The following is a 60,948-nucleotide window of genomic DNA, read 5'->3' as shown; positions in this document are numbered from 1 at the left end:
CTTGAGTTATCTTCTGAGTGAGACCTAAGTTGCCTTTGATACTTTTTCATTTTTAGAGGTTCTAATTGGCTCTTAAATCTTGTCCTTCTATCTGTTGCCTGTCAGATCATCACATCTCTCCACTAGTCTCCCTGATCATTCTCTAATCCAGATTCTGCCCTTCAGTGTGCTTAGTTAAAACATTTATCCCATATCCATCCATGGTCTACTGGCAGGATAAAGTCCTCACAGTCTGGTCCTAAACTCACCTTCTGTCCCACTCACACTTTATGGGATTGGGTACTCCCCAAGAGCTGAGACAGGTCAGTTTAACAAACATTACTTGTATTAAGTGCTGAGGCACCAGGATGACTAAAACAGTATACTGAGATTAGATTACAGGCCAAGGGGGGTAGGGGGGAGATGAGGAACTTCAATCCAGCAATGGTAGGGCAGGTAGAGGACTGCATTATACTTCATTTGATCTACCAGCTTAACAAGCTCACAGTGTCAGCGTAACTGTTGAATTAAAATGAAGGAAATGTTTTTAATTGTACTAGGTGACAAAAAAATTGCTTGCCTTAATATCTTTATTAAAGGCTTTCATTTCTCCTTTTGATTCCCTATTCTCCTTCCTCAACATCAGATCTTAGAGCAAATATCAAAGCAATTAAGGTAGTGAAACTGCTATCATCTTTGACCTTTTCTTCTTTCAGTTCAGTCGCTCAGTCGTGTCCGACTCTGCAGCCCCATGAACCGCAGCGTGCCAGGCCTCCCTGTCCATCACCAACTCCCAGAGTCCCCCCAAACCCATGTCCATTGAGTCGGTGATGCCATCCATCTCATCCTCTGTCGTCCCCTTCTCCTCCTGCCCTCAATCTTTCCCAGCATCAGGGTCTTTTCAAATGAGTCAGCTCTTCACATCAGGTGGCCAAAGTATTGGAGTTTCAGCTTCAACATCAGTCCTTCCAATATACACCCAGGACTGATCTCCTTTAGGATGGACTGGTTGGATCTCCTTGCAGTCCAAGGGACTCTCAAGAGTCTTCTCCTTTAGGTTTTTCTTTAAGTTCCTGCCACCCAATAAGCTAAGTCTTAAGATCACTTCTTCCTTCTTATTCCATTATGGCAAGCACTATATCCTGGATTAATTGAAATATTCTCCTAGCTGATCTTCCTGCCTCTAGTCTACCCTCACTCTAGTCCTCTGACAATGAATACTAAGGGGATGTTCCTAGCAAATAAATATTTGTTGAATTGTTGGCATTTTCCATTCACATTTGTTGAGCCAAAATGCTGTGTTATGTCCCCACACATTCTAAAATTCACACAAATTGGAGTTTATGTAAAAATTTATTTGACCAAAATGTAGAAAAAGTGATACTATTACATATGATACAGTTGCAAGAATCTAAATGGAAAGTGGGTTTTATTCAATTGCACAATTTGCTAGTGTATCTCCTGGGTAGTGTGGCGCTTAATAAATAGGAGTGAGGGGCAGAGGATTCAGATAAGCTAGAAGCAGGGTGATTCTTTTAGTCAGAATTGTAAACTTGAGTTGGCCCCCACACTGCTGGGGAATGTGGAATGTTTCAGCTCTGAGATGTTAACTGAGAAAGCAGAAACAGAACAAAATGCCCTGTGTACAAAATACTCCATATCCAGTTTAATCAGGAGTTTCTCGGTCTTTGATTAACTTGGTCCTGAAGAAGGAATTAAAAATCTAGATAAGTAAATCTCCAATTTGCCATTCTCTTGAGTATAGAGATGAAGTTATGCCAATTTTTTAGTTTTTACTTTGCTGTCTGAGAGGGCCATTCTGCCTAATATTTGTTCACAGAAAAACAGTCTTGCTCAATTACTGATAGTTTTGAAAAAGACTGCTTCTCTGAATAGGACTGAATTCTCCAACATTCATTCCTCCTGAGTGGATGGCCTCATATCAGAGCAGATAAGCATGGGTCATTATTGGAATAAGACATCAGCTCCTCAGAGAACTTAGAGCAAAAGAAACATAGAGAAGAGCATATCAAGGATCTATCCAAAAAACATCTGGGTAATTATTATGACTCTTTTCTGAGCACTCTCATGCTGACTGCTCAGAGGATGTTTGTTCTGTTCTGCACGGTGGAGTGCGGAAAAGAGCCGGGATGATCAGGTTAACCTCTCTGTGGTTTATGACTTCCCACAGTAACCCCACCCCCACTTTGGTCTGGATGGAAAATCCCCACCCATTTTAATGTGACGATCCCTGGCCTCCTACCACGTGACCAATGGTGGACATTCTCCAACGTTTTAAACTGACCCATGACTAGACATCAGAATCTGTGTTTTGAAAGTGTGGGGTTGTCTATTCTCCCAGGAACCAAATGCCCTCAGTCTTAAAAGAGAGTATGTATGCTCAATATGAAATACCCTGCCTACCTTAGGAATATATGCAATTTAAGGATTAAAAATAGAGCTGAAAAAACTGGTGTCATTTTGGAAAAAAGGAAGGAACAGATTAACTGGTGCTCAAAGCTTCTCTGATACAAAATATTTGGTCATGTATTCATAATTTGCTTGACATTTCCAGCAAAGCGAAGAGGCAATAACAAAAGAAACTTCTTACAAGAGAAGAGAAAGACACGGCGCTCTGGAGTTTCTGTTGGAACAAGACTCTTCTGTTTTGGTTATATACAGTTTAATTCGTTTAGTGTCTGATCCAGTGTCTGATGTAAGCCCACGTTCTCTTCTTTGGCCTGGGCAAGTTTTTCTGGTGAAAATTAAGAATGAGGGAAAAACAAATTAATAAGCGTCTTTATTAAAAGGGGGGAAAAGTTTCTAAGCTCCACATTGCCAGAGTGAAAGAGCAGAGAAAGTACTCTGCATTTTAACTATAGCAGAACACCATGGACTTCTAGACACTAAAAACCAAATCTGGTAGTTAGGGTTGGAAAATGAAATACAGGCTGCTCAGTTAAATTTGAATTTCATATAAATAAAAATTTTAATGGAAGCATATTGCAAATGTTGCTTGAAATACACTTATGCTCAAAATTTATTCATTGCAGAGCTGAAATTAAAATTTAACTGGGTGTCCTGTATTTTAATATGCTAAATCTGGCAATCCTAGAGTCAGAACACCTGACTTAAGCCCCGTGAGGTAAATGCCACTTAACCTAAGTCATTTAAACTTTCTAGGTGTCAGTTTCCCCATCTGTCAAATGGGGGTAATACCATTGTGTGGCAGAGGGTTATCATGAGAAACAAATGAGAAATGCTTCAGAACTTAAAAATGCTACATAAACACAAGCTTTTGGTCTGAGATATGGATGAGTTAATACATTTTCTCTCTAGTGCTGGTTAGTCCCTGAGCTTATGGAAGGGAAATATAATCTTATAACCCATCTTTCCTTTGGAGCTTCTGAGAATAGCTGTTTAAATTCCAGGCATAATTGTGTTACTGTTTGTACACGTCCATCTATGTGTCCACAGCAGTCAAACTCCAGGTAAATGCAAAATGAAATTTAAGCCAGACTACAGGTACGTTATTAAACGGTTGAGCTGATGAAAGAAATGAAAACAAACGACCCCCTCCCCCCCAACCAAACAAATCAACAAAACTCTCAGATGCCACTTAGAGCGATGCATGACAGAGCAGGAGAGAAAACTGGTTTGCGACAAGTAATGGGTGATCAGGGACTAGGCCAGGACTCATTAAAATACCAGAGGAAAGCAAAATACCTCATAAAATGTGATATGATCAGCTTGCAAATATTCAGAAAGAAAACGACTGCCAAAGATGGCCATCTTGCAACTACAACTACTGAAGCTTCCATTTGATGTGATACTTTAAGAAAAAACTAGTGACTTATGATCTGGGAGGATTCTGTCAGAGAATAGTGACCTGGGCCTGTGGAGTCTGGATTAACACAGCAACTGACTGCCTACTGCAGGCGAACCCATTTCTTCTCAGTTATCTCATTTAATCCTTAGGAACTCAGCTATCACTTTTATTTCTGCTGAAAAGGGCTAGACAGCTCAAATGGCAGAGCTGGGGTGCAAAGCAAGGTATTCCAACTCCAAATCCCGACCTCACTTCACCTTGCCACTGGGATTTCCCGGCATCTACTTTGTTATTAGGTCTGAGAGAAAGTAAGTTTCCCTAAAAGTGTTAATTGCCCTTGACAAGTGTGACAGCAAACCCCGCCCTCCACCCAGCCCACCACACAGTCAACAGGTAGTAGTAGATCCACCATAGCCCTAATCTCTGAAGTTCCACCTAGGTGCTTAGGTAGAATGACTGGATAGGCAGGGCTGCAGTTATTTCAAAGGGTGGAGGCTACATATGTCTGGAAAAATTCCAGGAACAAATACCTGGAGAGAGCAAACAAAAAACACCCACCCCTACAGCATTTAATCTTTCCAGGGTCACATGCATGGCAATGTGACAGGAGTGGTTTACGCAGAAGTTCAGGGGGGAAGGCAGTTAGGAACAGAGGAAAGTTGGGGGTGGAAGGGTGTGGGTAGTTTAGTAAAGTTGTATTTTGCAGAAATGAATAAAGAATTGTGACAAAGGTTCCCACCTGAATAAAAAAATTACTGGATGAGGAATAAGTTATGGTGACCAAAAATAAATGATCTACTCAGAAGTCTTCATGCCACTTTCATGTTCAAGGGGGCAATCTAGAAGATGGCTTGGACTTCAAAATGTCAGTGTTTCTGGGACAATTTGAGGTGGTGGTAGTGGTGGGGTGCAGGGGAGAACCGGATAGATTATTTGAAATTTGTGGATTCTCTTGGGGAAACTGATGAACTTTTGGTCCCTAGAGGTTTTTAACACCCATACACAAACTTCATGAGCCCTCACTAAACCAACGTTCCTGGTTCTAGTTAACTCTGAGGGGAGATACATGTTGCTCAGGAAAGTTGCTTTGGAACTCAAGAATCACCTCAATTCCTTTGTTCGGCATTCTAGCAGCTTCCATCCCCTTGCCCTGCTATGGGATGCCCCTTAATTCCTTGCAGTTGTTTTCTAAGGGTAGGGAATAGAGGTGAGCTTCTCTGGTGAGCTGCCTCCCAGGACTGGGAGCTGAAGAGGTGCTTCGTGAACAATGAAGACATAGGGAACCCCAGACACCATTCTCCAAGTAAAACACAGAGAAAACGAGAGAAAAGGACTTAAGGAGACCAAAATGCCATTGCTGCTGTTTGAATCCACAGATGAAGTGCCATCCCAAGGTAGCTTCTTTTTAGAGATAAGCCGGCTGGTTTTTGCATGTTCTGCTGACTCTGTTAAGCTGCTCAAGAGGTTGGATGGGTCTCCATTCAAAACAATTTCTATGTAAGGAAAAACTGCTAGTGGCATGCAGATACAGTTAATATAGCTAATACATTTGAGAGCTCAGGCCAAATTGGCTTTTGTTTTTATGTTGTCAGAAAAGAATCATATGAGCATAATTTTCTTTTTTGAAACCAGCTCTTCATTTGAACCACTCACTTTTGGTTGCAGTCACGGTTAAGGGCCTCAAAGGCCCTTATCTCAAAGCCCACAGCTCAAAGGCAGCAAGTGGAGAAAATGAAAATGAGAGGGCATGAAGATGAGGACGGCCTGTCTTTATTTCAGTCACACAGTCACAGACTCAGCAGCAGAAGGCTTGAAAGATCAAACCAGAAGGCAGGAAACTGGAGCTTCTAGAAGCCCACAGGAGTGGAGGTACCACAGTGAGAAGGCAGACTTCAGTATTGCTAGGACAGAGGGTGGCATCCCAGCCGCCTCTCAGGAGAGAGGTCGTGTCATTGAACATGTGGTCCAGGTCCTTGCTGGTAGCTTTGTATGTGAGCGTCTGAGCGTACAGCTCATCTAGAGGGCAGAGGTCCCCAAGGAGAGAGTTCAGAAGAGGTACGGAATATAGAATTCAAGGGTTGGAGTGGAGCGATATACATTGAGAGGAAGAAAAAACAGTGAGAAAACAAAGCATGAACTGGGACAAGGTTGTATCTCATGTAAAACAAACGAGAAAACATAAGATCTACGGAGTGATTTCTCAGTGGAGTGAAGTTCTGCAGGGGATTAGCCATAGTGAAACTTTAGAAAGAGTGGTGACTAGAAATGGTGAGAGCTTCTCCCCACCAATCTCCCATCCCAGGTTATCTGACTTTCAGTGACGTCATCCGGCCCGAAGGTCACACTTTGGAATGGGGCATTTTGCCTTATATGGAAACCTCACTTCCCAAACCAAACACTGGGACACATGGCCTGAAGAACGAGTTCTGTACCCTTTCTGGGAGGGACAGGCAGTTTGGGAGAACCGAAATTCCAGGATTCTGGAATTTCCGGGTTACTCCGTGAAGAGCACAGGACAGAATTTTTTTAAAAGATGAAACACTTCAAGAAATTCTGGGATACGTGGGCACCAGACTCACAGACTGGAGTCTTTATTCAGGTCTCTACAGTCTCTAAATTTCCATTTTCTCATATTGTGATAAGCTTTGCGCTCTCTGGGAGAGAGTTTCCGTAAAAAATGCAAGGCATTTAAAAAATGTGAGGCGTCTCAGAAATGAGCAAATTGAAGGAAACTCTAAAGAGCTAAAAAATCAGCCATATTTGGATCTCTGTACTTACATATGGAGTTAATTACGCAGAAATATTTTAGTTCTGGAAAAATGGCAACCCTAGTTTGAATCTGATTTTGCACTGTCCTGTCCCAGGGCTCCAGACTTCCAGATGTGACATCACTCTGCTCCCCTGACGTGGATGAAGCCCAAACCAGCCTTCCCAGATTTCCCCTGACTGTACGTGTCGTGTAAGGGGGAGGCAGAGCAAACACAATTAGATGATTTCATACCTTCCAGGTCATCAATTGTCTTTTCCAGTTTCGCAACTGTTCTCTCTGCAAATTCGGCACGGGTCTCAGCCTAGGGCAGAAGGAAGAAGTCACCAGGACTGCTTCAAGACCAACCCCAGGAGAATCCCGAACCAGCTGGGTGGGAATCACACTCACCTCTTTCAGTTTGTCAGACAGAAGCTTAATTTCTTCTTCATATTTGTCCTCCTTTTCAGAATACTGCGGGAGAGATCAAAACACTACTTTTTAAAAAGGAGGGAGCGGGGGGACAGCACAAGAGAATGCATGTTCCCCGATTCTCGGAGAAAAGCGCGTGCTTGAAGCTACGAACCTGCCTAAGCAGCAAAGTAGAGACAGACACCTTTCCAGGCAGATGAAATGTGTGGGAAACTCAGAGTCTGGGAGGGGATCCCTCTGGGATGGGACTGATCTCAAGACCTGAGCTGACAACTCAAGATACACGTGTGAAGATGGAGGCAGATGAATGAATGGAAACATGCCTCTCAAGGCCCTCCACCGCAGCTGGCGTCGTCTGTTTCCAACCCCACTTCCCACCAGCTTCCTGCCACTTCCTAAGCCTATTCTGAGTACTCTCTGGTCTCCCAGCCCTTGACTACATCTGGGCCCCCAGGCATGGAATGTCCCATTCCTCACTGCTGTCTGTCAGAAGGTATGTTTGTCTTTCAAGGCTCAACTCAGGTGAGTATTAGCTAACCTTTATCAACTTCCAGCTGTGTTGTTAACACCAATCCCAGTTTACAGATTAGGGAGTGAGTCACGGAAGCTAGCTAATTTGTCAAGGGTTACATGGCTACTACCTGACCGAGCCACAGCTGGAACCTGATTCTGGAATATGAGCTCCTGGCTGGCATCCTGCCCTATAGTTTTTTTTTTTTTCCCCCTTTAATAATTTTATTTATTTATTTTTGGCTGTGCTGGGTCTTCCTTGCTGTGAGGGCTTTCTCTAGTTGTAGCAAGCGAGGAGGGCTCCTCTGTAGGCACACTGCACAGGCTTCTTATTGCGGTGACTTCTCGTGTTTCAGGCTCTGGGGTGCTCAGGCTTCAGTAGTTGCAGCTCCTGACTCTAGAGCGCAGGCTCAATAGCTGTGGTGCATAAACTCAGCTGCATGTGCGATCTTCCCGGATCAGGGGTCAAACTCTTGTCTCCCGCACGGGCAGGCAGATTCTTTACCACTGAGCCACCAGGGAAGCCTCTATGGTCTTTTCTAAGGTCACCTCCTTGCGACACCTTTCCCAGCTTCCCAAAGTCCCTCTGTGGAAGCCCCACCACACCCTAATTACTTTGTCAACCCTTCTACTCAACTAGACTACAAGCTCTTCCAGAGCAGAAGATCACCACAGCATCTCTCCCAATGACCAGTCTCTCACATACCCACATTTATTCACCAACTAGCCCAGCATGAAATACCCGCCAGGCACCACGCTGGGACTAATGACACAGCTCTAAAGGAGACCAACAGAGTCCCTGTCTCTACAATCTAGCGAGGAAGGCACGCAATTAATTATAATAAATGTGATCAACCCTCACGATAGGGAAAGAAGTAGGTGGGGCTATGCAGTTGAGAAATACCTAACCTGGATGAGCAATCCGGGAGGGGTGGACAGGGGGTTGCCAAGCAGAGAGAAAAGGGGGCAGCCATCCCAGGCTGACTGGACAGAAGCTTCAAAGAAAGCAGTGGAAGGGACCAACATGGAACATCTGTGAAACGAGTTCAGTGCAACGGGAGGGGAGGAGGAGGAGGGAGAGTGAGGAAGAGCTGAGAAAGAGGAACTCAACAGCAGGGGTTGGGAGGGGAGGAGGGAAGGTCACGGAAGGGTCTGTACGTTCTTGCTAATGTAATGACTAATGCTCTCTCCTGTAATGACTACTTTGGGTACTGTTTCAGCAGCAACAACAAAAAAGCCCAATTCCACCTGTGATTGCTGCTCAACCTTCTAGAAAGTATTTCTGGAGGAACCCAGGGATGCAGTTGAGAGTGCGGCTCTGTAGGCTCTGTATGTACATGAGGAGGCTCAGAATTCCCTAAGATGAGCCTGACCAGGCCCCCATTTCAGGTTCTAAATTCATCTCCAGGGACTTTCCTGGTGGTCCGGAGGTTAAGACTCCTCGCTTCCACTACAAGGAGTATAGGTTTGATCCCTAGTTGGGAAACTAAGATCCCACACACTGCCTTGTATGGCCAAAATAAATAAATAGATAAATAAGCCCACCTTCGTAGGAGGCTGAGATAAAAGCTGGCATTAAGACCCTATGAAAGAGGGAAATCTAGCCATTGGACACCCTTTTCTATAGGAGAAAAGGAAACCTGGCTGCTGGGTACCAAAGCTACTGTTGGCAAACACAGGTCAGATCCCCGACACCCTGGCACGCTCCTGTGTTCCTTGGGGGAAGAAAAAAGGCCAGCAAATCACCCTCCAGCTCAAGCCAACCACCAACCTTTTCAGATGCAGCCTCTAGTGACTTCAGATTGTTAGTGACATTCTTGAGTTCTTCTTCCAGGTCACCACATTTTCTGCCCAAAGACAAGAGAAGATTTTTGGTGTCTTATCTTTTTGTACAAACCACAGTCTCCCTAAAAAGTTTTCTAAAGGAGGAATCCGCACTGCCAGGGGCCCCCAGAAGGAATGTGGGGAAAAATGTTAATGGCTTTCTCTGAGACACAGTGCTGTGTACTTGTCAAAACCCCATCGTGCCAGGCAAAGGCGCGGCAGGCCGAGGAGTGTTTGGGAGGTTTGTAAAGCTCTCTGGGCTCCCGCCAAGTCTGAGGCAACAGGGACTTGTGAAATCCACGATTGATGAGGCTGACTCCGGAAGGTGTTTAAGAATGAGACGCAGTGCAGGAGGCTGGGAGGCGGCAATCCGAGTTTACACTGGACACGCCAGGAAGCAGGCCTGGGATGGGTTTCGGAAACCAGATCTCTTAGCACTGCAGGGATGCTCTGGGGAGCTCGAGTCCCCACCCGAGTCTGAGGGGAGAGGCTTTTGGGGTTTTGTGGTGGGGGGTGGGGGGAAGGGAGCTTGTGGGGACTCTGGTCAAGCTTCTCACCTTTCCTTGCCACCAAGAATGTGTCCTAGCCAAACAATGACATCAAGAACAAGGCATTTAGACACAGACACGGCAGCCTGCCCTCAGTGTTCCCTTAAGAAGGCACAGCCTCCTGAGGATTCCTCTCTAGGAAAACGGGACTTCTGGGCTTCTCGGCTACTGCCCAACACTTGTATTTCCTAATACCTTTGTGGCAAGAGTGAACACGTGGGCGGTACTTCCCAGGGCAGTGAGAACAAACAGTCGCCTGTCACTCTTTGTCAGCCAGGGAAGCAGAGAGGAGGGACTGAAGGATGAGTCCCAGATACCCATCCACTTGACCAGAGGCCCTGGTCGGTATCCATTCCCAACATAACGTACTCCCTCCCAGCTCCCCAACCAACCCCCATCCACCATGTCTGGAGCTGAGCTGGGCACCACCCAACCCCACTCTGCCACTCACAATTCGGACACCTCGGCACGCTCCTCTGCCCGCTCTAGCTCACCCTCCAGGATGACCAACTTACGAGCTACCTGCAGAAACAGGAAGGACCAATTAAGACTGACCCCCAGAGCCACATCTAATAGAATACCCCATCCCCACCCGGAGCAAACAGCAAGGCCATGTCCAGCAACCTTGCGGCTTTCTGCTGCTGCTCCAACTCTAATTTCCAAACCTAAATTCTCTCCTGTGGGCCCCAGGAAGGGGAAGGAAGAGACAGGGCCATGGGGGCAGGCAGAAGGAGCAACTGAGCTTTCGTGGTCTAAAGACCCACGGCCGGGGACCACAATTCCCCATTTTAGCCTAACGCCCAGCTGGAGGACAAAAAAAAAGGGATCTGATCACTTGGTTTCCCCTTTAAGTCTAAGTCCCCACTTGTCTGACCGTCACAGAATTTCCCAGGACTTCTGGCATCGTGGAAGATATGGTCTCCTAGACAAGCGGCCGTCTTCGGAAAAAAACAGATGTGGATGCAGAAGGACAGCTGAGCTGACCAAGAGCTTCCTTTAGACGGCCCCAGGGTTTTCCCTATCACAGGTCCATTTCCTCCCCGCTTCCTGCTACTGCCATCTGCCAGCCCCACTCCCCACCACTCACCTCCTCGTATTTGCGGTCGGCCTCCTCGGCGATGTGCTTGGCCTCTTTAAGCTGCATCTCCTGAATCTCCATCTTCTCCTCATCTTTCATGGCGCGGTTCTCTATCACCTTCATCCCTCTGCAAGGAGCAGAACCTGTCATTGCCTCCACACACACATGACCACCTCATTGCACACCTTCAGGCATCTAACTCATCTAAACACTTCACTGACACCTACCAAGAGCCACACTCCAAAGAGGCAACTAGAGCTGCTCACACTCATGTGCATCTTTGCTGATTGCCAGGCACCATTTTTAAACTTCACAATCCCTGTCCCTAGAAATAGGTACAGTATCCCTATTTCAGAGAGGAAGAAACTGGCATAGAGGAGCTAAGTAACTTGCTCGAGGTTACACAGCCAGTAAGAAGCAGGGCTGGGATTCAAACCCCGGTAATGTGGTTCTGGAGTCCACACTCCTATCCCATAGTCTCTCACTAACTAGTGACGAGGGGGACTTGTACGCCAACAGTTACCAGGATCTGATCGAAGGTCTGGGCTGGCCTGGCTGTGGGAATGATGGATTCTACTGCATTGGGGTGAGGAGTGGGGTAGGGAGGGTGTGTTTGTATATCACAAGGGGCTTCTCAGAAGAGAGTCCACAAGTGAACAAGGAGAGGAAAGGTATTCTTCAGTGAGAGAGAGCGATATACAAGAAAGCCCCAGAGAATGGATAAAGGACATGTGGTACATACATACAATGGAATATTACTCAGCCTTTAAAAAGAATGAAATAATGCCGTTTGCAGCAAGATGGATGGACATAGTGGTTGGCATATTCAGTGAAGTAAGTCAGACAGAAGTGAAAGTCGCTCAGTCGTGTCTGACTCTTTTGTGACCCCATGGACTATACAGTCCATGGAATTCTCTGGGCCAGAATACTGGAGTGGGTAGCCTTTCCCTTCTCCAGGGGATCTTCCCAACCCAGGAATCAAACCCAGTTCTCCCACATTGCAGGTAGATTCTTTACCAGCTGGATCACAAGGAAAGCCCGAGTCAGACAGAAAAGGAGAAATATTGTGCGACACCCCTTATATGTGGAATCTAAAAAGAAGTGATACAAATGAACTTACAAAGCAGAAAGAGACTCACAGACTTATAAAACAAACTTATGTTGCTGGGGGGAAGGGAGAGTTTGGGAGTCTGGGATGGACACACACACACTGCTAGATTTTAAATGGGTAACTAACAAGGACTGTTTGTATAGCACAGGGAACTCTGCTCAGTGTTATGTGGGAGCCTGGAAGGGACGGGGGTTTAGGGGAGAATGGATTCATGTATATGTAGGGCTGAGTCCCTTTGCTGTCCGCCTGAAACTATCGCAACATTGTTAATTGGCTATGCTCCAATACAAAATAAAAAGTTCAGAAAAACAGAAAGCCCCAGAGGAATGAAAGAATATGGCAGGGAAGTCAGGGTGGTTGCACCACAGGCCGCCTGAATGACAGGCTAAGGGTTTTTCTCCGAGGGAACAGGGAACCACGGGAAGGTTTCAGAAACAAGTGTGAATGGAAACCAGAATGATGGCTGGGACTTCAGTGGGAAGACCAGGTAAGAGGCAGATATCCACAAAGTGATGGGTGAGGAAGGCCTGAACTGAAGTGGATACGTCCACTAGGGGTAGGACAGTGTCCTGGGAACAGCTGGAAGTGCCCTACCACTTCTGACCACGAAATGGAGCTCACTGTGGCCTGCACTGTGTGGAGTGGACATGCTAAACTCAGATATCTCCAAAGAAGAGGCCAACCCAGTATAATGTATCAGTGTGTGTCAGGCCTGCCCACGGAGGACCATTATTATACTTCTAATAAACACTTCCATTCGGACTGTCCCTGCCATTCTCAGCTAACTATCAAAACACTCTCCAGGCCCGTACTGGGCTTTCCAGGTGGCACAGTGGTAAAGAATCTGCCTGCCAATGCAGGAGACGCAAGAGACTTGGGTTCAATCCCTGGGTTGGGAAGATCCCCTAGCAGAGGAAACGACAACCCACTGCAGTATTCTTACCTGAAAAATTCTTTGGACAGAGGAGCCTGGCGGGTTACACAGTCCATGGGGTCACAAAGAGTTGGACACAACTGAGCATGCAAGCCTGTACCAGGCCCTGAGATCAGCAAGCTTGGAAAATCCCCTGCAGTCAAGGGGCCGATCAAAGGGACTAGCTCAAGGCCCCATAGTAAATGGCAGTGGAAGGACTTAGATCTAGATTCTTCAGCTCCCAAGTATAGAATCCCTTCCACCTAAACATCAGGCTCTAACAAGGGCGCCATCAACGGCTGCTGGTAACATGATACCAACAAGCGAAGGGCCTTTTGACTTGGGGAGGTGTGAGAAATGAGTGAGATGCCTGGCCAGGCCGGTGTGACTGTGAACAAGGGAAGCACCTAGCTGAGGCCCCTGGCACAGCCGTGAGCAACTTGTGACTGGATCCTTCATACTTCCACATGGCTGCCCTGAACTACTGCCCTCTCACTCTATGAAGTGGCTAAAGCAGAGCCCGCACCGTGATCTGTGCCCTCCTAAGGGCTATTCCACTGTACGGCAAACTCCCCCTTAGGCAACTCAAAAAGTCAGTCGCCAAGATTCTCCAGTTGGTTTAGCCCCCACCACCAGGAATGGATCCTTGGGAGAAGTTTCTACCAGAGAACTATGGTGCCCATGTGCCAAGTTGCTTTAGTCGTGGCCGACTCTTTGCAACCCCATGGACTGTAGCCCGCCAGGCTCCTCTGTCCATGGGATTCTCCAGGCAAGAATCCTGGAGTGAGTTGCCATGCTCTCCTCCAGGGGATCTTCCTCAACCCAGGGATCGAATCTGCATCTGTTGCACTGGGAGGCGGGTTCTAGTGCCACCTGGGAAACTTGAACTATGGTGGATGAGTCCAGTGTGAATTCTGGTGTGATGCTGTGGCAGATATGTGAGGACCACCAGCCTAGCCCACACCACCACCACACCAGGAACCCACTGACCACCACACGGAGATGGCCGCTTCTGTGAATTACACAATCTGCCCATAGTCCTCCAGAGTCTGCACCAAGGCGTGCTGCTCATGAGGACACAGCACCCTGCTGGAGGCAGCAGGAGAATGCCCTGGAGGTAAGAAGTGCTATCAGTTGCAAATACTTTAATCGGAGTGGTTCGTGCATGTCCCCGACACATAGTTGTCCAGTGACCCAGAGCCTGAAGCACTGCTAATAATCACTTTTGCAGACAGCCCATTCCAAGTTTTCATCCCCCGCCTTCTCATATCACCCTGGAAACTGAGGTCTTGAGATTGCTGACAACCAGACGCACAGTGACTTTCAGAGAACAGGACACACAGCGCTCTGAGAAATGCCTGCCAACGACAGTCACAGCTACAGTCTCACATCTGCCCATTTTTTGCCTTCCTCTTTCTGGTGGTAGCTTTCCTTCATAACCGCCACATCAAATGCCTCCACACACAGCAGGATGGTTTACAAGGTGTTGTTGCCCATTTGTATGTTTGTGTACACATGTGTGTCCCCGGGATCTCACTGACTCTCACCCCAGCTCCGGGAGGTTGGCAGTATGGCACGACCCCAATTTCCCAGAAGTAAACGCTCATGCCACCGGGTTCAAAGCGTCCTCACCTCTCACTCTCATCTGCAGCCTTTTCCGCCTCCTCCAGTTTCTGCAGGGCTGTGGCCAGTCGTTCCTGAGCTCTGTCCAACTCCTCCTCAACGAGCTGGATGCGTCGATTGAGAGCTGCCACATCACCTTCGGCCTAGGGAGGTCAGACGCGGAACCAGGTTAAGAAGGACGTAGGTCAGCCAGCCTTCCACTCACACAGTGCCCTTTTCTCCAGCTAACATGCTTCCCCCGCTGAAGCCCACCCAGGAATCCAGGCGGTAAGGAATTCAGACTGTCTCTTCTGGACAATGTGAATTTCCCCCAAATGTCATTGCACTCTCCCAATAGGACAGGCTCTCAAGTCATTACGGGCTTCCCTGGTGTGGCAGTAGTAGTAAAGAATCCATCTGCTAAAGCAAGAGATGTGGGTTCAATCCTGGGTCAGGAAGATCCCCTGGAGGAGGAAATGGCAACCCGCTCCAGTATTCTTGAGAATCCCCATGGACAGAGGCGCCTGGCAGGCTACAGTCCGTAGGGTTGCAAAGAGTTGAACTCGAGGGAGCACAGCGCTCAAGTCAATACAGGACAGAGAGAGAAGCAAGCTGTATCTTCTAAGAGGATGGTGCTGGCCTCTCCATGGGACTTCTAGAGAGCAAGGCCACCAAGCAACAAGCTCACTCTGTCATACAAGGTCTGCTCCTAGCCACCTGAATGTTAAGACAAATGCAAGACTCTGGATGCCTCAGTTATATGCTGGCCGTATATAACTGGGGTGGGGGTGCTGAGTCGGGGCAGCCCAACTGGAACTCCATCTTTAATCAAGGCTGGCTGAGAGATGTTGGGACAAAATGATATAAGAAAGCAAAGAAAATTTGGTTACAGGCACGGGAGAGATGGCGGAACGGCTTTACTGGCTTTTCACCTACAAGGAAGGTAATAAATACGTTGGCATGCATAAGAGCAAGAATTCGAGGATCAAAACGTACTGGTCAGAATCCTCGCCCCGCCAGTGTTCAGCCATGTGGCACTGAGCAGGCAGCCTCCCTGCCTGCTTTGAGCCTATCCCAGGGCCCGTTTCCTTCATACCTTTCTGGGGACTGTAATGCAAGGGTGTGGCATCGAAGCTGGCATGTGGGAAGTCCCACAAAGGGCAGCTCTTGCTGCCATGATTCTCCCCCATTTAATCCTCGTGGATCTCACCCATTTTACAGTTGGGAAAACTGAGAGAGGCAGGAGAGGGGAAACAGTCTTTTTCAGTGTCCCAGAGCTGGCAGGGAACAGCTTCTTGAGCCCCAGCCCAAGGTTCTTCCCTTGCCAAATCTACACTCTTGAGTCCTGTGGGGGCTTTGAGGCCTCACACTTAGGAGTATTGAGAACTGGTAAAATAGGGCCCAACTGATGGGAGAAGTATAAAGTCACCCTGGCTTCTTCAGAACAAGACAAAGAAAGAATCTCCAAATGGGGGAGGGCTGTAAAAAATTAGAGGAGTAACAGAATGAGGCCAGAGTTGCTGAAAAAACACAGAATCAGGAAACTTTTCTTAGCTCCACTATCCTAATTGCGGAGGGAGAGGAAATTCCCGCAGGTGTTTCTGATCACAGCTTCCTCCGGAACACCAGTGTGGAGAATCCATTTAAACCACTGATGAGCTATTTTAAGAACTGTCACCCACTCCTTCCAAAGAGTGGGTGCTTTTTATTCTTCTTAAAATTAGATGAATCTTCACTCCTTCAGCAACTGGAGCAGGAACGGACTCCTCCCCTCAACGTTTTTTTAGTACACTTACAAAATTGTGTAACCAACACCACCATCTAATTCCCAAAAGTTTTGTCACCCCACAAAGAAACCTCACGCCCACCAGTAGTCAAGGCACTGATTTCTCAGATCATGCGGCGATGCTTGATTCATGAGTAGGTTTTGTTTTTTTTTAAAGAGCCCCTCCTTTTATGGAGGATTCTGAATCCTGACAACCATGCTTTTGGCACATTTTCAACTATCTGGAACGGAAATAGTTCTGAGATATATTCTTCTATGTACAGATATACATATATATGTATTCTTGAAAAACTGCTAGTCACTGCTAGTCATTTTGGGCTCCACCCCTTCCTGCAATCAAAGCTTCTACACTCTACAAAGGATTTTCCTTATAAGGTAAAAGAGGCTTGCTAGATACATGTGGCAAAGCAACAGGAAGATGTCGGTTAATCACACAAAAATCTAAACCAGCTGTCGGGAGGCAGACCCAGAAGTCTGCCACACGCCGGCTCTTGGCTTTCTCTACAAGAGACTGAAAAAGGCCTCCCCTCCCCCCTTGGCTTCATTCCTTCTGCCCAGGAACCTTCTTAAGGCTTTCTCCCCTTTTCCTGACCAAGAGAAGCCCGCTTTGAAAAGTGAACTTTTTAAGAAGTTCGAAACTTTTCCAAAAACATCTTTCCTCCCAACTGGATGGTCCCACTCCTGAGTCTTGGCTCACAGCTGAGGGCCATTTTTAAGCAGGAGTAATTGTCCTCCAGCGAGATGGCTTGGGATGAGATCAGAGGGAGGGTTATGCCGGTTACGTGTGTGAAAGAGGCCAAACCAGCTACTGTTGGGAGGCTCACACCAGGTTTCTGAGGGCTCTTCACGCCAGGGCGGCCCTTGCAGGATTAAAGGCTTTGACTACAGCGAGCACGGAAACAATTCTTTGAGGGGTGGGGGCGATTCTTACCCAGACCTGTCGACACCCACAGCAGTGCCCTCTGCCTGGGCATCTTTTCCACTGCTGGGGTCCCCACCCTGAGTCTCAACACTCCAGCTTTCCGAGACCCTGGGCCTCCACACTCTTCTTCCAACTTTCTTTCTGAGTCTTTGCAGTCTCTTGTCCCAGCAAACTCTTACTTATTCCTATAAGACTGCTCAGCCTCCATTTTGAAGCCTATCCCACTGGCTGGTTCTTTCTGTCATGCTCCCAGTTAGCAGAACACAACCCTCCGCCGCCCCGCGTGGTAATCAGCCTTATCTGACTCCCCTGGCCCCCACCAGGCTGTGAGCCCCTCTAAGGTAGAATGCGGGGAGAAAAGCGCAGGAATAGAGCACCTACTATATGCCAGGCAGAGAGGTTTTCCTCCAGAGTCCCTCCCAGCAATCCTGCTGGGGTGGGGGTGGGGGGGGGCACTATTGTCACCCCGGCTTTGGAGACACGCTCCTCCTAGGAGTCAAGTACCAAGTGGGATAGGATGGGATTGGGATACAGATCTCTCTCCACTCCCAGAGGTGGCCACCACCTGTCCCATCCCAAGGGGCCATCAAGGGACGAAGAGAGGACAGTGAACCCCCCCCCCCACCCCCATTCAGCCCCGGGCCTCGCATTTGCAGCGGCCGCACACAAACGACCGTGGATCGAGGGCCCCGAGCTAGCATTCCAAGGTCTTCGCGAGCCAGGCAGGGTCCCGCGCGGCCCTCGTTCCCGCAGGGGACCATCTGGGGAGGGAAAGGCCGGCGGCTCGGGAACTGAACTTCCGCCCCCCGCCTGGAGCAGACACGTAGCTGCCGCGCCCCTGGGAACAGCTGGGAAAGTTCGGCAGGAACCGGGAAGCCCTGGAGGTGGCGAGTAAGTGCGGCGCCCCCACCCCCACTCCCAGTATCGGCCGGTCCAACCCCAGACAATGGAAGCTCAACGTTTTCACTCTCACTTCCCGCTCCTAGGTGGAGCTGCAGCTCCCCGCCCTCCCCCGCCCGGACCCGGGCGCCAGCGGCGGCGAGTCAGAAGGCAGCAGGGTGCCCCCTACCTCCACTCCCCACTCCGGGATCGCGCACCCCCCCCCCCGGACCATCCCCCCCATTTCCCGCTCCACCAGCCCCGCCCGACCCGGATGCGGCGCCCCCTCCCCTCGTCCCAGGCCAGGGAAGGAGAATGGCGGTGGAGGATGGGATCTCTGCAGCCGGTCCGCGATCCGGAGCGCTGGGGCCGAGGGTGCGAAAGTGGGATCAGGCGGGGGCGACAGCGGCTGGCGGGCAGGGAGCGGGTGGCTCAGGTAGAAGGGAAGAAAGGAGGGCGCGGCGGGGCCGGGGGTGCGGGAGCCCGGGCGCGCGGTGCCGGGGCGCGGGCTCTCACTTTCTCGCGCCGCTCGCGCTCGCCGTCCAGCTCGCGCTGCAGGCCCTGCGCGCGGTCCTCCGCCTCATCCGCTTGCTGCTGCAGGGCCTGGATCTTGCGTTTCACCGCCTCCAGGGAGTTGAGGCCAGCCATGGCGCGGAGGCGCACGCAGCGGGCGGCGGGCAGCGGCGGGCGCTCGGTTCGGCTAGGCTCCGGCAAGAGCTGCAGCAGCCGCGCCCCGGCCCCCGAGCCTTTGCCTGCGCCGGGGCCGCCCCCGCCTCTCCCCGCCCCCGGCCCGGCCGCCGTCGGGGCGATGAGGTCACCCGGCCGGGCAGGCGACGTCAGCACCGCTGGGGGAGGGCCTGACGTCGGCACCGCTGGCCGCAGCTGCTGGAAAGTGCCCCTTTTCGGGACTTATTTGGAGAAAGCGCCGGGAGGCACCGCCTTCTCCTCTTCCTCCTCCTCTTCCTCGAGCGCTTCCCGCCCGCCCGGCCCCGGGGCTCCTGCCTGGCTCGGCCCGGCCCGGCCCGGCCGCTGACGCCCCCGTTACTGGGTACGTACGTCGGAGGCTTTCTTCTCCGTCAGCTCCAGCTTCTCCTGCGCGTCTTTCAGGTCCTCGGAGTATTTGTCCAGCTCATCCTCAGTCCCCTTAAGCTTCTTCTGGAGGTGGGTCAGTTCCTCCTCCACCTGGGGACAGATCGGGGGACGCATCAGCCTGGGGGGCCCCGTCCTCGAGGTGCAGGGGCGCCCCCCACACTCACAAGAATCCAAGTTTCCTGATCTGTGAAACAGGGAGAACAATGTTCTGCCCCACTCACTAAATGTACCACTGGTACCTATTAACATGGCTTTCACATCCTTCCCTAGTCCTGGGACCAGATGTGTTTATATTTTTTTGGTGGTGGTGATGGTGGAGGGGGGGTCTCCCAGTACTCTTGCAGAATCTATCACAGCTTTTGAGAAACAAGTCCCGACACGTTTTCTAGAAACTCGGGTTCAATTTTGCAGCCTCCCCGGTGGAGTCATACTCTGGCCTGGACCATCCCTCCCTTCAACCTTCCCAACATTGGCAGCCAGAGAAGCTTCTTAAGTCTATGTTGACCCTACCTCTGGCAAGGACCTGCCATGGCTCTCTATTGCCCAAAAGAGTGAAAAAATGAAAGTGTTAGCTGCTCAGTCGTGTCCCACTCTTTGTGACCCCATGAACTGTAGCCCATCAGGCTTCTCTGTCCATGGAATTCTCCAGGCAAGAATACTGGAGTGGGTTGCCCTTCCCTTGTCTAGGGGATCTTCCTGACCCAAGGAGCCAACCTAGGACCTGCTGTGGTTCCCAATTGCCCAAGAGAGTGGTTCTCACAAAATACCCTGAAGGTTTGAAAGGCTCAACCCCTGCCCTTGTCCCCCACTCCTGGGACTTTGTGGAGCTTACTGGAAGAGAGCTACTCCTTAGAGATCACTTTCTTGGGAGATTCAGGTTAGAGATTTTCAGTTCTTGCAGTCTTTGTGTTTAATAAAAATGTCTGAAACACTCCCCAAATTTTCAGTCCTCTTCGTTTATCCAGAAAGTCTTGCCCCCTCCCAGCACCCCCAGTTTGAGAAGCCCTATGGAATACAAAGACCCCTTCACCTCTCCATCACCCCCCACCACACCAGTCAAGGGTCAACTCAGAAAGCTTCTATGTCACCCTCCTTCCCTCTGCACCTCCCCCTCCGGCCCCTAACTTTGGCCTGGGGTGCTCAGTCCAGCTCAGGTTTTGATCTGACTTTATGTCTCAGGTGGTTTGACCCCTGGTCCTATTCATGCTTCTAAGGTGAGCAGACAGCCCGCATGGGCCTTGCATCCTCCTCCTGCTTCCTCCTTATGGCAGGAAGCCCAGAGAGGTGGAGTGACTATCCGTGGGTCACACAGCACTGGATCTGAACCCACATCTGAACAAGCCCTCCTAACTGACCTACTTTTCTGCAGCCCTCTGTGGCTCCTGTTCATTCCTGAGACGATGTGTGAAATGTGCCAGGTGCTGTGTGTGTTGTGTATGTGTTTCACGTGTGCGTGCACACATGCAGATTCTTGAAAGGGCTGCTATTCCCGCTCCCATTCCTAGGCCTCTGAGTGTCTTACTAATGAGCTGAGGAATGGAAAAGAGGTGGAGGATCCGAGGAGGAGGAGGAGGGTGGCTGCAGCTTCCACCTACGACAGGGTTCACTGGCCCTGACCTTGACATCTAGGCAAGGAGCCGGGAAGGCTGACCTCCAAATCCCCGTTGTCTGACCCTGTCCCCCATTCTGGCCTCTGTTGTCATCTGCGAAATGGAAGCCTTGATCTGGTGGCCTTCCAGCACTCTAGCAGCTGCTTTTGAAATTCCGCTTTCACTGAGAAAATGAGCCAGTTTCCTTAAAGAAACAGGTCAGCCTGACCCAACATCCACCTGACTTCCTTCCAGCCCTGCATGGTACAGCATTTCCTAGGTGCTAGGACTTCCCCTGACAGTCCAGCGGTTCAGACTGTCTGCTTCCACTACAGGGCACGTGTTCAATCCCTGGTCAGGGAACTAAGGTCCTGCCTGTGGTGGCCAAAAAAAATTTTTTTTCTATAGCAGCATTTCCTTGGTGCTGTATGTCAGGCACAATGCTCTTATAACATGAACGACTGAGGGCAAATTCTGCAGCATTGGGCTCATTTGATGGGTGTCAAGATTGTTTTTGATGACTTTTTCTGGACAATAAAGGGTGGGGATTGTGATAAAGGGGACAGGGGGCTATGAAACAGAATGTGCCAGTGTCACAAAAGGGTAATGTGAAAGTGAAGTCTCTCGGTTGTGTCCGACTCTTTGTGACCCCATGGACTGTAGCCTGCCAGGCTCCTCTGTCTGTGGGATTCTCCAGGCAAGAATACTGGAGTGGGTTGCCATTTCCTTCTCCAGGAGCTCTTCCCAACCCAGGGATCAAACCCAGGTCTCCCGCATTGCAGGCAGATGCTTTACCATCTGAGCCACCAGGGAAGGTCAGAAGGATAAACAGTCCCTAAGTGAAAACAGGAGTTGCCTGAGGCCATTCAGAGAGGGCTATGAACCCTTGTCAGACTGACTTCAAAGCTGGCTTGCTTGGCCGCTAGGCTAGGCTGTGTTCATGGCCCAGCAAGCCCTCCTCCTATTGACCTCCCCACCCAGGTCCCTCCCCTGGGTGGTCTGCACTGTTGCACTGGGCCCCTAGTCCCTGTCCCACCCTCTGGCCCCACCCTGACCCCTGGGGCAGGGGTACACCTCTGTGTTTGGCTCTGTCCCCCTTAGGGATTTCCCCCATGGCTCAGCTGGTAAAGAATCCATCTGCAATCCAGGAGACCCAGGAGATGGGGGTTCAATCCATGGGTTGGGAAAATCCCCTGGAGGAGGAAATTCTTTAGTGTTCTTGCCTGAAGAATCCTCTGGACGGAGAAACCTGGCGGCTACAGTTCAAACGGTTGCAAAGAGTCGGATTGGGCTGAGTGACTAAGGGCAGCAGACCCTCTGGGGCTGGGGCCCTTTGAGAAACAGGCCTGGGGCTTAGGTCACCCTGGGCTCCAGTACCACCCAGCACAGAGCTAGGCTCAATGTTCACCACTGAATCCCGGAGGAAGTTTGCAGAATGAATCAATGACACAACTGCAAGTCCCTCTGGTTGGAGCCAGGTCTGAAAAAGTAAGTGAAGCTGACACAGGTCAGGTTCCTGTCCCTCTGAACTGCACACGCACAAAGCACCTAGGACGTGTGATGTCTCACTGCGGAGGCTGAGCCTTGCACTGGCTTTCCAAGGTCTCCCTCAAGTCACTTCCTTCTTGGAGCCTCAGTTTCTCTGCCTGTAAAATGGCTAGGAAGGTCATGGATGGCAGACCGTAGTCCCTGCAAATGGGGCCTTTGGGCTGGGCTGAGGCAGGATGTGGGGTCAAAGGCCAGTTGGGGCGGATGTCACTGCCCTGCGAGGGGTGTGGGCAGGAAGCAGGCCAGGGAGGCCCGGCCCATTCCCACACGGCGCAGAGAGGGCTTGGAATGGGGGCTTTGCTGCAGGGTCCCTGAGGGTCAGGCTGGCCCAAGACCCATGCTCTCTGATCTCCGGATGCATAGGGCACTCTGAATAAGCTTAGCCTTTCATGATCTCCTGCCTTTGTTCCCAGGCAGAATGGGCTATCTGCCCTATGGGGCTCGGGCTTCTGCTTTGCACCTCTGGAATCTGACGTACCCTCTATCAGAGGCATCATTTGCCCCCATTTCTCAGATGAGAACACTGAGGGAACTCAGTGAGAGAGCGGCAGCAATGTGCCCTAGTTACAGAGTTAGATGATCTGGCCTGGATGTGAGCACAAGTCCATGGGGTAGCAAAGAGCCGGACATGACTGAGCACGCATGCGTGCACCACCCTAGTAGGCAGCTTTGGGCCAAAAAAACCCCCAAAAAACAAAAAAACAGAATGAAAATCCAGTTGGAGATCAGAGACCCTATCCCCGCCTCCTTGGCCATGCAGCCGGTGGGATGCTTTGAGGAGCCTTCCCTTTTGGACTCGTGTCTGCCCTGGGGCTTCCCTCGTGGTTCAGTGGTAAAAAATTCTCCTGTGATTCAGGTGATTCAGGTTTGATCCTTGGGTTGGGAAGATCCCCTGGAGAAGGAAATGACAACCCACTCCAGTATTCTTGCCTGGGAAATCCCATGGACAGAGGAGCCTGGCGGGCTATAGTCCATGGGGTCACAAAGGAGTCATACAAGACTGAGCAACTGAACAACTGCTTTGTTAGAATGTGCTATATCAGTCACTCACACCTTAGTGTGAATTAGAGCTGTTAAATTGCTTTTATCTGAATCCCTGGCTAAAGCCCTCATGCTGAATTCTTAGTTGCTCAGTCGTGTCCAACTCTGCAACCCCATGGAATGTAGCCCACCAGGCTCCTCTGTCCATGGGGATTCTCCGAGCAAGAATACTGGAGTGGGTTGCCATGCCCTGTCTCAGAGCCCTCATGGTAAGTGCTAAATGATGGATGGAGGCCGCAGCTCAGGGCCAGCACAGGATGGGCGTTTGTGTTTGCCAGGGAGGGAGGAGGGTTTGTGGCAGGGAGCACTGCGGGTGGGGCTGTCCTGTGCGGATATGTTACTGCGCACTTAGGGTAGCTCCGGGACAGTGGGGGATGGGGAGGCCCAAAGGGGAAGTAGGGTGGGGTAGGAAAGAATCCTGAGTTCATGGAGCGCTTACACTGTGCCGGGTACCATGCCAAAGGCTCCACCTGTCTAGTCACCTCTAGTCCTCCGACGGTGGTAAGGGAAGCAACACTGTCACTTCCTCATCTCACACATGTAGCCACAGAGGCACAGAGGTGAAGGTGGCTTCCCTGGTGGCCCAGCGGTAAAAAATCTGCCCGCAATGCAGGAGACCTGGGTTTGAGCCCTGGATTGGGAAGACCCCCTAGAGGAGGTCATGGCAACCCATTCCAGTATTCTTGCCTGGAGAATCTCATGGACAGAGGAGCCGGTTGGGCTACTGTCCATAGGGTCACAAACAGTCAGACACGACTGAGGTGACTTAGCATGCAGCAAGCATGCCCAGTGCCTGAACTGTGAACACGGCCAATCTGAGCTCAGAGTCTCCACTTTTACCTGTTGAGCTGGCCTGGCGCCCAGGATGGGCAGGGCTGAGCACTTGGAGTCACCATCCTGGGCGTCTCCTGGGGCTTATCGGAGACCCTGAAGCTCCCCAGGGCTTGGCAGTTGACCCCAGGTGGGGCAGGCTACTCTGGGAGGGATCAAGATCCCCTTCCCTCCTCTTATTGGCTACTCTGACCACCCAGACCCAGACAACTGACTCCAGTTCTCTGCCCCAAGCCAAGGTCTTGGGACTGTCCAGCCCAGCCCCCTTCCATTGGCTCTCTGATGGATCCCTGTTGTCCAGGCCCCCTGGGAATCTTGTCCCCAAAGCTCTGAATCCAGGGCCTCTGCCTGCCAGAGGCACCCCCACCTTCCCCTGCCAAGCTCACAGCAAGGGGACCCTCAGAGACACATTGAGATTCTCAAGTGCACCCTCAAATCTCTACCCACCCCAGGCCCCAAACCCTCATCAGCTGCCCCACCACACACCCATACTCTCGGCCACACTTCCCAATCTGTCACTCACAGTCACACCTGAAACAGGTGTGCCCTGAAACAGGCACCTGTCACCCACACTCACACACAGATATCCCAACAGAAACACAACCGTGCAATCGGCACACACATACCCTGACAAACCCACATGCACCCATGCCAGCCCCAAATGCAGTCACCGCAACACACACACACACTCACCCTGACACACACAATTTCATCAATATCATGTCAACATTTGTACAAGAACACACAGCTAGTCTCGTCCCCTGTTGATAAAACCCAGGGCAATACTACCATCAACACACACTCAGACTCACAAACACATCCATTCCTATTCACACCCACTGTCAACAGCTACACACTCAGGCCTTCCTCGGCACACATATTCTCAGTCACCTTAAGGCCTCCACACAGCCAGAACACACACAACACATGTGGACACGCAAATGCTCAGACACACACAAATACCTTTTACATACACACAGCTGCCCTAAACCACCCCTTCTACCACACCCTGCGTGGCGATCCCCTCACCCCAACACACCTCCTCAGACTCATCTTCTCACACACAGACACAAGCAGCCCACACAAATGCCCCTCCCTTTCTTACACACTTTCCCACTCTCTCACTCACTCACTTTGCTTCCACTGGACTTCCTGGAAGTGGGTCCAGGCGGCCCCCTCTCTCCCAGCCCAGGGACCCCTCTGGGGAAGACAATAGTCCCCTTACTCTCTCTCAGCCAGAGCACCACCCCTGTCTCAGCCCTAGTCTCCCAAGTCCTAAGGTTTCCTGAGATTCCCACCCTCCGCCCCAGAACCTCACCAGCTCAGAGAGGGTGCTGGGCAGCCCGGCGCGGCCCAGCAGAGGTACATCACCTGCTTGCACTTTTCCTCGGCAGCTTTCTTATCCGACTCCGCCTGCTCGGCCCGGTCGATGGCGTTCTCCTTGTCCAGCTTCAGCATCTGCATCTTCTTCTTGATGGCCTCCATGGCTGGGTGGTGGGGGGCCGTGGGCGCAGAGGGGGCTGCGGCGGCTGTGGCTCAAGTGAGCAGCCAGGGCGGTGGAGAGGCCCTTATAGGCTCCCGGGGTGCGCCGCCCTGCTGCGGGGCGAGTCTTGGAGGAGGCCCAAACGCAGGCCGCCTGGGCCAGCCGCCACTTGCTTGCTTGCTCAGGAGGACTTGGCCAGCTCACCGGCCTCCCCGCAGCCCTAGCCTTATTTGGGCCTAGGATTTTCTCAAAGGGAAAAAAAAAAAAAGCCAGACCCATTTCCATTTTTAACCTGGTGATACTGGTCCCGCCTGGGCAAGCGGGCACAGCGCTGGCCTAGAAGGGTGAGGCTGGCCTGCGGACTGGCCTCAGTTTCCCCGTCTGTGGTTGGGTGGGCTGAAAGGGCTGGCGGGTGGGTGAGAGTAGGAGTGAGGTGGGCAGAGAAGGCGCCTGTTCTCCCTTCTTCCCCCTCCTTCTGGGTCCCTCCAGGTATTGGGGGTCAGAGCCGCACCCCGTCTTTTGCCACCCCTGGGGGCCTCCCTGGATAACTCCCACCTCTGTCTGACCAGTCTGTCTCCTTGTCTTTATCTTCTGTCTTCCTTTGGGTGACTGTCTCTGTGTCTCTCTCCATCTCTCTGCCTCTTTATATGTTTCTCCATTTTCCTCTTCCTGTCTCCCCATCTCTTTTGGTCTTTCCCCCTTTGGACTTTCCCTGTATCTCTTTGTCTCTCTCCCCCACTCTCTGCATCTCTTCCTCTATGTCTCTTCTCTGTCATCTCACCTGCCCCTGTGGATCTGGCCCACCAGGGCGAAATGGACCTGGGCTGTCTTTCTCTAGGAATCTCTGGGAGGCCAAGGCAGGCCCAGACCAGACTCTGATCGCCTTCCTTAGCTCTTGCCCTCTCTCTCCCCTGCTCGGAATCTGGCCACGGCTCCCCAGCACTGGTAGGAATATGAAGTGGCTTAGCTCCTCAACTTCTCACTCAAGACTCCTGCCCACTCCCACCCCTCGCTCTCCTCCCACTCAACTCAGCTCCTCCACTGCTTCCAAAGCAGGGAATCCCTATTATTTTTATTATTTGATCATCTGTTTTGGACTGTGAGCAGCTTTGGGGCAGTTCTGTGCCTGAGTCTTGTCTGTGGCCCTCTGAATGCACCCCTGGAAGATCAGAAAGTCCTTATTAATTCAGATGAACAATTCCCTCTGTACAGTCATGCACTCACTCATACATTCACACACAGACACATCTCTTAACTAGGAAACTTCTATTCCTCCTGCAAAGCCCAGAGCAGATGGCCCCCTCCTCCAGGAAGCCCTCCTGTACTCTAGACAGAGCTCTGGACCCCCAGCCCAGCATCAAGACTTCTATATGGGATGGAGTGGAGGTAGTGAGGCTTCTTGCGACCTTGCCCAAGGTCGCAGAGGGGGTATGGCATTGGGCAGTAGGCAGCACCACTGGGGAGTGTGGGGGTCAGGCTAAGATCTAGGGTCCCCAGCACTTCTCTGCCACCTCCTGATTCCTTCACTGCCCCTTAAGCCAGCTTCCTTTTCTTTGTCAGGGTGAGATCATGGTGAGACTATCTCCCCTGCATCCTCTCCCCCACCCCCATTGGCACAAAGGCCATAATGGTAGCACACAGAATATTCTAGAACCTTTCTCATGCTCCAAAGACACATTTCTCCCCATGTTCAGGAGAACAACTCTCTTCTCCATCCTCCTCCCTTATCTCACCCAGCCCCAGTCCTCGCTGTGCAGACTGCTTCCTCTTTTTTTTTTCCATTTATTTTTATTAATTGGAGGCTAATTACAATATTGTAGTGGTTTTTGCCATACATTGACATGAATCAGCCATGGATTTACATGTGTTCCCCATCCTGATCCCCCCTCAGACTGCTTCCTCTTATGATAAAAGCATACCATCAAAATGGCATCTTGAAGAATTCAGTGATGATTAAAGGACACTGGATAAATCATGGAATACTGTTCAGTAATTGTACACCACGTGCGGGATACCCTGCTCAGCACTGGACTCACAGTGTCTCACTGAAACCTCCCTCAACCCTAAGAGTTAGGGAACAGATTTCTTTTTTTAAGAATTGTAGAATTTTTTTTTTCCGACTTTTTATGTTGGAGTTGATTAGCAATGTTGTGTTAGTTTCAGCTGCACCACCAAGTGATTCAGTTATACATGTATCGGTTCTTTATCAAATTCTTTCCCCTGGACTTCCCTGATGGTCCAGTGGTTAAGAATCCACGTGCCAGTGCAGGAGACACAGGTTCAGTCCTTGGCCTGGGAAGACCCCACATGCTGTGGGCCAGCTAAGCCCATAAGCTGCAACCACTGAGCCCACCTGCCTGGAGCCCGTGTGTGCAAGGGGAGAAGCCGCCACGCCGAGCCTGTGCCCTGCCGCTAGAGAGTAGCCCCCGCCCGCCGCAGCAAGAGAAAGCCCTCAGCAACACACACCTGGCACCGCCATAAATAAGTAATTAACTAAATTAAAAAAATCCTCTCCCCACTTAGGTTGTTACATAACATTGAGCAGAGTTCCCCTTGCCACACAGCCGGTCCCTGCTGGCTCTCCATTTCAAATACAGCAGCGTGTACAGGTGAGCCTCCCTGAACCATAAGAAGTAGAGGACTGTTTTTATTCCCATTTTATAGAAAAGGAACCTGAGGCCCAGAGTGGTCCATGCAGGGTCCTCGAGCTTGCGAGTCACTGGACCCTGCTGACTCTGAAGTCTTTAGACCCTACCCTCCCACCATATCTTCAAACCCCCCAACTCCCATCCTCTGACCGTCTCAGGGCAGGTCATCAGAGGTCAGCTCTCTGTACCCCTGATGTCCCCCAGGGAGACCCTGGGACCCAGCCTCATCGCAGGTGGTGAGGCTCAGTCCTGACACCACCGACTCCAAAAAGGGATCCTTCCCCCAGGAGACGCTGGCTCGCTCCATGGCCTTGTAGGGTAGACCCTTGTCCCTGGAACAGCCACTTGTTTAGGGAGCTGGGGGGGAATCCAATGCCAAGGAGGGGACAGGCAGCCAGGAATGGTGTTAGAGCCCAGCCCTGCCGCCTTAGGACTGGACTTACGTGCTCTCTGTGTATCTGCCCTAGGGACACCCCAGAAATCCTGGGCAGGGCCGGAAGGGTCATCTGGAGTTCCTGGCCCCTGGGGGCCGTGGTCCAACTCTCCAGGTTGTGTGGCCTGGGGCATGAGGTGGATGAAACCTGACATTTGTAGCTTAGAAGGAGTGAACTCCTTGAACATCACTCTCCAGCTGGGGGTCCTGAGGACCGGGGTGGGGGCAGCGCTCCATGCTGCCACCTGGTGACCTCACAATCCTGAGACTCAAGGTCACTTATTGAGCACCTACTACATGCAGGCACTGTGCAGGCTTTTGAGACATGGACATGACTCAGGCAATATCTGCAAACCATTGCCGAATTTGTTAGGTAGGATAGGGCAAACTACTGTTTTAGGTTGGGATTCCCCAGAAGCGGATCCTGAGACAAAAATTCAAGAGCAATTACTTTATTTGGGAGATTACGCAAAAAGACACAGTTAAGGGGTGGGAAAGTGGACAGAAAGGAAGGAGGCTGGTAAAGTCTCCTTTATGGGGAAGCCAGTTACCACTCTTGAGCCTGGGCCACAGTCCCATAAGGGACCTTGAGAAGGCAGCAGAGAGCATGCTCTTTGGAGTTTGAGGACCAGAGAGGGAAAGGAGCTGGGGCGTTTATCCACCAATTCCCATCCTTGTCAGTTGAAGGCAGCCCCTGGGGGTGCTGATATGCCAGCCTTCTATCTGGCCTTTGTGTGGGCCACCGCCAGCTTCAGCAGCTGCAGAAAGACCCTTCCTAAGTTGCTTCTCTGCCCCTGCATAAGTGCTGGAAGAAGGAAGCCCTTGGTGTAGGAACCTGATTAGGTTTTTTTCATTCTTTTTTCTTTAAAATTGGAGGATAATTGCTTTACAATGTTTTGTTAGTTCCTGCTGTACAATGAAGTGACTCTGCTGTATGTATACATATATCCCCTTTCTCTTGAACCTGGCCCCCTGCCCCCCATCTCACCAATCTAGGTCATCACAGAGCACCGGGCTGAGCTCCCTATGCTTTATAGCAGGTTCCCAATAACTATTTTACACACAGTAGTGTATATATGTCAGTTCTAATCCCCTAATTCATCCCGCTCTCTCCTCCCACTCTTTCCACCTGTCTGTTCTCTATGTCTGTGTCTCTGTTCCTGCCCTGGAAATAGATTCACCTGTGCCATTTTTTCTAGATTTCACATATATCTGTTACAATGCAATATTTATTTTTCTCTTTCTGACTTACTTCAGTCTGTTTGACAGACACTAGGTCCATCTACATCTACAAATGACCCAATTTCATTCCTTTTCATAGATGAATGATATTCCATTGTATATATATGTACCATATCTTCTTTAGCCATTCATCTGTCTTTGGACATTTAAGTTGTTTCCATGTCCTGGCTACTGTAAGTAGTGCTATGATGAACATTGAGATACACGTGTCTTTTTGAAACCTTGATTAGTTTTGGGTGGAAGTCAGGGAATGCTTTCCTGAGGAGGTGGCGATTGAGGTGAGGTCTGAAGGAGGACCGTAAAGAGGTTGCCCCTACTCCTTCCACTATCTCTGCTGGAATTTGAGAACCACAGAGAGACTGAGGGGCTAGAGTGAATTTACAGAATACTGAAGGAAAAGAGGAAAGATGTTCTTAGGTTGCATCTGATGGAGTCTTGCTTGTTAAATAATAAGATGACGATGGTAATGATTGAAACGACACTGGCTCAAGAGGACCCAGAGCGTGTGCTGAGTGGGTCATGTGCAGCATGTGGGGGTGGGGTGGGCGGAGATGGAGCACTCATTCGCCTTTCACTGAGAACCTTGTGTGTGTGTACTTGGAGTCCCCTCCGCAGAGAAGCTGCTCAGCTTTCACATCGCAAAGTCAGGATCTGAATTTGAGTCTGTCTGATTTTCCTGGACTCTAAAACCACCACTGCTTCGGCCCTGCTCCCTTGTTCATTAAGAATCCTTGGGGGAGGAGCCAGTGTGGGGAGGAGGGAGCAAAGGGCTCTGTGTCCTCCCCAAATTCTTGGAGACTGACTCTAAGGGAACTGTGTGGGTTACAGAGCTTGCCCACAAATGCTGAAAAACAGGCATGACCACAAGCTTTAAGGCATCGTCAGAATAATGAATCATAATTACAGTGAACACTGACATGGCCCTCGATCTGCCCTCGCTCAGTGCCTCACATATACAAGCTCACACATTAATTTTCACAATAAACCTATAAGATAGGGGCTGTTATTAGTCCCATTTTTACAGCAGGAGAAACTGGAGCACAGAGACGTCAAGAAAGTTGCTCAAGGTCACGCAGCTGAAAAGCAGCAGAATCAAGATTTGCGCTTAGGCTTGTCTGACTGCAGTTTCCACACTGAACACCTACACTGAAGAGCCACCTCATAGGCTTGCTGTCCAGCCCAAATTACCTTCACAGATGGCAACCACCGCCCATTGGGTATCAGAGCTACCGCTATCGGGAGAGGATCCTCTGTGAGTCCCAGGTATTTCTATACAGCTCAAGGGTATATATATATACACCCAAGGATGCGGATGGCATTCCTTCTGGCTATCTTTTCAAGAATGTTTGTAGAGCAAATAGCCCTGGAAGATAGGATTTCTTGCTCTGGAGCAGAGAGCAGGTTTGTTTGCTGTCCATATAACAAAGTTAATGCTTCCTTCTGACATAAAGGTAGGACAGGTTTGTTCATAGTCCACAGAAAAGACAGAAGTTTCTAAACTCAGGCTTACTCAGCCATGGTGCAAACCCAGTGTGCCCCTGGCCTGTCCCTGTTGGGGACTTGGAGGAAAAAGCAAAAACATGAAGTTCATGCTGCCTGCTGTGCTGTGAGAAATAGTCCTTGGTCTCTGACCCTGGAGTCTTGTGTCTTCTGTCAATATCCATGAAACTGGCAGGTTAAAAAAAAACCTTAAGCTCTTTGTGGAAAAAAAAAGGAAAATAAAGATTAAATAATAAAGTTAAAGGAAATATATTCATAATTTTACAATGTAATTATAAATAAAATGCAATAAGCGAACAATTTAAAAAGACACATATAATCAAGATTAGAAGATACATACATATATATTTTTATATATACATATATGTATTGAGGTGTACAGTTATATGGGGCTTCCCTGGGGGCTCAGCAGTGGAAGAATCCACCTGCAATGCAGGAGACGTAGGAGATGTGGGTTCGACCCCTGGATCTGGAAGATCAAACTCTTGCAATCTCATGGACTGCAGGTTCCTCTGTCCATGGGATTTCCCTGGGGAAGAATACTTGAGTGGGTTGCTATTTCCTCTTCCAGGGGATCTTCCTGACCCAGGGATTGAGCTTGAGTCTCCTTCATTGGCAGATGGATTCTTTACACTGAGTCACCAGGAGAAGGAAATGGCAACCCACTCCAGTACTCTTGCCTGGAAAATCCCATGGACGAAGTAGCCTGATAGGCTACAGTCCATGGGGTCGCAAAGAGTTGGACACGACTGAGCGACTTAGCTTTCACCAGGGACGCCCATATGGTACTTTATAAATTACCACATCTCAAAAACTAAAACAATTTTTTTAGGTAGGGATACTGGAGTGGGTTGCCATTTCCTACTCTAGGCGATCTTCCCTACCCAGGGATCAAACTCAAGTCTCTTGCATCTCCTGCACTGGCAGCTGGATTCTTTACTACTGCTCCACGTTGCCCATGAGGTTCCTAGATAGTCAAATTCACAGAGACGGAAGACAGTAGCATGGTGGGTGCGAGGGGCTGAGGGGTGGAAATGAGGAGGAAGTTTTGGATGGAGGCAGTCCCAGTGTTGCAAGATGGAAAGAGTTCTGGAGGTGGCTGGTGGTGATGGCTGCACAGTAATGTGAAGGAACTTAATGCTCCTTGATGGTACGCTTATAAAAGTTGAAGATGGTAAATCTTATGTTTTGTGTATTTTACCACAATTTTAAAAATTAACAACAACAAAGCAACTAATAGCATCAGTTGAGTATTTATCATGCACCAGGCACCGAGTGTTTTCCATGCGCTGTTTCAGAGTTTACAAACTTCAGGCATGCCCACGTCACCTCTATCCTTTTATCAATGCCTTACTCTGGGTTTCTCCCAAAGGAGACCCAGAGTGAGAATGTGTGGGAGGTGGTTCTGTTGCAGTGAAAAGGAAAAAAAGAGGAATGAGGTTTTCTCTTTCCCTTTCCTGAGAACAAAGAAGATTAAGAGAACAGTGAGCAGGCCTGAACATTCCTAGTGTTTTTTTTTTTTTTTTTGCTTTAACTGCTCCTAACTCTTCATATCTGTAACCAAGTTTGCTTTTCTGTCCCCCAACTCTACAGGAGCTACAATTTACATTTTTTCCCTTTGACTCTGTGCTAAGTACATCCCCTCTCTGGTGTTTACCCTTGCAACACCCTTCCCCTTGTAGTTACATATCAGAAAGAAGGTGCAGAGGCCCTGAACTGCCGGACTGGGTTACTGATGCCAGTTTATGACTGTCTTTGCAACAAAGCAAGAGGAAGAAATCAAGGTCCTATCACCTTTTTTCCTCTTCACCGACTCCTACGGCAAGCCCTTAACTAATATAAGCCCCTAGAGGCCTCAGGGATGGGGGAGGGCACAGTTCTTGAGACATAAGCCTACTGCATTCCCCTCTCTGCTGGCTGAGGATTAAAGCCACCTAATTCCTCCAAACTCTTGTCTCCATGTTGTTTTATTTGGCTTCAGTGGGCAGAGAAGGGCAAGATTTTGGCCAGCAACAGTTTCTGGAAGCCTGGTGAGGGGATGGGGAAAGAAGATAGGGAGAGGAGGCATATTCCTGAGTGGCTACTCTGTAGGCAACCAGGGGTTGGTTCCACGTAGGATCTTCTGAACTACTTCTGACATCTGCTCTAAAGACGTCTGAGAGTCATCCAGCTGAAGGGTCAGGAGGCTGGGAGTATTTGCCAACTCTTTTTTTTTAAGTTATTAATTTTTAAAATTTATTTTTGGCTGTGCTGGGTCTTGATTGCTGTGCCTGGGGCGTCCTCTAGTTTTGACTAGAGAAACTAGCGGGGGCTGCTTTTCCTCATGGTGCACGGGCTTCTCATTGCAGTGGCTTCTCTTGTTGCAGAGCACAGGCTCTAGGACATGAGGCTTCAGTAGTTGTGGCTCCGGGGTTCCAGAGCACAGGCTCAGTAGTTGTGGCTTAAGGGCTTAGCTGCTCTGCAGCATGTGGGATCTTCCTGGACCAGGGATTCAACCCGGGTCTCCTGCATTACCAGGTGGATTCTTTACCCCTGGGCCACCAGGGAAGCCCCGCCCACCAACACTTGACCCTCAGGGATTGATGGCTGCTATCTGGACATTAACACCCTAGTGTTTCTGGTCAGCCCTACATGAGGAAGAGAACACTCTGTATCAGAAGTTGTTGGCATGTGATAGGAAGTGTCTGAAGGTGAACTATGAGGGGTTGAAGAGAGGGGTCATCGGCCATGGCTACTAAGGCCATGTCTGTGTACCAAAGGTACTATCATTTCCTTGATATTTAAAAGATTTTTAAAAATTTTATTTATTAATTTATTGGCTGCACTCCTGTGTGTAGGCTTTCTTTCCCTGACAAAAGGGTAGCTACTCTGCTGTGGTGCATGGGCTACTCTGGAGTAGGAAACAGCATCCCGCTTCAGTATTCTTGCCTGGAAAATTTCATGGGCAGAGGAGCACGGTGGGTTACAGTCCAGAAGGTCACAAAGAGTTGGGCGTGATTGAATGACTGGGCTCGTGAGCTTCTCATCCCGGTGGCTTCTTTTGTTGTTGGGCACAGGCCTTAGAGCGCAGGCTCAGTAGTTGTGGCACGTGGGCTTAGCTGCTTCGCAGCATGTGGGATCTTCCTGGACCAGAGATTCAACTTGTATACCCTGCACTGACAGGCAGATTCTCAACCACTGGACCACGCGGCGAGTCCTTTTTGATATTTTTTTTTCTTTATGCATGCACACATGCTAAGTCGCTTCAGTCGTATCCAACTCTGTGCAACCCTATGGACAGCAGCCCACCAGGCTCCTCTGTCCATGGGATTCTCCAGGCAAGAATACTGGAGTGGATTGCCATTTCCTTCTCCGATTTAATCGCTAAGTCACGTCTAACTCTTTGGAACCCCACGGACCATAGCCCACCAGGCCCCTCTGTCCATGGGATTTCCCAGGCAAGAATATTGGAGTGGGTAGCCATTCCCTTCTCTAGGGGATCTTCACGACCAAGGGCTCGAACCCTAGTCTCCTAAATTGCAGGGAGATTCTTTACTGTCTGAGGCACCAGGGAAGCCCATCGTGTGCCGTGGTCAGAGCCAAAACCTGCAGAAGGTGACAGTGCGGCACATCATCTTCAAAAGAGATCTCGGGTTCACGTGTGACTTTACGAGCGAGTGAATATGCAGACAGAGGGCTGTGTCATTGGTGTTGATGAGTAAAGAAACCTTTGCTGCTGTTCAGCTGCCAAGTTGTGTCCAGTGCTTTGCAACCTCATGGACTGCAGCACGCCAGGCTTTCCTGTCCTTCACTATCTTCAGGAGTTTGCTCAAACTCACATCCATTGAGTCAGTGTTGCCACTCAACCATCTCAACCTCTGTCATCTGCTTCTCCTCTTGCCTTCAATCTTTCCCAGCATCAGAGTCTTTTTTTTCAATGAGTTGGCTCTATGCATCAGGTGGCCAAAGTGTTGGAGCTTCAGCTTCCACATCAGTCCTTCCAATGAATGTTCAGGGTTGATCTCCTTTAGGATGGACTGGTTTGATTTCCTTGCTGTCCAAGGGACTCTCAGGAGGTGTCTCCAGCACCACAGAAACCTTGTATTAGATGATGAAGAGGGAGTCATTCTAAAACAAAGTAAACAAAACAAAACAAAACAAAACTGGGATGGATGATGCTTAAAGGAGGTAATCTTGTTCTGCTCCAAAGTGTCTCTAATTGCCACACAACTCAGCAATCCCACTTCTGGGCATACACACCGAGGAAACCAGAGTTGAAAGAGACACGTGTACCCCAATGTTCATTGCAGCTCTGTTTACAGTAGCCAGGACATGGAAGCAACCTAGCTGTCCATCGGCAGATGAATGGATAAGAAAGCTGTGGTACATATACTCAGCTATTAAAAAGTATGCATTTGAATCAGTTCTAATGAAGTGGATGAAACTGGAGCCTATTATACAGAGCAAAGTAAGTCAGAAAGAAAAACACCAATACAGTATATTAATGCATATATATGGAATTTAGAAAGATGGTAAAGATGACCCTATATGGGAGACAGCAAAAGAGACACAGATGTAAAGAACAGACTGTTGGACTCTGTGGGAGAAGGCAAGGGTGGGATGATCTGAGAGAATAGCACTGAAACATGTATATTCTCATATGTGAAATAGATCACCAGTCCAGGTTCGATGCATGAGACAGGGTTCTTGGGGCTGGTGCACTGGGATGACCCAGAGGGATGTGATGGGGAGGGAGGTGGGAGGGAGGGTCAGGATGGGAAACACATGTACACCCATGGCTGATTCATGTGAATGTATGGCAAAAACCACCACAATATTGTAAAGTAATTAGCCTCCAATTAAAATAAAAAAAACAAAAATAAAAAACAAACAAACAGACAAACAAAAAACCCAAAATGTCTCTAACTAGAATATTAGAACATGACTCAGCCATAAAAAGAGTAAAATAATGCCAAGGGTAGACCTGGAGATGATCATACTAAGTGAATTAAGTCAGAAAGAGAAAGACAAAAAACATATGATATCACTTATATGTGGAATCTAAAATATAACATAAATGAACTTTTCAGAAACAGAGCCCCAGATGTAGAGAACAAACTTGTGGCTGCCAAGAGGGAGGAGGAGTGGAGGAAGGACGGATTGAGAGTCAGCAGATGTAAACTGTTATATAAAGAATGGATAAACAACAAGGTCCTACTGCACGGCACAGCGAACTATATTCAATATCGTGTGATAAGGCATAATGGAAAAGAATATGAAAAAGAATATGTATAAGCATAACTGAATTACTTTGCTATATGACAGCAATTAACACAACATTATAAGTCAGCTACACTTCAATAAAGTTAAAACAAAACATAACATAACAGCTTCAGCTAGACCTTTTCTGGCAGCGGCTTGTAACTTGATTTAATCTAATTTAAGATGCTGACAAACCTCAAGGCTGGTGCCTGAAAGACGCTTTTCAAGGAGATGAGGTGTATTTGAAGATGTGATGACTGATATATATAGAATAGATGATTTGCTTTCTTTGTAAAGCCAATTCTGGCCTCTGTAAGGCCATACTGAATTAAATCTTGGAGACAGAGTTTTGGGTGAAATAGAAAAGAACAGCTTTATTGCTTTGCCAGACAAAGGGGGCCATAGCAAGTGAATGCCCTCAAAGTCGTGTGTCCCAACTTGGAGAGGATAATGAGGAGTTTTACAGTAATGGTTCAAAGAGGGCGTGATCAGCTTGTGGACATTGTTCTGATTGGTTGGTGGTTAGGTAAGTGGGAGTCAGCATCATCAACCTTCAGGTTCCACCTGGCCTGGGGTCTATGTGCTTCTGGGCAGCATACCATTCTTAACTTTTCCCACCTAGAGGGCATTTCAGTATCTGCAAAACAGCTCAAAGATATTGTGTGAGTATCCGCTGATGGAGAAATGACCTTTCCCCAAAGCTACACCATAGTTTCTCTTGATTATTTCTCCTTGGTCTTCCATCCCCTCACTTCCCTAATTAGCAACAGCTTGAATCTGCCCCTTGGAACTTGGGGAAGGTCCTGGAGGCTGAATGAAGGCTATTTTCTGTAAGCAGAAAGGCTTTGTGCCCAGGAACCCCACAGGACCCTACTTGGTATCATTTGTCCTTTTACAGTGGTAGCAGGGTGAAATTTTGAGAAGGTGCCAAATATCTAAGAATGTGTATATGTCCCTGAGAGAATTTCTGTAGAATTCAACTCCATTAATTAAATTAGTTTTTCTACCAACCAACCCCAGCTTGAGGCAGGATGCAATAACTAGATTAGCTATTTATCCCACCACTATCTTAAGACAACTCTGTCACCTGCTTTAATTTACAAAGGTTATATTTAAACTCCATTCTTTTGACTATGCTAAGGATTGTATGTTTCAAAGGATCCTTTTAAAAACTTGTTTTTTGAAAAAAAAATAAAAACTTGTTTTTCGTGCTTACAATTTTTTTCTATAGTAGATCAGTTTAATGATTAAATTTGACCCCTTTGACAAATCAGTGGATTCCTAAGAATCAGGGAAGAGTTGGTTGCATAGGGTTTTGGGGTGGGGGGTTGGGGGGACTAATAAATGGAATATTGCCTGCCATATCAGTAAACAAAGGATGTCACAATCATCAGCAATTACAGCCCTCCAACGTGATCTGGTGAGCTCTAAGGGAACTCAGGAAGGAAAGAATACCTGCTATCTAGCAGCCATCAGGCCGCAACCACTCCTTATGGTGAGCCCTAAGGAACTCAGGATGTGAAAACACAAGATACTGGCCCTAGATAGCTAAGGTGTTTATCAAAGGAATGCTTTCATGAAGTGAGCTCAGACTCTTGCATCTTCCCATACAGAGAAAGTGTGTAGCCGCTCAGTTGTGTCCGACTCTTTGCGACCCTGTGGACTGTAGCCCACCAGGCTCCTCTGTCCATGGGATTCTCCAAGCAAGAATACTGGAGTGGGTTGCCATTTCCTTCTCCAGGGGATCTTCCTGACCCAGGGATCGAACCTGGGTCTCCCACATCACAGGCAGATGCTTTACCTTCTGAGCCACCAGGGAAGCCTGATGCAAAGAAAAGTGCTAAATTCCTTAAGTTGACATGTCTGGTTTTCTTTAATCAACAATAATCATCTGAGGTTCAGACTACCTATCCTTCACTGCAAAACTTCTATATATCCTGGCTCCCCCATCACTTCTTCAGAGCAGTTCTCTCAGGGTCACTTGAGATACTATTTTAAAAATTCACACCCAGTAAAATGTAGTTCTCAACTTTTAGGATGTGAATATTTTTTTAAGTTTACAGGGCTGAAGAATTGTTCTACACTTTAACTATGATGATGTTTGCATTTGTCAAATTTCAAACCAAGTTCTACTGAATGTAAATTCCATTTCAACAAACATGTCTTTTATAAAGTTAAAAAAAAGTGTCTCCAACTAGAAATGATTAGTGAAGTGACAAACTGTTGAGAAGACAATGAAATTTGTCTTTTTAGGTATTCTTTGTTGGGACTGTGGTTGTAAAACACTTGTTTACATTGTTTTGATTACCCTTTGTAGCTCAGTTGGTAAAGAATCTGCCTGCAAGGCAGAAGACCGGGCTTGATTCCTGGGTTGGGAAGATACCCTGGAGAAGGAAATGGCAACCCACTCCAGGATTCTTGCCAGGAGAATCCCTGGATAGAGGAGCCTGGCAGGCTACAGTCTATGGGGTCGCAAGAGTCGGACATGACTTAGCGACTAAACCACCACCATACTATTACCATATGACAATTAAAAATAATCTCACATAACTTCTTTGGCCTCATCATAGTGCAGGCTCTAGGTGCCAATTGTGTTTTCTCCTGATTTACATGTAAGTAAAATATGTTTATCTATTTCACACTTTTAAAAAATTAAAAAAAATTTTTTCTTGGCCAAGATGCATAGCACGCAGGATCTTTGTTCCTCTACCAGGGATCAAGCCTTTGTGCCCTACAGTGGAAGTGTGGAGTCTTAACCCTTGGACTGCCAGGAAAGTCCTCATTCCACATCTAAAATCACCTTGCTTGCCCGTCATTCATGAACCATATTATCTCATTCACTCCTCCTAACATCCTTGTACAGTAGGTGCTATTACCCTTATTTTATACATGAGACAACTGGAGCTTTGAGGGTGAAATGACATTTCCAAGGTGACACACAGGTGCACAACGTTATGATTATATATTTGTATATGTTACCAAATGACCACCACAATAAGTCTAGTTAACAAACATCCTCATAAACTATAATGGAAAAGAATTTAAAAAATATAGATATACATGTATAACTGATCTCAATGAGGCAGCAGGGAGCAGTGGCATGAAGCAAGATCTTAATTCCCTGCCTAGGAATTGAGCCTGGGTAGTCTGGGTGAGACCCTAGGAATCCGAGTCACCAGACCAGCAAGGGCTACAAGCTAGAAGATAGTTTTCTTTGAATATTTGTGCCCAGTGAAAAATGCATTTATGGTGGAGGCAGAAACCATAAATGCAGACACAAAGTTTATTGTTAGAGACAGCACAACCACAGTTGGGAGAGCACAGAGAGAAACAGTTTGTTTAGTTGAGACAGAAGCAAGGCAGAGGGAAAGGGTGTGGGCAGGCACGTAAGTCATTTATATAGGTCGGTGCTTCTGGTCTCTGTCTTCCTTCAGCCCAATTATCTGGTTTCTTCTTCCACACCTGACCTACCCTGGGACCCTCTCCTGGGGTACACACATACCCACCTCAGCTAAGATGGATCTTGAAGTGAAGGCTTCTGGGAGGAGCAAGACTCTTTATGGCTTGGAGTTATCCCCTGACTTTTGACTCCAAGGAGCCCTTGTGTGTAGTGTCTCCCTTATCCTTTACTCAGACGGGTTTTTTTTCCTCTCTTTATCTTTGCCATAATTATTCCCTTGAGATGTTTGCAGGAGGCCTGTAAACATTCTTTAATGGCTATTTACCCTGTTGCTGTTGTTACTTCCATTTCTAAAAGCCAACAAGGGGCTGGTTGTAAATTCCCCAACTGGAGCCCGCCTCTCTCTTGCCTCAGGAAATACTAAGAGGAGACTGGCTGATTGTAAATGTCCAAACTGGAGCCCATCTATCTCCTACTTCGTAACTGATACATAACATACATATACATGTATAATTGAATCATCTTGCAGTATACTTGTAACCAACACAATATTGTAAATCAGCTATAATAAAAACAAGCAAAAAGACCCAACCATCACCGGACATAGTTACAATTTTTTTTTCTTGAAAAGAACTTTTCAAGATCTACTTTCTTAGCAACTTTCAAATATACTGTACAGTATTATTAACTATATGAGCCAAGCTGTACATCATACCTCATGACTTAACTATTTTAGAACTGGAAGTTTGTACCTTTTGACCACTTTTACCCATTTCCCCTATCACTCACTCCATGCTTCTGATAAACGTCTATCTGTCCTCTGTATCTATAAGTTCATTTTGTTGATTTTTTTTATTTAAAAAAATATTTATTTGACTGTGTCAAGTTTAGTTGCAGTACGAAGGATCTAGTTCCCCGGCTAGGGATTGAACCCTGGTCCTCTGCATTGGGACCATGGAGTCTTAGCCACTGGACCACCAGGGAAGTTCCTGATACTGTTTTTTAGATTCCACATATAATTGTATAAATGAGATCAAATGGTATTTTCTTTCTCTGACTTACTTCATTTAGCATAATAGCCTTAAGGTCCATATTGTCACAAATGGCATGATTTTTTTCCTCTTTTTTTAAGCCTGAATAGTAATTCATACATCTTGAATAAACATACTGGCAATTGTATGACACAGTTACTAAGATAAACAGCCAGATGAGGAACAAGTCTGCCCTGAGACAGGCTGGGACCTGGGACCCTTTGCTGCAGTGGTGCAATGTTTGCAACGGGACACACCTCTCCTAGAGCAAACAAAAACAAAACAATATGGGGTTAAAAATAATTGCAGGTATACACAGTTTCAGCAAATGAACAAAAAATACAAAAAGACCAAAGAACCCCTACTGCCACTTCTGAAGAGCCGGGAGCAAAAAGTGGGTGTCAGGAGCAAAAGTAGGGTACTGTGCATGCCCCCTGCACTCAACACCACCAAAGGGGTGGGCAAACCACCTAAGCCACCCCTCTGGCCAGCCGCTGGATGCACCCCTACCCTCATCCTATACAAAGAATAAGCTCCCAAGCAAACTCACCTAGGAAGGGATTGAGCAAGCAAGGGAAACTGTTACTTGTTCTCACTCCTCTTTGCTACAGCAGGAGCCCCAGTAAAGCCTTGCCTGAATTTCTATTTCTTTTTCTTTAAGTTTCTATTGATTGGGGACGGCTAAGAACCTTGGTTGGTATCAGCCCCAGCCATGAAGCTCTCCTTTCAGAAAGTTCTGGGTATCCTCGATAACTGACCACTCGAGTGGCCCCACTTCTCCCTTCCTGTGCCCTCATTCTTGTTCTTAGGTTTTAAATTAGACAATAAAGAGTGAACTTGAAAAACCTCTGGCACCCTGCTCCTTGGACTCAACAAAGACAGAGCACCATGTCTGTGCTCTCTACCTGTGACTTCACTATGGGGTACCTAATACATCCCATACCCCTGAGGACCTGTGAGTAAGAAATCTTATTTTTACAAAGTTGCCCAGTGGTTGTTGCTAAGGTGTGTCTTGCGATCATAAGAACCACAAGGGCTAGTCCAGCCAGCAGGTGATAAAGCGACCTGGGTAAATCAAGCAATACAAATACTTTGGCCAGGAAAACGCTTTGGGTATGGCTACTGCCTGGGAGCAAATAGCCTGCTGAGTGTTGCAGAGAATTATGTTGAAACCATGCACTGAGCTTATGCCTGTTTGAGCCTTAAATTAATGCCCAGGTCCCTAAATCACACCAGAGGAATCAGACGATGATGGCTGTAGAGTTCCCAAGAAGGGTATCTCCTTCCATGAAATGTTCAGTTCAGTCGTGTCCAGTTCTTTGAGACCCCATGGACTGCAGCACGCCAGGCTTCCCCGTCCATCACCAACTCCTGGAGCTTGCTCAAACTCATGTCCATCAAGTTGGTGATGCTATCCAACCATCTCATCCTCTGCTGTCCTCTTCTCCTCCTGCCTTCGATCTTTCTCAGCATCAGGGTCTTCCAGTGAATCAGCTCTTTGTGTCAGGTGGCCAAAGTATTGGAGCTTCAGCTTCAGCATCAGTCCTTCCAATGAATATTCAGGACTGATTTTCTTTAGGATGGACTGGTTTGATCTCCTTGCAGCCCCAAAGACTCTCCAGAGTCTTCTTTTGAAATGCGGTGTGAAGTAAAATTCATATTTTATGACAAGACAATGAAAATTTAAACATAGAAAGTCATCTCTGCCCTTTGACCTCCTGTCTCCCCTCAACTGTGACTGTGTATCCCCTCAACACAACTGTGTGTTATACATCACCAAACTTCCCCACTGATAGGAATACCTGCTCAGCTATAGAGAGGAACACGCTCCTAGCATTAATTAGACAACTCTTTAAAAGATTGCATTCCTTCTTGATCTTATTAGGGGTCACAAGACCCACTATGATGACACATGTCTGGATTATGTAACTATCAATAACAGGTCATTTTGATGTACAGCCCTGGGATCCCCTGGTGGCTCCGTGGTAAAGAACCTTCCTGCTTCTTTTGCAGATACTTATAGACCACTGTGGGCTTCCCTGGGGGTTCAGGGGGTAAAGAATCTGCTTGCAATGCAGGAGACTTGGGTTTGACCCCTGGGCTGGGAAGATCCCCTGGAGAAGGGAATGGCTACCCACTCCATTATTCTTACCTGGAGAATCCTGTGGACAGAGGAGCCCGGTGGGCTATAGCCCATGGGGTTGCAAAGAGTCAACACGACTGAGTGAATAACACTTTCACTTTCATAACCCAGAGTGGAATGTGAGAAGTACATGGCACTTCAAGATAATGGGCTTGTCTCCCCTGACCTCTCTGATTATTTTTTGATAATCTAGGGTTCACAGCTTCAATGTTACAGACAATAATAATGCCCTGGGAAATAGGCAAGAAATAAGATATAAAGAACCTGGGTTTCTGAATGCTTGAAAGGAGCAGAATCAGCCACTGACCTAGAATTCTGACTGTTGCATGAGACAGAAATAAACTATCTTGTTTGAGTCATTACTTTTTGTCTTTTTTTGTTTTTAGCAGATGTTGTAGATTGAATTAGGTCCATTTCCCAAATTCATTTGCTGAAATCCTAACCCTCAATATTTCAGAATGTGACCTTATTTGGAAATAAGACTGCTGCAGATATAAAGGGGCTTCCCTGATAGCTCAATGGTAAAGAATCTGTCTGCAATGCAGGAGACACAGGGGACGCAGGTTCAATCCCTGGGGAGGGAAGCTTCCCCTGAAGCAGGAAATGACATCCCACTCCAGTATTCTTGCCTGGAAAATTCCATGGATAGAGGAGCCTGGTGGGCTACAGTCCAGGGGGTCGCAAAGAGTCAGACGTGACAGAGTGACTGAGCATGCATACATGCAGATATAATCGTTAAGATGAGGTCATGTTAGAGTAAAATGGATTCCTAATCCAAAGTAACTGGTGTCCTTATAAAAAGGGAATATTTAGAGATGGACATGCACACAGGGATACATGCATACCTGTAAAGACGAAAGCAGGTATCTACAAGTCAGGGACATCAAAGAGAGATAGTAAACCACCAGGTGGGGAGAGAGGCATGGAATAGACGTTCGCTTATACCTCAGAAGAAACCAACCTCTAGTGCCTTGATTTCAGACTTAGGGTCTCCAGAAGTGGAGGACAACAGATTTCTTTTATTTAAGCCATATGTTGACAATTTGTGGTATTTTGTTATAGAAACCCTAATATAGCAAATAGGTTATTCATCCTAACACAAAAATTAGTATCAGAAGTGGAGTGTTCTAATTACAAAATAAAAAATTAGTTGCACTAGTCTAGTGACCTGGTGGCAAGGACACAAATATTGCAGACTGCAAAGCTGGTGAACCTTGTTATGCCAAAGAACAATATTTGGTAATGTCATCATCTGGTATAACCTACTGGAAAGGTAGAGCGTAGGTCTACTGAGTCTGTGTTTCTAGAAGTGATTGGGAAGAGTTAGAATGCCACCATAAGTTGACTGCTCCTGGCTGCTTGCAGCAAGGAATCACAAGAAAGAGGTGATCTGACCCAAGAACAAGCCAGTTTTGAAAGTCAGAAATACCACACGATTGGAAGAGCCAACAACTTTCTCTTCTCTCAAACAGTTTAAATAGGGATTTTGCCTCATGCCCAAGACTGTTATTTCAAATAACCATTAACAAAGAATGACAGAGATGTGGGTAGTTCAAGAAACCAAATAATGTAAATTAAATAGACTTAAGAACTTTGGCTAGAAAAGAACACTGAGTATGGTTCCTAGCAACTAGAAGTACTAGACCAGATGTCTGCTGTTTCTTGAAGGAGCTCAATTGCTAAAAAATCCAAGAGTCTGCAAAACCTTACACCCTTCGAGTTTTTGCCTTTGTGTCTCTTTGTTACAGCAGCTTAACCTGACCTTAACCAAAGTAGCACTTGAATCCTGGTCTCTCTGGTTTCCAGAGTGCTTCCTTTAACCATGATGTGTTATTTAGACTTCAGTTTAAGTGCCACAAGTTCAGAGATTTTGTTTGTCCCCTGCCAGACTCTTGAAAGAGTGTAAATAGTAACCAACCAGTAGTAAAATGTAACAGATGTTCAATAAATATCCCTTGGAAGGATAAAGTAATAAAGCAAATGAACCAAGAGTGAAATGGAGGAACTATCTAAGACTGGGACTGTGCAAGAAAGTTCAGGACAGATGGGTGCTGAATTTGGACATTCAGATGCCACAATGCTGTAGTCACTGAATAAAAACTGGCCTCCTGCTGATGAGGGCCCCCAAGGCGCCCTTTATGTCGCTGTTGCGTAGGCTGTAGATGAAGGGGTTCAGCATGGGGGTGACCACAGTGTACATCACTGCAGCGACTGTGTCCTTCTGGGCTGTATGGGAAGACATGGGGCTGAAATAAACCCCAATGATGGTGCCGTAGAACAGGGACACCACAGAGAGATGAGAGCCACAGGTAGAGAAAGCCTTCCGCTTGCCTCTCGTGGATGGGATCCCTAAAACGGCAGCAAAGATGTGTGTATAGGAGACCAAGATGCCCACAAAGGGGGTGATGATAGGCAGGGCTCCCACAGTGTATACCATTGCATTGTTGAGAAAGGTGTCAGAGCAGGCGAGCTTCAGCAGAGGGCTCAGGTCACAGAAGAAATGGGGGATCCGGTTGTGGGTGCAGAATGAGAGACGGGTCAGTAGTACTGTGTGGGTCAGGGCATTCCCGAAGGCTGCAGTCCAGGACGCTGCCACCAGGAGGCTACAGAGCTGTGGTGTCACAGACATGGCATAGTGTAGAGGGTGACAAATGGCCACATAGCGGTCATAGGCCATGGCGGTCAGCAGGAAGCTGTCGATGCCAGCGAACCAGATGAAGAAGAACATCTGGGCCAGGCAGCCAGCATAAGGAATCCCTTTGTATCCTGACACGTGGTTGGCCAGCATCTTGGGGATGGTGGTGGAGGTGAAGCAAATGTCCACAAAGGCCAGATTGGCCAGGAAGAAGTACATGGGCGTGTGGAGCCGGATGTCAGTGGCGATGGCCAGGATAATGGACAGGTTCCCCAGTTGCGTGACCAGATACATGCTCAGGAAGAGTATGAACAGCAGCTGCTGTTGCTTGGGGTCCTCCGAGAGGCCCAAGAGCAGGAACTCAGAGACAAGGGTGAGATTTGCCCCAATTTCAGCCATCCTGAATCAATCAGAAAGGAAACAGAGGAGCTGTCCAGGGTCCTGGTCAAGGCCAGCCCCTCCTTTGCACCCTGGATCTCATCCCCTCTCCTTCGTTCAGCCGTTCATCAATTCTTCCCAGTCTCCTGCAGCAGAATCCCCCCACCCATGTGCTGGATCATTTCCATCAGTAAACACACCATTCATTCTGCACAGCCCACCTGCTGGGTGTCACCAGCAGGTTGGTGGACAGCTCCTAAGCACACTGACTATCTCTCACCCCTACCACCTGTGTCTCTGTGCACCAAGGCTTTATCTGATCACCGGAGCAGGCTTAACCTGCAGACGGTGTAACGAGGAAGTGCTGGGAGTTGACATCTCAAGAATGACTTTTGGCTAGTGAGGGACTGGGCTTGTTGGGTGAATGTCCCAGCTTCATCCCTTCTGAGTGAGGTAGCTCTGGGGTGTGTTCTCACCAGGATCCCTACTCCTCCACACCTTCCTTCCCCAAACACTCACTGAGTCTTCTGGGATTCTTTTTCAAATAAATATTTGCACTCAAGTTCTTGACTCAGAATCTGCTTTGGGGAGAACTCAAATTAAGATGGGTCAGTGGAAAAGAATCCATCTACCAATGCAGGAGCTGCAGGAGATGCGGGTTCAATCCCTGGGTCAGGAAGATCCCCTGGAGGAAGAAATGGCCACCCATTCCAGCATTCTTACTGGGATAATCCCAAGGACAGGAGCCTGGCAGACTACAGTCCATGGGGTCACAAAAAGTCAGACACAATTTAGTGACTGAACAGCAACAACAACCGCAAGCAGTGTGTTGTGTGCTTATAAAATGCTCTGTGCTATACAAGATGTACCAATTTATCATTATCTTCATTTTTTACATTTATTAATATTTATTTATTTTATTGGAGTATACTTGCTTTACAGCACTGTATCAGTTTCCGCTAGACAAAGAAGTGAATCTGCTATGCATGTGTGCTAAGTCATTTTGGTCGTGTCCAACTCTTTGCGATGCTATGGACTATAGCCTACCAGGCTCCTCTGTCCATGGGATTCTCCAGGTAAGAATACTGGAGTGTCGAGAGGAGGGGGACATATGTATACCTATGGTTGATTCATGCTGATGTTTGGCAGAAACCAACACAATTCTGTAAAGCAATTATCCTTCAATTAAAAAAATAGATAATGTTAAAAAAAAATACTGGAGTGGGTTGCCATGCCTTCCTCCACAGGATCTTCCCAACCCAGGGATTGAACCTGTGCCTCTTACCTCTCCTGCATTGACAGGTATATTCTTTACCACTAGCAGCACCTGGGGATCAGCTATATGTATACGTATACACCCCTTCCCCCCAGCCTCCCTCCCACTCCCGACCCCCCACCCCATGCCACCTGTCTGGGTCATTACAGAGAGCTAAGCTGAGCTCCCTGTGTTACATGGCAGCTTCCCACTAGCTAGCTGTTTTCACATGGCTGTGTGTATATGTCAATTCTACTCTCCCAATTTGTCCCATCTTCTCCTTCCCCTCTTGTGTCCACGGATGTGTTCTCTACACCTGCATCTCTATTCCTGCCCTGGAACTAAGCTCACCTGTACCATTTTTCCAGATTCCACATACATGGGGCAATATCCAACATTTGTTTTTCTCTATTTGACTTGCTTCACTCTGTATGACAGACTCTAGAGCCACCCACATCTCTACAAATGACCCACTTCCATTCCTCTTTAGGCTGAGTAAACATTATCTTCGAATTTTGAGGTTGGTCTTGGTTTCAAACAGTTAAGGTTTACTTTGGTTTTTATGTCCTGTGCCCTGTAGCTTTTGTCTAACTTGTAGGTGCCATGTTCTGATGATTATAAAATCAAAAGCTTACAATAAAGTATGAAAAGAAAGCATGCAGAATGAAGAGGCAAAAGTGCTTGGGTAATGTTCTTATGAAATATCACAAACAGTACTCTGCTGTACCTGTGGATGGACAGAGAAGAAATGATATTCCCAGGGAATAGCAGTCTTGGAACATCTGATACTTGCAGAAGTCTGGGAAACCTGGAACAGTTTTGTGACTGTGTAAGACTCACTAGAAACTATAACACTTAATTTATATTTTTAGAATGAAAAACAGTTTTTTAAAAATAAAAATATGGGTAATTGGGACTTGGAGGTCCACTGGCTAGGACACCATGCTTCTAATGCAAGGGGAATGGGCTCAATCCCTGGTCAGGGAACTAAGATGTCCCATGCATGGCAATAAATTAATAAATAAACAAATAAAATTTTTAAAAAGCTAAAAAATAGAAACCAGGATCTCCTGCATTGCATTGGATTCTTTACCAGCTGATCTATCAGGGAAACCCAGTTTATGGTACTAAGTTGCTTCAGTTGTGTTCAACTCTCTGAGACCCCATGGACTGTAGCCCACCAGGCTCCTCTGTCCATGGGATTTTCCAGGCAAGAATACTGGGGTGGAGTGGGTTGCCATTTCCTGCTTCAGGGGATATTCCCGACTCAGGGATTGAAACTACATCTCTTGCATCTCCTACACTGGCAAGCAGATTCTTCACCACTGTGTCACCTCAGCCAAAAATGTAAAATAAAAAATTAAATTAGAAAGCAAAAACAAACATGTACTTTTCAGAAAGAAATAGAAAGTATTGAACGTACAAAAGTAAATGATGAAATAGAAATGCAAGGTAATTATATAAATGAAGAAGTGTGATATGCCATTTGAAAACCAGCAGAATAAATATCGATCCCAGGTATGTGGTGGGAGGGAAAACTCTTAGGAGTTCTACTACTAAATCTTAGGAAAATGAATTCATTGTTTAATGACAAGAGTAAATTTAATCTATTGGATCCTAGAAGTTGGTCAAAGTATATCCATGAAGCTCTATGGAACAAATCTTAATGAAATTAAGGTGATTAAATAAATAGGACAACTAAACCATTCTTAGGCTTCCCTAGTGGCTTAGACTGTAAAGAACCCACTAGCAATGTGAGAGACCTGGGTTCGATCCTTGGGTTGGGACAATCCCCTGGAGCAGGGCATGGCAACTTACTCCAGTAGTCTTGCCTGCAGCATCCCATGGACAGAGGAGCCTGGGGCCCATGGGATTGCAAAGAGCTGGACACAACTGAACTTCTAGGCTCAGCACAAACCACTCCTGGGACCTAATTGCACCAAGAGGCATTGAATAAAAATCTCAGACAAGGTTATGAGAGGTAGGGCTTTGCTTTTAATTTTAATTCTGTTAGTTTAGTAGAAATTAAGAGAGAACTCAGCACCTTTAACAATGCTATTGTCATTAAAAGAAAAGCAAGAATTTTAAAAGCTGCAATAGACCTAGTGGTGATCATCTTCAGGTCTGTCCATCCCTTCTCATTTCTTGCCTCATTTGTGGTCATTCTGGTTTCTTTGATGGTCCTTGAATAAACCAGAGATGCTCCTTCCTCAGGGCCTTTGCACTTGCTGTTCCCTCTGCTTAGAACACTCTTTCTCCCAGGATATTCTTATAGCTCTGTTTTCTACTTCTGGCCCATATAATAATATTTCCATTAATCAGGAAGGAGGAGCTATAACAAAAGTAAATTAGGTCTTGCCCTTCACATTTCCAGTCCCAAAGAAAGGCAATGCCAAAGAATGCTCAAACTACAGCACAATTGCACTCATCTCACATGTTAGCAAAGTAATGCTCAAAATTCTCCAAGCCAGGCTTCAACAGTACAAGAACCACGAACTTCCAGATGTTCAAACTGGTTTAGAAAAGGCAGAGGAACCAGAGAGCAAGTTGCCAACATCTGTTGGATCATTGAAAAAGCAACAGAGTTCCAGAAAAACATCACCTTCTGCTTTATTGACTATGCCAAAGCCTTTGACTGTGTGGATCACAATAAACTGTGGAAAATTCTGAAAGAGATGGGCATACCAGCCACCTTACCTGCCTCCTGAGAAATCTGTGTGCAGGTCAAGAAGCAACAGTTGGAACTGGACATTGAACAACTGACTGGTTCCAAATAGGAAAAGGAGTATGTCAAGGCTGTATATTGTCACCCTGCTTATTTAACTTATATGCAGAGTACATCATGAGAAATGCTGGGCTGGATGAAGCACAAGCTGGAATCAAGATTGCCAGGAGAAATATCAATAACCTCAGATATGCAGATGATACCACCGTTATGGCAGAAAGCAAAGAAGAACTAAAGAGCCTCTTGATGAAAGTGAAAGAGGAGAGTGAAAAAGTTGGCTTAAAACTCAGTGTTCAGAAAACTAAGATCATGGCATCTGGTCCCATCACTTCATGGCAAATAGATGGGGAAACAATGGAAATGATAGACTTTATTTTTGGGGGCTCCAAAAATCACTGCAGATGGTGACTGCAGCCATGAAATTAAAAGATTCCTGCTCCTTGGAAGAAAAGCTATGACCAAACTAGATAGCATATTAAAAAACAGAGACATTACTTTGCCAACAAACGTCTGTCTAGTCAAAGCTATGGTTTTTCCAGTAGTCATGTATGCATATGAGAGTTGGATTATAAAGAAAGCTGAGCACTGAAGAATTGATGCTTTTGAACTGTGATGTTGGAGAAGATTCTTGAGAGTCCCTTGGACTGCAAGGAGATCCAACAAGTCCATCCTAAAGGAAATCAGTCCTGAATATTCATTGGAAGGACTGATGCTGAAGCTGAAATTCCAGTACTTTGGCCATCTGGTGCGAAGAACTGGAAAAGACCATTGGAAAAGACCCTGATGCTGGGAAAGATTGAAGGCAGCAGGAGAAGGGGACGACAGAGGATGAGATGGTTGGATGGCATCACCGACTCGATGGACATGAGTTTGAGCAAGTTCCGGGAGTTGGTGATGGATGGGGAAGCCTGGCATGCTGCAGTCCATGGGGTTGCAAAGAGTAGGACATGACTGAGTGACTGAACTGACTGACTTCACATTGCACTTTTCTCCCCACAAAGTTTGGAGTAAAATTCCAAATCCTGGTGAAACTGCTAAGGAAAACAATATGCAGTTTCCTCAAATATTAAAAATACAACTAGCATATGATCCAGCGATCCCACTTCTAGTTATATATCCAAAAGAAATAAAAATGGGACATCAAAGAGATACCTGTATTCTCATGTTTAGTGAAGCATTGTTTACAATACTTGAGATATGGAAACAGTGGATGAATGGATAAAGAAGATGTGGTGTTTTATATATATATATATATGTATACATATATATATATATGCAATGGAATATTATTCAACTATGAGAAAGAAGGACATCTTGCCATTTGCAATGACATAGATACACCTTGAGAACCTTATGATAAGTGAAATAAGCTGGACAGGGAATGACAAATACTGCATGGTATCACTTACATGTGGAATCTTAAAAAGAAAAAGTTTAAAAAAATTCTCAACTCCTGTGAAGTCTAGCTCCTGTTGACCTCCCCCATCTCTACTTGTTCACTGTCTCCCAGCCACACGGGTCTCTTGGTCCAAGACTGGTCCTACCTCAGGACCTTTGCAATTGCTGTTTTCTCTGCCTCAAATGCTCTTCCTTCAGGACTTTGCTCCAGCTTCCGTGAGTCATCTTAAATCCTTCTCTCTCCTATAGCTCAGTGCATAGTGACTGCCCATTCCTCGGTCCTCGGATGACTTGTGTTCTCTGGACCTGGGGAGGGACCTTCTCTTTGAGCCCCTCTGCCTGCTGCCCTGTTTCTCTCCTCTCCTGCCCAGGAGTCTACATGTCCTATTTCACTTTTTTTTGTTGATCCACTGACCACTTGTTGAGCATCTTCACTGAGGCATTCCCCAAGATGTGGCCAGTAATTCTGGGATGGTGACAAAGACGGAGCACCTCTCCCCACCTGCAATTCTACCACAGAGGGATTCTTTTGAAGGTGCACTCTAAGGCATGCTCAAGGAAGTTTGGAAAGAGAAGCATCCATTCATGATAGAGGCACATCCATCAGCTACCATGTTCCCATTTGGTGGATGCTACTCTAAGTCCCAGGTGGTGCTAGTGGTAAAGAACCCCTCTGCCATTGCGGGAGACAAGAGACGTGGGTTCAACCTCAGGGTCGGGAAGATTCCCTGGAGGGTAGCATGACAATGCACTCCAGTATTCCTGCCTGGAGAACCCCATGGACAGAGGAGCCTGGCAGGCTACAGTCCAAAGTGTTGCAAAGAGTTGAACATGACTGAAGTGATTTAGTACTTAGCACACACTATAAGTCACAGAAACGGAGCAGACGTGGGACAGCTTGCACCAACCTGGATGAATCTGAAAAGCATGAGGAAGCAATCATAGAAGAATCCATGAGGGATATTGCCACGTAAATGTAAAGCTTCAAACATGCAGCACAATTCTATATGTTGTTGGTGGACACATCCTGTGTAGTAAAGATGAAAAATGTGCGTGGGAGTGATAAAGACTTGATGTAGGATGTTGGTTATCTCAGAGATGGGGAGAGGGGAGGGGAGAGAGAGAGAGAGGCAAGCAGAGAGGGAGAAGAGGGAGGAGGCTAACAAGAACATGGGAGTAGGGAGATGTACGTGGATGCTTCACTTCTTAAGTTGAGTGCTGAATACAGCTGTATTCCGGCATGAGTTATGATCTGTTTTTTTTTCATGCCTGATACATTATATACAACACACACACACACACACACACACACCACACACATCATGGTCCCCATGTTCAGTTGCTCAGTTGCGTCTGATTCTTTGTAACCCCATGGACTGCAGCCAGCCAGGCCCCTCTGTCCATGGGATTCTCCAGGCAAGAATCCTGGAATGGGTTGCCACTTCCTCCTCCAGGGGTTCTTCCTGACTCAGGGATCCAACCCGGTCTCCTGCATCTCCTGCATTGGTAGGCTGATTCTTCTCTACTGAGCCATCTGGGAAACCCTATCATGGTCCCCACCTATCCTCAAGGAACTCACTAGGAGAGAGAGGCCCCAGATGAGTGGGCAAGTAATGATGGATTCCACCATGTTCTCTGGTCAAGATCACTGTCTCTCGAACTCCCATCCCAAGGGTCCAGACACACCTCTTGGGTGTCCATTTCTGCCGAGAGTGCCCAGGTCCCCACAAACCTTGTAGCAAACCATGCTCCATGTCTACCCGCAGTCCTGTTCTTTCACTGAGCTTAGCAGTGACCTGAGCTTAGCAGTGACCCTGCTGATTACCCAGTCACTTGGGCCAGAGATTTGGGCAGCAGCCAGGTCTCCTTCAACCCCACTCACGTCAAACTGACAGTTTAAGCTGCCCCCCTCTTTTTCCCGAACCCTCCTCTCCTTCCCAGCACCCTACCAGATTCTTATCTTCTCACTGTTAGATTCCAAACCCATCCCTTCTCTGGTCTCTTTGGCTCCAGACTGACTCTTTTGGTTCAATCTCTGCAATGGCCTCTACCAGGATGAGATGACCTGCTTCTCCCTAGCTTAAAATCCTGCACTTGACCCTATCACTCTCCTACCAATAGCTAACAGTTCTTTTAAAAATTTGTTTATTTTTGACTGTGCCCTTGCTGCTTGCTGTAAATAGGGTTTCTCTAGCTGCAGTGAACGGGGGCTGTTCTCTACTTTCCGTTCATGGGCTTCTCATTGCTGTGGTTTCCCTTGGGCTCAGAAGTGCTGGTGCATAGGCTGAGCTGCTCTGCAGCATGTGGGATCCTCCTGGATCAGGGATTGAACTCGTGTCTCCTGCATTGGCAGGCGGATTCTTAACCACTGGATCACCACGGAAGCCCCTTGCTAACATTTCGTGCATGTATGTGTGCTGAGTCGCTTCAGTTGTGTCCCACTCTTTGTGACCCTGTGGACTGTAGCCCACCAGGCTCCTTCATCCATGGGATTCTCCAGGCAAGAATACTGGAGTGGGTTGCCATGACCTCCACCAGGAGGTCTTCCCAACCCAGGGCTCGAACCCAGGTCTCCTGTGTCTCCTGCATCGTAGGCAGGTTCTTTACTACTGAGCCACCGGGAAAGCCCAGCTAACATTTCTCACATGCTCCTTTTGCACCCAACACCAAGACAAGGAGTTCTACATGCTTCCTCTTGCTTAATCCAAGATAGACACTCTTGTAGGAAGAGGAGGCTTGGAGAGAATAACCCACTATCCAGCATTTCACAGTCTCTCTTGTTCCAAAGCTCTTAAAACTCTGCGATGAAGGACCCAGAAGTTGGAACCTCTTAGCAGGCCTTGTGCACACAGGATGCTTCCTTTTTTTTTTTTTCCTAAGTTTTTATTTTGTATTGGAGTATAGTCAATCACAATACTGTGATAGTTTCAAGTGGACAACAAAAGGACTTAGCCAGACTTACACATGTATCCATTCTCTCCCAAACTCTCCTCCCATCCAGGTTGCTGTAACATTTGCTTCCTATTTTTTTGTACTCATTATCCAGACTAATGAACAGAGGCTCAGAGAGGCAAAGTCACTTTCCCAAGGTCACACAGCAGGCCTGGCTGGAGAGGCACAGCCCCCATCTTGTAGTTTCTTTTCCTGTCTGCTTCCCTCTCTCCCCACTCACCTGTGGCAGGTGTCTCCTCTGGCTTTGGAGATGCCTGGCAGGAGGTGACACAGCTTTGCTGGGAGAATTTCCTGGGCTGCCTGCCACCTGGAGGGAGGTCTCTGGCCCACAGAAGGGAGCAGGAGAACCCGGCAGAGCCCAATTTACTCTTCCATCCTCACACCTCAGGCTCAGTCCCTCGTGTCTTGTTAGGGCACCTGCTAATTGTCCGCTCCACACTCTGTCCCTGCTGGCTCGTCTCTTTGGGAAAGAGGGCGACCACGTCTTGTTCTGGGCTTTTTCTTGTACCCCTGAGCTCAGGATCAAGGTGACTCTGGGCCTCTTTGGGGGAACTCTCTGCAAGTTCTGGGCTCAGAGGACTCCCCCCAGCTCTGGGGGACCTGTCTGACCACTAGTATATATCCTTGGCTTCCCACTGCTGGGAACAACGGTTTGCAGATATTATTTCTTTTTTTAAAAAAAAACTTTTAATTTTGTATTGGAGTAAGCCAATTAACAAGGTTGTGACAGTCTCAGGCAAACAGTGAAGGACCTCAGCCATACATGTGTGTGTATCCATTCTCCCCCAAACTCCCCTCATCCAGGCGGCCACAGAAGGTTGAGGAGAGCTCCACGTGCTATACAGTAGGTCCTTGCTGGTTATCGATTTTAAATATAGCAGTGTGTACTTATCTATCCCAAACTCCCTAATTATCCCTTTCTCCCACCCTTCCCCCCACCCCAGCAACTACAAGTTCCCTAAGTTTATTCTCTATGTCCATGAGTCTCTTTCTGTTTTGTAAGTAAGTCCATGCATATCATTTCTTTTTGGATTCCACATATAAGGGATGCCATGTGTTATTTCTCCTTCTCTGCAAACATTACTTCTTAATTGAGGTGAGATTCACATGACATAAAATTAACCGTTAAAAAGTAAACAATTCAGTGACATTTAGCACATTCACAATGTTGGGCGACCACCACCTCTGTTTAGTTCCCAAGCATTTTAACCCTCCTACAAGGGAACTTCATACCTATTAGCAGTCACTCCCCATTTCCCATCCCCCCCAACCTTGAATCCATCTCTATGGATTTACCTATTTTGGACATCTCACATAAATGGAATCGTACAATGTGTGACCTTTTGCAACTGACTTCCTTCATTTACCATAATGTTTTTGGGTTCATCTACCTTACACGTGTGTGCGTGCTCAGTCATGTCCAGCTCTTTGCAACCACATGGACTGTAGCCTGCCAGGATCCTCTGTCCATGAGACTTCCCAGACAAGAATACTGTAGTGAGTTGCCATTTCCTTCTCCACATCTACATTGTAGCATGTGCCAATGCTTCATTTCTTTTTATGTCTGAAAAATATTGCATTGTATGAATGGACCACACATTGTTGATCCATTCACCAGTTGATGGACAGTTGGGTACTTTCCTCCTTTGGCTACTGTGACTAGTGCTGCTCTGAACTCTGGCTTACAGGCATCTGTTGGAGTCCCTGTTTTCTGTTCTTTTGGGTACATTCATAGAATTAGGATTGCTGGTTCATCTAGCAATTGCTCTCACATTTTGGCTATTGTAAATAATGCTGCTGTGAACATGAGCATACACATATCTCTTCAAGACATTGCTTTAACTTCCTTTGTGTACATATATATATATATGTGTGTGTGTGTGTGTGTGTGTACACAACACACTCATAAGTGGAATTGCTGGGTCATATGGTACTTCTATTTTTAATTTTGTATGCCACAGTGGCTGTACCAATTTCTATTTCCACTGACTGTGCACAAGAGTTCCAATTTCTTCCTATCCTCACTAACACTCATTTGTCTTTTTTTTTTCATTACAGCCACCGTAATGGGTGGTATGAAATGGTGTCTCATTGTGGTTGTGACTTGCATTTCCCTGATGCATAATCACTTCGACCATCTTTTATATTCCAAATAATTTTGAACTTGCATATCTTTTGATAAACTATATTTGAGCACATAACCCCCACTGTGGGTACATTTATTTAAAAACTAGTAGCATTATCAACATTGTAAATTTAAGTGAAAAGGGGAAGCTATTAGAATGAAATAAACTCTTGGTTGCTTCAAACCACCCTGACAGTAATACTGCGTGCCTGCTAAGTCGCTTCAGTCATGTCTGACTCTTTGCAAAGGTATGGAGTATAGCCTGCCAGGCTTCTCTCTCCGTGGGATTCTCTAGGCAAGAATACTGGCCTGGGTTGCTACGCCCTCCTCTAGGGGATCTTCCAGACCGATGGATCGAACCCATATCTCATGACTCCTGCATTGGCAAGCATGTTCTTTACCACTAGTGCCACCTGGGAAGCCCAACAGTAGCACTAATATTAGCTAATACTTCAAGGTATCCTGGGACAAAGTTCATTATTAAGGGTCATGGATAGGAACCTTTATTACTAATATGCTTTTTGACAATTGAAAAATGTCTGACTGTTTCTGATCGCTACTGGCTTCTTTGTCATTGCCTTTCCTCCTCACTATGTGTCTAACGTAGAGGGCAGACATTTCAGGAGTCGATGAGTCTCTGCCCACATTTTTGGGCTGGCATTAGGGTCAACCTTGTTCTTTTATGTCACAGGAATTATTTTTGATGATTGAGATAAAAATGGATAATACAACATATAGGTCTACCTGTTCGGGCACATGGAAATTGTGTTATGCACACCAAAATAGGCTGAAAGCTAGAATCACTCTAGTGAAAATAAAAAATGTTAGTAAAGTACATATTATTTTTATTTTTTTTAAACCTTTTTATTTTGAAATCATTTTAGACCCACATGAAAGTTGAAAACATAATACAGAGAGGTCCTATGTATCCTTCACTCAGCTTCATCCAATAAAACTTTTTACATTTATATCATTATATATATATACATTGGAGGAGGAAATGGCAGCCCACTCCAGTATTCTCGCTTGGGAAATCCCATGGATGGAGGAGCCTGGGGAGCTACAGTCCATGGGGTCGCAAAGAGTTGGACACAACTTAGCAACTAAAACAATAACCACAATATATGTTTACATATAATGAATTTAAATATAATAATGCATTATATACTTACATATAAATATTGTGTGTAGTTACATGATTATAGGCAGTTATAAAAATCGGGACATTGACATTGACGCTATTAATTAACTAAAGACCTTATTTGGAATCCACCAATTTTAATATTCATTCAACTGCTTTGAAACGCTCTGTGAAATTCTGTCACTTGTGTACATTCAAGTCCACCACCACAATCAGGACACAGAACTGTTCCATCATCCAAAGGAACTCCCTCATGCTGCCCATTTGTAATCAACACTCCCACACTTTCCTAACCCTTGGCAACCATAATCTGGCAATCATAACCCCCACAATTTTGTCATTTTGAGACTGTTATGTAAATAATATTGTACAGACTTGTGACCTTTGAGGTTGGTTTCTTTTACTCATCAAATACCCTAGAGAATCATCCAGGTCATTACACGTTATCAGTAGTTCGATCTTTTTTAATGCCAAGTGGCATTTCATTGCGTGGATGAACAGCTGTTTGTTGGAGGACGTTTAAGTTGTTTCCAGCTTTTGGCTATTACAAATAAAGCTGCTCTGAATATTCATAAGCACAAGCTTTCATTTCTTCAGGGTAAAGACCTAGGATTAAGATTATTGGGTTATATGGTAGATGTAAGTTTATAAGAAACTGTCAAACTCTTTTCCAAACCATTTTGCATTCCCACCAGTAACCTATGAGATTTCTGATTACTCTGCATCCTTGTTAACACTTGATTTTGTCAGTGTTTCATTTTAACCATTCTGATAGGTGTGTAATGGCATTTCATCGTGACTTCAATTTGCATTTACCTAATGACTAACGATGTTGTACTTCTTCTCATTTCCTTCTTTGTGGATTGTCTTTGGTGACACGTACAGGTGTTCAAGTCTTTGTCCTTTCCCTAATAATTATTATTTAAAAAGTTTTTGGAAGGTAAAAATGAATGCAAAATGAAAGATCTTCATTTCTTTTACATTCTGGACATACATACAGCATAATTCATCCTGCATTTGCAGGAATTCTTGCAAATGGAGCACTCCTAACCCACTTTCCAACTTAGTGACATTTTGTAGGAATGTTAAGAATGTGAAGCTGCTCAGTTGTATCTGACTCTTTGCGACCCCATTGACTGTAGCCTGCCAGGCTCCTCTGTCCATGGGATTTTCCAGGCAAGAATACTGGAGTGGGTTGCCATTTCCTTCTCCAGGGGAATCTTTCCAACCCAGGGGTCGAAACGGTTCTCCCACGCTGCAGGCAGACTCTACCGTCTGAGCCACCGGGGAAGCCCTGGTGTTAAAGACAACAATGGATGAGATCGATGTCCTATGAGTTTAAGAAGACAATTAATTCAAATATTTATTGATTTTGTTTTGTTCAGCTTGCTTTTATGTTTCCCATCATCAGACTGGTTTTTAATTTTGTCTTTCCGGGTCTTCTAGAAAACCTACTGGCGCGGTGTTGTACTGGCGCCCCCGAGCGTCCGAACTGGGAAATACGCTTTGTGAGGGTGTAGATCATCCCCTGCATAATGGCGGCTGAAAAGGCAACCTAAAGCCATGGTGTATGGATGTGAGAGTTGGACTATAAAGAAAGCTGAGCGCCGAAGAATTGATGCTTTTGAACTGTGGTGTTGGAGAAGACTCTTGAGAGTCCCTTGAACTGCAAGGAGATCCAACCAGTCAGTCCTAAAGGAAATCAGTCCTGAAAATTCATTAGAAGCACTGATGCTGAAGCTGAAACTCCAATACTTTGGCCACCTGATGTGAAGAACTGACTCATTGGAAAAGACCCTGATGCTGGGCAAGATTGAAGGCAGGAGGAGAAGGGGACGACAGAGGTTGAGATGGTTGGTTGAAATCATCGACTGGATGGACATGAGTTTGAGCAAACTCTGGTACTTGGTGATGGACAGGGAAGTCTGGTGTGCTGCAGTCCATGGGGTCCCAAAGAGTCGGACACGACTGAGCGACTGAACTGAACTGAACTGTACTAAACAGCCATGATGACCTCCCAGTTCCCCCACTCTTCTCACAGTTGTCCTATCTCCATGAAACCCAAACTCTGACTAGAAGCAAGTGTCCTTCTTTCCCAATACAGCATTCCTTTCACACCCCTTTCTGCCTTTGTGCCTGATGTTACCTCTTCATTTTTTATTTAATTTTTAAACTACCTAGCTATCATCAATATATGAGAAACCACACAAATTTGGAGTGAACAGTCAGATAAGTTTTGATGTACGATTACATCTATTAAATGATCATTTAAAAATAATAATTGCTTAAAATAATAACTTGATAGATAACATAAAAATAATATAAAATTATATATATTATATTAATTTTATATATAATTATATATTTATATATAATTTATATTAATATTATATATTAAATACATATTATATATATAATAATATAAAATTAAATAATGTAAAATTAAATGCTTTCAAATTAAAATAATTTTATATTATTTTTATGTTATCTATCAAGTTATTATTTTAAGCAACCCACTGAAATGTTGTGAAGTAATTAGCCTCCAACTAATAAAAAAAATTAAAAAAAAAAAGAAACAAAAAAAAATAAAATTAAAATAATTGCAAACTTACAGAAGATTTGCAAGAATATTACCCAGAACTTCTCTGCATTTTTTCCCCCAGTTTCACCAGTTGTTAGTCTTTTTTCCCCCACTTTTTCAAGTTGCTCCTTCTCTCACTATATATATAATTATATATATATATGTTATATATATACATATAATAGGGAAAGTTTAAGATATAACACTCCTTAATCCCTAAATACTTTTACTGTGTATTTCCTAAGAACACGAGTATTCTCTTAAAAACTACAATAAATTTATCAAGTACAGAAAACTAATCAGAAAACTAACAGAAAACTATTCTAATAGATAATCTAGACTTCAGTGTCTCCAACTGTCTCCCAAATGTCTATAAT

The 60,948-nt window shown here is 46.9% G+C and overlaps 2 protein-coding genes across 3 annotated transcripts; both read right to left on the bottom strand.

The window, feature by feature from the left end:
- Positions 1-1,313: 1,313 nt before the first annotated feature.
- Positions 1,314-25,913, bottom strand: TPM4 (tropomyosin 4). 2 transcript variants are annotated; one of them, XM_043467190.1, is made up of 9 exons: positions 25,632-25,913; positions 19,216-19,341; positions 14,603-14,736; positions 10,956-11,073; positions 10,320-10,390; positions 9,268-9,343; positions 6,966-7,028; positions 6,810-6,879; positions 1,314-2,734 (listed from the first exon to the last, which is right to left on the bottom strand). In XM_043467190.1, the coding sequence occupies exons 1-9, from the start codon at positions 25,743-25,745 to the stop codon at positions 2,652-2,654; spliced, it is 855 nt and encodes a 284-aa protein (XP_043323125.1). In that variant the 5' UTR covers positions 25,746-25,913; the 3' UTR covers positions 1,314-2,651. The 2 variants fall into 2 exon arrangements, with proteins under 2 accessions (XP_043323125.1, XP_043323126.1); XM_043467191.1 differs by lacking the exons at positions 19,216-19,341; positions 25,632-25,913 and adding an exon at positions 18,676-19,026.
- Positions 25,914-45,467: 19,554 nt separating this feature from the next.
- On the bottom strand, positions 45,468-46,415 carry LOC122439367 (olfactory receptor 1361-like). The gene has a single exon (XM_043464439.1). It carries the CDS (start codon positions 46,413-46,415, stop codon positions 45,468-45,470), a length of 948 nt encoding a protein of 315 aa, XP_043320374.1.
- Positions 46,416-60,948: the final 14,533 nt, after the last annotated feature.

Source organism: Cervus canadensis, chromosome 4, assembly GCF_019320065.1.
Source record: "Cervus canadensis isolate Bull #8, Minnesota chromosome 4, ASM1932006v1, whole genome shotgun sequence".
Taxonomy (NCBI): domain Eukaryota; kingdom Metazoa; phylum Chordata; class Mammalia; order Artiodactyla; family Cervidae; genus Cervus; species Cervus canadensis.
The sequence above is the reverse complement of the archived record's forward strand: the minus strand, read 5'-3'. Positions and strand labels throughout refer to the sequence as shown.

Coding starts and splice junctions, on each gene's coding strand:
- LOC122439367 (XM_043464439.1), bottom strand. CDS start 46,415: ATGGCTGAAATTGGGGCAAATCTCACCCTTGTCTCTGAGTTCCTGCTC.
- TPM4 (XM_043467190.1), bottom strand. CDS start 25,745: ATGGAGGCCATCAAGAAGAAGATGCAGATGCTGAAGCTGGACAAGGAG. Junction 19,342..25,631: donor CCGAGGAAAAGTGCAAGCAG/GTGATGTACCTC, acceptor ATCTGTCCCCAG/GTGGAGGAGGAACTGACCCA. Junction 14,737..19,215: donor CGGAGAAGAAAGCCTCCGAC/GTACGTACCCAG, acceptor TGACCTCCCTAG/GCCGAAGGTGATGTGGCAGC.